This window comes from Ostrea edulis, chromosome 5, assembly GCF_947568905.1.
Source record: "Ostrea edulis chromosome 5, xbOstEdul1.1, whole genome shotgun sequence".
Taxonomy (NCBI): domain Eukaryota; kingdom Metazoa; phylum Mollusca; class Bivalvia; order Ostreida; family Ostreidae; genus Ostrea; species Ostrea edulis.
Genome location: NC_079168.1, coordinates 33539318 through 33611406, shown reverse-complemented (window position 1 = coordinate 33611406; position 72089 = coordinate 33539318). Strand labels below are relative to the sequence as shown.

Sequence of the window (72089 nt, the reverse complement as noted above, 5' to 3'; positions counted from 1 at the left end):
GCACTCTGTCCGACATATAATAGGCATATAGAATAGCACTAAATGTACCTCCTACACAGAAGAGCTTTTATCTCTTTTATTAATTTGGATACATACTCATATTTACCACATCTTTCCTCATAATTATTATATACCCTCTCGATGGCCGTAGATTTTAACAAACGTTCCTCTGAAGGGTGGAAAAATAATTTATAAAAATATTAATCACTGAATCAATACACCTTCTTCATCAAGAAGAACTATGTTTAAGGTAATTCCATACTCGCAGTTTTATCTGACATAAGTTTAAAAAGTGTATTTATTTCCATTTATTAGAGTTAAAACTAACAAATTATCAAGCAAAATATATTGGTCATCACACTTTTCTGTCTGTAAAAAATAAAGGAAACCTATCGCATAATAGACTTGATAAAGAAATCAATGAAAACAGAGTTATTGCCCTTGGATTCAGTATTTTTATACTTATCATTGATTATTCATCTATAATTTAGACTTTTGAAATAGTTTATTTTAACAAGATCTTTTACAATAACTATCGGAAAAGACTCTAACAAAATATATGTTCCTATCAAGCATAAATCTAAATAAATCATTGATTTTGCAAATCTGATGACATCACAGGAGGGTGGAATTACTTTAATATTCTATAAGGGGTCATCCATAATTGTCAACCATTTTCCAAAGTGTGCAAAAAGCACGCTCGGGGGAGGGGGGGGGGGGTAAAAAATCGACAATTTTACCGTACGCTCTTTTTTCCTCTTATGGATTTATTTCATAAAAGTATTGGTCATGTTACAAAAGTGTAATGGCTATAAAAAAGACGTCAAGATAAGACAGAGACATCTTTATTTTTTTCTATAAAAATAAAAATCTATTATGTACACAATATTTGCACATTTATAAAACATTATATCATTCATATATAACAAGAAATAGGGGTACCAATATTAAAGAACTCATTGTTTGAACTAAATTCCTCATAAACTTGATTGTTGATCTTCTTGTTGGGAATTTAAAAATGGTTGATGTACACTTTTTGAAGGGGGGGGGGGGTCTCAAAAAGTGTGCTTTTTGCACACTTTGGAAAATGATTGACAATTATGGATGACCCCTAAAGTGAGCATCGGAATCAATCCTTTAGTACATATGTACTTAAAGGCCACGGCGCAGCAGGGCTCACTCCGACAAGAACCATGCGCGAAATACTTCTTTCATTTTGCTGTTAGGATGTAATTTGTTTCCACCTCCCTGCCTTCCTTTTCTTTTGTCACCTTTTACTGGGTTTTCTCTTTCTTTTGACGCCTAGATTGTGTGCGTGCCTATAAAGCAGAACCTATACCGGTAGATTTTGGAAATCCGGGAAAAGGCTTTCATGAAACGCCTATGTTTGTCGTGCATTTGTGGATTTATAAGATTAAACACAATAAACACAGACCTATGCAATTTTAATAACCGATATAGGATGCAACTTCTCCGTACGATTCATTCCATATATGTTGTGATACCCTGTCCTGGAGCCCAGCCCAGGGGGTATCTATCGTTGTTTTGGCCATTGCGCATATCTGACCGGCTAAACTATATATGCTGAGTTTAGTAACACTCAAAATGCATATAAACAATACGTGGACCATATGCAATAATACATGTGGTTTTTTTTTTTAAAAAGAAACCTAATATTCTAGATAGAATAGAATGTGTGTTTAAAATGTTGTTTTTTTTTAATCTTGAAACATGCAAATATTTCATTATATAAAGTCTAATTGCTAGAGTTGTAATGATATAATGACCTAATGAAATCGAAATATATGCAGCTTTGACCTTAACCTTTGAATTAAGAGTTATTCTTTGTAATTGATCTGGACCTTCAAGTTCAAATTCAACAGGGGACACAATCTAGTCTAATTAATAATGTTTAAGTTTCATGCCGTAATCCAGTGAAATAGATCTGGCAACAAAATACTAATTCTCACAAGCTCAGCATGGTGCAATTTCACAAATGTTGTCCATTTTAAGATTTGATTGATTGGTTGAATACTGTTTAACGTCCCTCTCGAGAATATTTCACTCACACGGAGACGTCACCACTGCCGATGAAGGGCTGCAAAATTTAGGCCTATGCTCGGTGCTTATGGCCTTTGAGCAGGGAGGAATCTTTATCATGCCACACCTACTGTGAAACGGGACCTCGGATTTTGCGGTCTAATCCGAAGGACTACCCCATTTTGTCGCCTTCTACGTTAAGCAAGGGGTACTGAGGACCTATTCTAACCCGGATCCCCACGGGACTTTTAAGATTTGAAGAACATTAATTATATGACCTGCTTTTTTTTTTTTTTAGTGAAAATGCTGTCATGTATCTATGCATAAATTAATGACTTAACTGTTTTTCACAAACCATACAGAATTTTTTTTTTATTCTCTTGACAATTATATATGAAACAGTGTACTGTCATGTGCTACTCTGTTAGAAACAAATCTACAAATAAAGGTCACGTCATCAAACGTACAATTGTACATGCGCAAACTGACCCCTCTCCCTCCCTCCCCCAGCATCCGCTTATAAATATATTTTCTTCGTGGACCTCAAAACAACCAACTCATATGCATGATGCATGTATATATAATGGATTGCAAAATAAAATACAGAAACATTTGTAAAACGTGGAGTAGAGTAAGAAAAAACGAAGTTTATTCTAACTAATGTATGACACGCATAAACAGAAACAATTGTTTATTGACCAAAGGAGCCCTGTGGCTTATAGGTACACTGTGTACAATACAGGCAAATGGCAGAGGATTCAGAATTATTACAATATGTAAATATATATTATCAGAGAAATAAGTTTAGAAACAAATAAATCTAAGCAACGAAAGGAAAAAAAACCCATCATCAATGAGTTAACAAATAGTGCTTCTCGTTGTTTTGTAGCTTTCACTAAATACTGACAAAGCTTATGAATAGTTTTATAGCTTTCACTAAATACTGACAAAGCTTATGAAAAGTTTTCAAGTTATACACACTAAAAAGTTCTACGAGTTTGAAAAAAGTCTTCTTTTTTTTTTTATAGTAATAAGGTTTGATATATTTTTCACATAAATCAAAAAATGCTGGGCTTATCAAAAGAAATGAAATTCGTCTTCTATTTCCTGCATATTACAAAATGAGCATTTGCGTTCAATTCTAGGTAAATGTTTGTACCTTCCATTTTCAACATTCAAAGAATGTGCAGAAATTCGATATTTGCATAGTAATGACTTCTCCTTGTGTGATAATTGCTTTACAAGATATCTCTGTAAACCAAATGTATCAATTATTTCTTTATATAAAATACATTTTGATGAAATTTCAAAAGCACTAAAACAACTTTGTATAAATGCATCGGTGAGTCGCTGTTCCACAAGAAAAGAATAATGATTAACATTACTAACATTTTGCTGTTCCCAAAAATTTCCAAGACCCAAGCAATCAAGTTCTTTTTTTGTACAGTTTTCCTTTTGAGTATTGTCATGCACATAGCAATTGTTCATAACATATTTTTAGTATACAATTATTTGTATTAAGCAAGTTACACCAAAATTTCAAAATTCGAAGTTTAAACAGAAACTATAGCTGATAATAAAAACAACGATCACCAATATCACACTGCTTCACTATATACAACGACACTTGAATAGGTAAATGTAGGTAAACAAGAGGGTAGATAGATAAATAGGAGAGAGAGAGAGAGAGAGAGAGAGAGAGAGAGAGAGAGAGAGAGAGAGAGAGAGAGAGAGAGAAATACGTGTAGCTGTTAGATATAAAACAAAAACAGGCAACACATACAAGATACACACACAACAGTTTCAGGTGTCATGAACACGAACATCACAGATACTATAAGTACATTTAGTTAGGAGAAACATGACATTACAGATACTATGATAAGTACATTTACATGTAGTTAATAGAAACATGACCTCACAGTTTGACTATAAAGAAGAAACACAAATGCACTAGTTGGTGTATATAGATAATCTAAACAAAAAACCCATATAAAAATATTGATTTGCTTTTATTTTTATTGCATACTATTGTAATTCTATAAAAAAAAAAATTGTCTCTCTTTTTGGGAACAACTGCTTTCTTTATGAGACAGATTCTGACTGAACAGAACCATGCGTCATTTTATGACACCTTGGATCGTTGTGATTGTTTAATTTTAAAATCGACTTTCTGAACTTCATCTGTTGATTCAGTCTTCAAAAAAAAAAAAGACCCAATAATGAATATACCTGGGTCAAACACCGGACATTTCAAAGGTTCATCCGGGGTAGAACGACCAGAATTGCATAATAGGAAGCACTGGGCAACCCAACTCTCGACAAAAATTCGTTCGCTTTTATTAGTTTATGATTCGGTAATGGTCAACCAAAGTTCGCAACTTTACAACAAGTCAACAGGTGGTCAAAAGGTTGCAAGGGACACGAGATGACCAGTCCAAGATGAACTTTGCAGACTTGAATTCATTTCAAGCTCTTTCTTTGAACTGGATGTGAGGTAAGCCCCCAAATTAAACCACACAATCCCCCATTTCTATGAGAAAAGTTTAGTGTCTCAAACGGCGAACATGCGGGAGGAAACTTATTTGAGATCACCCGACTGTAATATACTAACGAGAATAAGTTTATTTTTATTAAGTTATTCGTAAAGCCGGATTGGTATTCAATTTTTATCGGAATTCTTCTCCAGATTTAAAAGTTTATCAATTTATATCTCCAACGCCTGCACTACCTGTGCCCTCTTCAATTTCTGTTTCTTTTATCCAATACATATAGGATTCCATTCAGTGCAATATATATTTGAAATCCAAGTCACAAAATTTTAAAGGATATTTTATATGATATACGTGTAGTACTGTGTTATAGATAGATATTTTTTTTTTGCCGAATCAGGGTCTTTTCAGGCACTATACACAACGCGCATGATTAGTACACTTATACACACAAGTATTGACAAATTGTGTGTAAAATACAAGTTTGGTTTGGCTTGTTGTATCACTATGGAGGGTTGAATAAGTACTTTATGTATGTAATAATGATAATAGCTAAAGACGTACCACCAGGTATACTAATACATAGCAGGAAAATTCTCTCATACTGTTTGATAGGGAGAAAATGATAATAATTATAATAACCCCTGCATTGCAAAGATACCACGTGACGATGCAAGACACTAATTATTACAATACACTAAAACTGCATTTGACCTACATATACATTGTACGCATAAACAGTAATAGTAGATATATATCAATTCCTCACCATCCCTTTCTATATAATCAAATTGCTTATATGATAATTCATATTTTAAATCGTATACATGGGCTAATACTTTCTAATCCCTCCCAAATTTTTCTGAAAATATGAATTAAATAAATTACTTTATATGCACAATCAAATGACAGGACACACATGAATACGATTTTTATAGATATTTCAATAGTAACTGTCCAAGTCAGATCATGTAAAGTTCTCAGTTATGGAAATATTTCTAAAAATTACACTTGTTACATGCATGTCAAGTACTGTTGAAATAATCTTTTATTATACGGTGATGTTAATTTGACTCTGTAAACTAATATAAATATTTTTTTCAGTTATTCATAAATTTATAGATGAAACTTGTATATTCATCTGATTATTATACAATTTATCTATCAATGATTATCTTGCATAATGCATTCTATTTTTTTAGGAGGACTTGTGAGTTGTTAGAACTTGTTTCCAATCATTTTGATTAATCAATAGAATATGTTCAAAACAAAGTACTGTTGGAGATTATTGTCAGTCATATTGTATATTTTGAATCATACACTGCAAACTCCTTCTAGATGTTCCATTTTCTAGGAATAGATATATGATGTCGAATTTTGACAGAATCTATCCTTTATATAACGAAATGTGGAGTATATATGATATTTTGTCACTGTCTATGGAGGGTCTTGTTTCAAACCAAAGGTAAATATTTGTCAATCTAGTAATACAGAACAATATATCAATAAAAAAAAATATTGTTATACTTTCGCTGGACAAATTGGTGTGAAATACATAATTCTATGTCCTTTCAATTTTTAAAAGTGATTTATATCTCTTAGATTAAAAGGTCAGACATGAAATCAATGCTATAAAAGAAATATGAAACCTCACTAGCAATGATGGACTGCTACATATTGTATTATTGACTATATTGACTGTTATATATATATATATATATATATATATATATATATATATATATATGTGTGTGTGTGTGTGTGTGTGTGTGTGTGTGTGTGTGTGTGTGTGTGTGTGTGTGTGTGAGTTATAAACGATGTATGTAAGTTATAAGCGCGATGTATGTAAGTTATAAGCGACGTATGTACATGTAAGTGTATAAGCGATGTATGTAAGTTATAAGTGACGTATGTAAGTTATAAGCGACGTATGTAAGTTATAAGCGACGTATGTAAGATATAAGCGACGTATGTAAGTTATAAGCGACGTATGTAAGTTATAAGCGATGTATGTAAGTTATAAGCGACGTATGTACATGTAAGTGTATAAGCGATGTATGTAAGTTATAAGCGATGTATGTAAGTTATAAGCGACGTATGTAAGTTAGAACCGGCATACATCGCTGCAGTTGGAAGGAACCTTGTTACAAGTACAAAATTCAAAACGATATTGCTCTTCAGAAGAGTAAATTAAATTCAATGACACGTCATCAATTTTGGTTAACTTCGTTAAGGAAACCTAATAGAATATGCAGCACACGCTTTTGAAGTGCGGGCCGATCGTTTTTCGTCTTTTCATCTTTTCTTTTGAAATAAAGGCAACAATATACAAGACGCTCGACGGTTGGCCGGTCGGTCGCGTCGATATCCGAGAAAAATAACAGAACGGTAACCTGTGAGAATACAACATAAAAAGGTAATGAGGGGCGGAATGAAACAGGTCATCTGCGAATTACAAAAGCCCTGGTCAATCTGACACAAGAAAGTCAAAAGGATCGTTAGACATTGAACGACAGGGCCGCTTATGAGCATAGCCTATCATAACACAGCGTAATTTGGACAAGGTGATAAAAATCGAACTCTCTCTCTCTCTCTCCGCATCAGCCCTAATCCTACATTAATGTCCACCGACAATAAACCTTTCTCTGGTGGATTAATGTCATTTTTCTTACGCATAACATTTGGGGAAATGCCAGTATTTGGCAATTTTGATTTTGCTGACCAATATGTATAGGTTTCATATCACCATTCCAGTGATATTGTAGTGTAAGCGATGTTTTTAAGAATAATACAGTTTATGTATTCATTGTTATAGTCTGGTTTATAACCAGAATCTTATATCAATGTTTTGAGGAAAATAGAATATTTGGTAATCGACAAAACGGGATATCACTTGTAAAAAAAATATTTACATGTTTTATGTTCGCATTAGTTTCCCCCCTTCAACATCGACTCATCAATGCGCAGGTGGTGTGGATGTCTGTACTAAAAAACAAAGTAGAAAGGTCACCCGTTACACTCCTGGCCCTCTTTCAATTAGGAGGCACCCGAATTCAATTAATTTTTTTTAGTGATAAAAGACAATAATTTCTTATTCTCAGCATGATATTTTAGACAGAAATAATTCTACCTAAAAGCACGAAGCTTTTATTTCAGATGGTGCTTTGTGATCGAAATAATATATGATAACTCTATTGAGTGGTTAATTAAACTCAGGTAACAGAGACATGACAGGGCTTCCTAATCTACACAGAGATTTGTCGATTTAATTCTGAAAGAGAACGATGGAATCACCTGTTTCAATCACAGATACGCACAAAAAAAACCCATAACAAATATAACCATTTTACGATTGGGCATGTTGACATCATATTTAGTAATTCAATTCTATTCAATTTATTCGGCCAAACCATGTTAAACGGTACATGAAGTACAAGAAATATAATACATGCAAGAAAAATCGTCAGAGGTTCATATATGGAACAATGCAATTTTCTTAGATACCAGAGGGGAACATAATATACACTGCATGTATAAATAGACATAATAGTAATACGTTTAAGAGGTAGTACTAGTAGAAGAACGATTACGAGTAATTGATGTAATGACGGGTGAACAATTTTGATACGGCGTTTAAAACTGACATCACATTTTATTCAAAAATATCTTGGCTTTAAATTTCAATTAGCGACAGGATCCAAATAAAACTCGGACTTTAGAACGAAATAAAATGAAGTGTGATATAGATAGTTTCCTTATCAATGTTTGGTCCGGTCTCTCGTCGCACAGGGTACGTTATGAGAATTTTGCGGTACATTACGGGATGTGGAACAATGGTCAACCGTGGTCTGACCAGGGCGCCTATTTTCACTGAAGGGTCACTTAAAAGTCATCTGTTTTTGATTTTTAGAAATCTCAATCACCTTTTCTCCACGCGCAAATGGACATTGGAATATCCATATGCCACGGTGTGTACAGAGAAAATAGAAAAAAGAGGACGGACAGCTGAACACTATGGATGCTTGACCATTAAGTCCGCCATCATCGCTGTGATTAGAACCTCGTTAATGGCTCTATCGGAGCAAAGGAAACAAGACGCGTACCCACTAGGATCGGGTTGATCTAAGAACCACTGGTCATCATCAAACCGTGATCATTTGAAAAATCCGACGTGCTTTGATACAATCAAATCAAATTTTGTATAATGCGCTGCATCGGAAGATAATGTTGCCATTAACGAGACTGCGGGGAGAGTCAGATTGCACAAGTTTATCGGCCGCTGTCACGGATTCCCCATGACCAGATCGAAACAAATGAAAAACAAATATTGACCAGACCTTGCAATTTGATTTAATTCTTGCATTGCATTACAATATATTGCTAAGAATGACATGTTATATAACATTCGCCCTACATTTGGATGTCGCGATGCCCGAGTAGAAGTTATTTTCAATGATATGTGTATATAGACCTATATAAAAATGAAAAGTGCCTTTCACCACACGAGCGTTCGTGTATCGCCCTTCAGACTGTCATAATCATTACAGTGATAGCGTTATCTTTTAGCGTTTCCCTTTGTTGGTAATTAGTCAGTGATGTACTGGGTTCTAGTCGACTTCTGTTTTATTAGTAAACATCAGTACATTGTTCGTTCATGTATCCGTCAAATGGTCCTGTCGTAACTTTTGTATATGTTGCGTCCGAAGAGGCATTCCGCGCGCTTGTTCTGACCAAATGACACAAGCCACTCTGTGTTCTTACTTCCTATTACGGGTCGACATCCATCCATCTGCCATTTTTTATCTCTCAGATGGAGCCAAACTGCGCGTGGTATGGAACTACATCTACTATGATTACGATGAACAATATACCGAAATTTGGGCGAAGAGGTTTATGAATGGAGAATGTGATGTCTGCCTGGTTTATCTTTCTTTTGGGATTATGCAACTATAAAGTTAAAAGTATCTAAGATTTAGATTTAAACTACGCACTTTATATTTTTGGAAACCCGCGGTTTTAATACAACCACGTGACCCTGGCTTCCCGCCACTTGAATATATACGTAGATATACTCTTTGTTCAGGAAGATGCACTTTGGAGGAGATGCTAATTATAGCTCTTGTAAGCTTTTTAGCGGTTAGTGTAAAAACCGCAGTATGCTCCTGTAACACTTTGATTTCTTTTGTCAGGAGACAATAAGAGACTACAACATACGTAAGCTCTATCGGAGACGCCATATCGCTACCCAATGACAAAAAAATTGTGCAATTTCAGCATAAAACCATTTCCCTTGTCCAGAGTGCACACAAGCTATCTCATGGGAATTATTAAAGAAATTATAGATATTCAAAATACTTCACTAGAGTACAATATTTACAATATGTCTTCATCTCGGAGTTTGGACTGTTTATTTACGCTACATGTATATACATATTCAAAGGAAAGTTTCCAAAGTTTATTTCCCTTCTTCGACTGTTACGAGTGATGATGTTTTTTTAGATCCGAATTTAGACCCCCTTTTGTGAGTAAAAAATAGCTGACACACAGTAAAATATTGACTTTTATTACAACGAGGTAATGGGTACTGTTGAAACATATTTTTTGTGTTTCGGTCGACACATACACTATCCGAATTCAATTGCACTTATATGTGTATATATATATATATATATATATATATATATATATATATATATATATATTGATATTATAAATTGTATTATGATCGGTGTTGTTTAAAGAAAGAAAGTTTAATATTGCGACACGAGACATGTATCTGGCAGTATTTTACGACAATGAAGGAACACCTCCGCTCTTTATTTCCATAAAGACAGTGCAAAACGAAAGAACCACAAAGGAAAATTCTTTATAGAAAATAGCTTCCTTTCAGTGTCTCTTTGAAAAATACCTATCATATTTTTCATCACTTTTGGTTAATTAATTATATCTACCATATGATGTCATAGGAAATCACACTTGGTGTTTGTGCGTTATTGTGCATCTTCTTATCTGTAGAGCAGATAGAGTTAAAGGATGCATTCAAAAACCACAAAACGCCTTCTTTCCGTGGACGGCTACTTCAAATTAAAATAACGGAAACTTTTAACACCGATTTTTATCTCGTCTACTTGTTTTACAAGAGCTTCTTTTTATAAATGATCGCGGTTTTCTTATATTAAGTTTAATCATAAAGAATACATTCTCCACTGCATTCCCATATACATGTAGGGCATTGGAGTTCTAACACAATAGTTGCAGATATTACAAGAATATAATGAAAACAGAAATCTTGGGCGTTTCTTTTCTCCCTCCTTATATTAAGATAAAACGATGTCAGAAACAAAGTCTATCAATCGGATTAAATTCAAACGTCTTAGATCCGCGCCATATACTCTGCGTAAGAGTCTGATTTCAAATCGATTACAAAATCTATGAAAGGGAAAGAAATATAAAAGGATGTAAAACACCATTATAGTTTACCAGATCCTAGTTTCTTAGTTCAATAGACATTTTTATATTAGGGTTTTATATTTGGTATTAAATGATCTTTTGAAAATATATAATAGTCTTAGTTTGGCATAGTTCACTAATACCTGCATGGTTATGTCATTCACACGCACTCCTTGCTTGTCGTAAGAGGCGACTGATGGGGGCGGTCCTTCGGTTGAGACCAAAAAAATCGAGGCGTCGTGTCACAGCAGGTGTGGCACGATAAAGATCCCTCCTTGCTCAAAGGCCGTAAGCGCCGAGCACAGGCCTAAATTTTGCAGCCCTTCACCGGCAATGGTGATGCCTCCATATGAGTGAAAATTTTTCGAGAGGGACGTTAAATAATATACAACGAACCATTTAAATACAGTCAATACATCTGTATATAACCAATCAACTAAAAGAGATTCAAATCTAGTTTTTAAATGTAAAACACAAGAAACCATCAGAAACCATATATTCTGAATGACAACACATCTCCCCTACATTGAGCAAGGCGGGATCTTTATCGTGCCATACCTCCTGTGACACGCCGCCTCGATTTTTGCGCTCTCAGCCGAAGGACTGCCTCCATCATTCGCCTCTTATGAAAAGCAAGGAACACTGAGGACCTATTCTAACCTGGATCCCCACGGGACTGAATCTCTTTTAAGTATGAAAATGAATTTGAAAATACATGCAAATGTCTTATGCTAATAATATTGTTTTCCACTTTTGCGTGTTTTATTTTTGTTTGGTTTTTTCTAAAGAAAACTACATTCATACCATGAATTAACATTTTCAATGATTTTGTCTTTCATATCTTTACAAGTTGTAATGGTAGCCATTTCCTCCTGAATGCACTGCAGTTGTGAACAATGTGTGTATGAATGTTGATACATATAGTACATCTATTTTTACGATAGGGAATTTCGATAGAAGTGAAAGTAGAAGTAATTATAAAATTGAATCTCATTCTTGAAAAATGAAAATACATGAGGGTAAGAATTGCGACGCTTTACGCCGGCCTACTTTTCATGAAGTGGAGTAAGAATTGCGACGCTTTACGCCGGCCTACTTTTCATGAAGTGGAGTAAGAATTGCGACGCTTTACGTCGGCCTACTTTTCATGAAGCGCTACACATCGCAGATCACATCCCTCATGCACATGTATTTTCAAAAATGAATTTTAATTTTTAGACGGATTTTTAAATAAAACAAATGATAATCGTATATTTTTCATGTAATAGAGTACGCATATGGCCTTCTATCACCACAGACTGACTAGATATTGGTAAATTGGCCGAAACCCCATTAAATGTTATGAAATAACTTGTAGTAGTGTTCGCATTTTGACCGCACATAATGATCATTTTCACACATAATGAGGTGCCGCAATTTGGAGATTCTGCATTTGATAAATGTTAGTTGAGACAAACACAATTTAGCTAGCCTTTGGTTATCTCTAGATCCCTGATTTTCGCCTCCGTAATTTCTGTAACCGCTCATGGCTTGTTTATGGGTTCGTTTATCTTCCAATCACTATTTAATAGTTCATTAGTTCACGTAAGTTCGCACTAATGTTTAAGAATATTACTGACCAATTACAATCGGACGATCAAACAGCTCCTCTCGCTCAGATAGGAATCAAACAAGCCCCAGATTATCATGGCCGACTCGATGGTTACACGTAAATTTATTTATTGGACAGCATCAAAGACTGCCTTTTGTTGTTTATTTATTAGTATCAGGGGTTTTTGGCAAACTTTCACGTATTTCATCATTCCTCTGACAAAAATATAGATAGATTTGTAATAAGCAAGACACATGTTAACCAATCTTGGGGGAACCTTGCTTTAAGCTATTATATTTAAGCTATCATACTGAACGCATTCCTTCCAGTGTAGGTAGATTTCTAGATTATAAAAGTGAAGAAAACGTTTGTATTGGAGATAATGCGACTGGAACTTAGCACCAGCATGCATGGCTGAGGCTACAAAGTGCTTTAGCCGCCTCCCTAAATTCATTTACTCCATTAACATTTACACGTTTTAAAGCGTTTGGATACATTTAGAAACAGACATTATAAAGTCATTACCAGATGATTCAGTTCGGTCAGTTTGATCTAACTCTTAGATAACTTCGTATGCTCCGACATTCTATACAATCGATTCTTTTGGGACTTCGGGCTATTTGAATCCTTGTTTAATGATAATTTAAGCATGCTTCGCCGGACTTATGTCATTTCTAGTATAAATGAGGCGTATATTTCCGGTTTTCTTTGCTGTCGTTTGCGAATAATTGATCACTGTCAACCTCTGATATTGTCTTGTTAATTCACAAAGAAACTTCAAAATCAAATAAATTTGCCATGTACTGGGGGTAAACTAGGAACTGTTTGGTGTTGATTTTTGTACTGTATTGCTATATTCTACTGGGGGTAAACTAGGAACTGTTTCGTGTTGATTTTTGTACTGTATTGCTATATTCTATATAGTTGTTGGTTATTGTCATGAAGAAAAGGATTATCAAATAATGAACAGTATGTTAACCGTCTTTTAGTACTTCCTTATCCCATACAGGCCTACTGAGAAATAATTTTAATTCAAACATTGTATTGAGATAATAGTATCGGGCAACAGACATAGCCTATGTAGGCCCTCTCTCAAAGAAGAAATAACTTCACCATTTAACAACCATTTTCTATTCAGTTTTTAAACTCCAGCCTTTGCAACAACAGGCTGCTTGCTCGGAGAGACTATTTGTCCTATCTGTGAGAGATCTATTGGGGGTCAAAAGTGTATATTGATATAATTTTACTCACATTGCGCCGAAAAAATGTTTATTGCTTATGTATATTCCAATTTTATCAGGAAAGTTCGACCGTTAGATAAAGGATGATAGCTCATGGAAGAAGACGAAAATGAGGAATTTGTTTTCTTTAAGATACAGCTTACGAGATACGTGATGTCGGTTACTAACTATCGACTATCAAAATATACAAAAGCATGGGATCAACCCTGCCATTACTGAAATAAAAAAAGATACCTAAATAAATTATAAAAAAAAGTATCCTAGGTTATAGCTGTGTGAAAAATAATGTATAATGGTTCTTAATACGGCAATGGTGTTTGAAGGCCTTAAATCAATTCAGAGCTCAAGAATTCGGCGACGTAAAAACATCGCATGAAAATGCGTTGCATGAATGTTCTGGCCAACATTCAAAGAAAACACAACCACCTTTCAATACCTGTTGCACCATGTGAACTCACTATTATTTTCTTGCAGACCGATTATATATATATATATATATATATATATATATATATATATATTATTCTGTCGACATCTTTAACTTGGCCGTCATGAATAATTTGTATGTGAAGGTCTCCGAATTTCTCCTAACTATGCAGGAAGTGATAATGCACATCATCAATAATAATTTAAGGCGAAATTGGTGTTTTTCTCGTAAAAGATAATAACCATTAAAGAGAATGTATGGGGACAAGCTCGCACGTACATTTTCCTAATGCATTGTCTTATTAAATAACTGCCTTGTTCTATTAACTTAGCGTCTCAAGCAGAGTATACTTATTCAAGAATGTTACCATTAGAAGCAATTCGCCATAAGTCATAAAACGCATGTTACCGGTACCTTAAACACAATGCAATGGGCATACTTTTTGTACCATTATCTAGTCAACATGCAGAAATAAACAAAGATGTGTATTAAATATGCCATTGCATTCGACAAAGGTTACATCACTAGCATATAAAACCGCATTACAAGACGTGAAAATGGCGCGAGCGCACAGCCATTACGCGCAGGTCATTTATTTCACCGAGTCGGTACTAAGAGGCAAATGGTGGTTTTATGCTATGTCATTTGTCTTCACTTGTTTTAGTCATACTCAGAAAATTCACGTCATGGTTTTGCGAAATTGTTTACATCTCATTAACTTAAGAAGTTCTAATAAAAGTGTGCATCAATTTAAAGAAAAATGCCTGTAGATACACACAGTAACTTTGATAATATTCAAATATGTAAAACCGAAGTCATTTCGCCATTTTACGACATTGAACAACATGCGAAGAATGGTTTCCTGCTGCCGAGTCCGCAGCACGCAATAAGGCGGGCGTCTTTAGACTGATGAGGAACAGTTGTGTCAAACTTTGACATGCCGGTGGTGGGTGTTAGACGAATATTTCCGATTTCCTAGTTTTTAGCGTTCAAGGACAGGTCTTTATAACACGAAAGCGGGTGATCCCACGTCATGTTATGTATGGGTTAGGATTCTGAAACTGAACATTTGCCCCGCTGACTGGATTACCCTGGGGTTTTATATGCCGCATCATCATTGTATGAGGATGCGGCGTTCTCTATCTCTACTGGGCTCCGGTCATTTTTCACAGCATTCCACAGAGCATTGCTTTGGAATTTTTCGCCCATTACAAGTACTGCCTAGAAAAACTCGAAAAATAAACTTCGATCGATCGTCGTCAAAGATTTCTTGCGCGATATATTCCTAATATAACCTAAATATACATGTATAATCAAGGACGATATTTTCACGTTTTTTTTTTTTTTAGGCAGAGGCGGTGCGAAATCGCCCATGCCTGTATATATCGCATGCTATCAACACTCTTTCTATTTGTCCTATTTTTTGTAAGATGGACAAGTCGATGCTGACCAGAATGTTCCGGCAATAAACTTTTGGTACCCCCACTTCCCCCTAAGTATGAACATATGCAGTGAAATTGAGTAACAGACCGAAGGTGCGCTATGACCCGGGCATTGCGATTAATGGCATCACTAGAAAGATTGATAGATTCCAACTCACGTAGCATGTGTTCACTTTAAATTTTGTGGAGACGACCGGGTCACGGAAGCCTCTTGCACAGGATTTTTCAACAGGCGTTGCAGGATATCCCGCACATAATTGAAGAAGCCGTGGGAAAGGAGGAGATTACGAAGAAAGCTTTAGGAGAAAACATGTTGTGTGCGTCATAGAATATGAACTCTGTGTAACAAGCAATAGTAACCTTAATTAAAATGATTAAAACTATGTTTCGTAATATGTTCCTAATCTTTGTTTTTCACACATATAAGTCATTACCATATGAATCACATCGAATCAAAAACTTGCAAGTAAAATATTTTTTCCAAAAGACCAAAAGATACGTATAATTTGCAATCGTTACACAATAAGCAACTTTATCCCATTAGTAGTCTAATGCAGAAAGAGAAGACTTTGTGTAAGGTACTGTTAAATGTGTCTTATTTTCATTGTCCGTTTTTTAAATTTATAAGAATCCCCTTGAGGTAATCTAGAAAAGCATTGTAAAATTTCAGTTGTTTTCTTATCAATGATTTGAACAAATAACTGTATAGTCGGCACATGCTATTGGTCTTACAGACTGTTAGTTATGTTTCTCTCGTAGATAGTGTAGTACGTGGTGTAATCAATATTTTATTTTATTTGGAAATTAAAGGACTACAGTGTATATATGTGATATACTTTCATGTAAAATACTCGTATTTTTTTTTTTTCGAATTCGAATTGCAGAAAAGTGTTTTAAAACCATGTTTTCCCGTAGGACTAAAAACTTCACCCCGCAAAGGTGATATTATTTAGCATAGGGAACCATTCGTGACAATGGGCGATATTATGAAGAATATCACATGCGTCAAACTGAGGCGCGTACGGTTCATTGTCAATTTTTGGAAGACGTCGTTTGAACGTTTGAAACAGATATGGTCTGCGTTTTATCAACGCTTTGAATGAAAACGATATCTAATGATAATCGGTAGTTTGGCAGATAAATATTAGTACCTACATTTACCACGTAACTATCGCAAAAAAAGTCACGTTTTGAATTGTGAAATTTGAATTTGTTTCTTGTTACCTGTTTATGAATATCTAGGAATCTCTACGAATCGACGAATTAAAAAAAAATTGGATTTTTGCGCTTTGTTATATAATATTATATTTAATAAGTGTATGACATTTATCATAATAAAACAAAGAGGGCATGCACATCGATTTTACCATTTCCGTTTTTCTATTTATCTATCGTCAATATATCATCAATTTTGTAATTTATGATATAACAGAGGCCTGGAACTAATCCAATATCATAATGTCGGTAATGCATTAACTTGGTTGGTACTAGTATTGTATTTTTCCAAACAGAAAACGAATTCTTAAAATCATTTTTATTAATTCATCCGAGATTTTGTATGAAAATCTAGTTTCTTTGCCAACAATTCCAAAAATTGATCTATAATCCCCCTTCTTAAAGTTCCGTCTTAACTTCTTAGGCAAGACATTGTACTTGTTTGCAATTTTGAGAACCCGAGATACTCCTACGCTGTTCTTTAAACTCTATATCTCAATTTCTGTGTGTGCATATTGTAAGTGCAAAAGAGTCCTATTGATTGGTGGTGCTTCTGTTGTGGGGACACCAACAGACAAAAATGGTGTATATTATAAATCAAAAGTAAATTTTAACCTCTTTAAGGAGTTTGACTCCTCGGTCTTTTATCATAACCGCGAATTATGCTGCAGTCTACTAGGTACTAGTACAATACATATTTCACTGGTCTAGACATATCATACATTAATTATTTAAATCTATTTGTATGTCAAATCAAATTTTGAAAGGAATTGGAAATGACTATAGATGGGAGAAGTGTTTAATCCAAAAGCTCTAAATCTGCACGATTTCAACGTTTCTGTTTTTATTCTAAACTGAACACTGATTCTATAAAATATCTATATTGATTTACACGAAATGTTTGTAGCTCAGTGGTAGAGAGTTCGCTTCGTGGTTGGGAGGTTGTAAGTTTGAGCCCCACTCGTGACATGGCCGCGTCAAACCCAAGACCTTCACCTAACACTCGGAATTTAGAAATTAAAATCTGGGGTCTTTCGGACATGATAGTGTCGCGGCAGGCATTGTCACGTTAAAGAACCCTAACTGTAACGGCCCTGAGCGCAAAGCATAGGTCTAAATGTGTTACGTTGTTGGCCAATAATGAATATAATGAACTATTACTCCATTTCTTTAAATTTCATCGCAACTTTGTAACTATTGAAATTTAACAACTCTTAAGATGTTCTTTTGAACTCTCAAATGTATGACGATATATTTCCGTACTGCAAGTGCAACAATTTCATTATTTATTTTTAACCTATTAGCATTAAACATTTTCATATCTGTATTGTTAGAAGACATGAGTATGTATTAATTTGATGAAATTATTGATTGGTGTTGTTTTGTTGTGTTGACACTAACAAGCATAGCTATAGTGCGCGCGGATATTTCAAGTGTAAGCTCAATAACAAGCACGAATGACCCCAGTTTTTTTTAGTGTCACAAACTCCCTTTCTTTTAGAAATTGAAAATATACCTTTAAAAAAAAAGACAATGCTACAAAACTCAGAAACTATATCTGATCACAGGGTGTTCTGACACTTATAAAAATTTACTTTTTTCATAAAAAAGAGCACTACCAATACCAATTCACATACATGTAATGTTTCTAATAGTTACGGTTATTTGGTGTACGTGATTTTGTTTCTAATAGTTACGGTTATTTGGTGTACATGATTTTGTTTCTAATAGTTACGGTTATTTGGTGTACGTGATTTTGTTTCTAATAGTTACGGTTATTTGGTGTACGTGATTTTGTTTCTAATAGTTATGGTTATTTGGTGTACGTGATTTTGTTTCTAATAGTTATGGTTATTTGGTGTACGTGATTTTGTTTCTAATAGTTATGGTTATTTGGTGTACGTGATTTTGTTTCTAATAGTTACGGTTATTTGGTGTACATGATTTTGTTTCTAATAGTTACGGTTATTTGGTGTACGTGATTTTGTTTCTAATAGTTACGGTTATTTGGTGTACGTGATTTTGAAAGTGGCGCAGTTTCTCAATTTTACCTTAAATTTATTAAAATAGTTTTGTGAAGGTTTTCCTTATAAAACAGATAGAGCGTAGTTTGGACAAAACAGGTATCTCACAAATACAGCAGTTTGATCATGAAGAAGAGAAACTAGACGAATTACAAAAAACAGTAGTATTTATCATATGTCTACACACGGCGGGTGTGACCTGTCAACAGGGGAGGTTTTCTCCTCCTAGGCACATGATCCCACCACTGGGCCCGTCTTTACCCTATTTTTAATTTTGTATTCTGTATAGGACTTATTGATCACTTTCATTTTCTTGATGCTTTCTTGACTGAATGGGGAAGTTCTTCAAGTATTACTTGTACTTAGAACACCAAAATTGTAATTCAAGTGGTCAGTCTTCTGTATCTAGGAAACGAATCAGAGGAGATAATTAATTGATGTATAATGCCGGCTATGACTTCATGTTGATTCATTCAATTATTCCGAGAACCCATCGCGTAGCAATAATTCAGTAATAAGGTAATTATACCAAGGTCAAACATGTGAAATTGATTGAGTTCAAAGCTGTATACTGTTCCTAGCGTAGAAAATGACGTAAGAGATGATTAGTTCTCTGACCCAGTCGTCCATTGCACAACAAAGTACAGGGCACACAGAACTGGCAATAACGTGTAATGATTCACTCTAGACAATTGGTAACTGGGATGAGTTGACGTGAGCTTCGTAATGAGTATGTGTATTCAGTTTATTACTAGTATGGCGGTACAGGTGTGACCAACATCACCCCAGTCCATGATTAAGTCATCATGCTTTTGTAATATTTTTTTGATGGGTTGTTAAGTGATAATTCGATAAGAAAAGTTAGTACTTTTTATTCGGCCTTAGCAATACTGTATATTAGGACGCCTCTTCATACATATAGATCACGCTCTGTTTTGACACTTTATCGGAGGATATTTACAACTTTCATTGTTCTCATCTTACATAAATATCATAATACAGTTTAACCTTATACAACAGTTGATTTACGTTTATAACAGAAGTGTGGCTAGCACTCTCAGTCCAGCTGGTGATCTAACACACAATCCGAGTTTTTGTCATGAAGTTCTTAAATTTAGTGGATTACATCATTTTACAGGCTTGATATTACAGAAATAGTTGTTCCATAGTGGCGGGGATTTCTTACATAATCGTCCAGAGGTACATGTATATGGGATTAAAGTGTAAAACTGATATACTTTTGTTGGACAATGCTTTTTAAGGTCAAACGTCCTATATAACAGACTGTGTATTCAATCTTATTCATGGATGACCGCTGACATTGGGTTCTTATCCTATCAACGTTACGTAAGGACCTTCGGCTGGTGACCCAAAACAACCGCTACTAAGTCAAAGTAACCCCGAGGATTATTCAACATTTACAAAAAGACCACAATGGAAGCTCACAGTCAAGCTACGAACCGTGGTCAAGTTTTATTTGTAAATGCTATAATTTAACGAAATTCTTGCGTAACTCTAAACACAAAGACTTTTCAGCCAGAACCAAGATTTGTGTGTCGATTTCCCGCCTTTGTTTAGGAGGTCAAACTTTGTGAGAGATTTATTACATCTATAGTAAATGAAGTAGTAGTAGTAATTTATTCAGATAAAACTGTCCCATACTTATTGAGAGAGTATCTATAGTAAATAAAACAGTAGTTTCTTCAGAAAAAGGCTATCTTATTATACACTGTATCATGTGAACTTGTGGCAACAGCGACTATAGCCGATATTGGTGGATGAACATTTTTTAAATCAACAAAATGTCAACAAAACATGAACATATCTATCTATATTTCTCTTCAATGCATTTGCCAGCAATTCCCTAAATTTTGTATTTCTTTTATATTATTGGTAGCACTTGTAAAATTGGAGGGCGTGAAGCAGCAATATCTTAATACTAAAATGGCTTTATGGAGAGCGCTTCAAAATAAAATACTGAATTCACCCTTTAAATTCACTTTTTATAAAAAAAAAATTCAGATTGTTTCGTATTTACATGAAATGAATTCATGTTAATTAATCACTGGTTAAAAGGAGAAACTTTAATTAGACACGTGCAAAGTCGTGTAAGAGTTTTCAGGTAAGTTTAGATAGTTTTGGGGAAGCTAATACAGACGGTGCATTCTTGACAGTACGGTTTTTTCTTCTTCAGGAGGTCATTTGGAGATGGTGCAGGTGAAATTAATCCCATGAAGGCCGTATACAAAGGAATGACCAAACGGTCGCCCGTGGTCAAACCATCTCCCCAATGCGAAGCGGCCTTTCATTTACCAATCCAAAGAATTACCTTTCGCAAATGAAAAACACAAATTCATATCATTTTAATCAACCACTCATCGGTTTCACATTACTTGGGTGGATAAAGAAACATAATGGTTATGAATATTTATAGAACACTCGTATCATTAATTTTTCGCTTTTCAATCTTTGTTTTATGATGACGTTTTTGAAAATAATCTGTTTTATTGTGTTTTTGAATTCAATAAAAGAAACTATTTCAGCTCGTGCCAGATGTGGGTCGTGGAAACTAACACTATTGGACACATTGGGGAGGGCATTGTTCCCGGGACGGGCTACCCGTGTATTTATGAGTTGTATATTCTTTTTTATTTGCCCTCCTTTGACAGGACACACGCGGGTCATCAAAATTAAAGCTCCCCCTCTCGTGTCATCTGAAGGCAAAAAGACGACATTCTTAATCATAATTAGATTCTTTATCGCAGAGAATCACGAGTTCTTGAAAGCCATCTGACCATGGGAGAAGACGAATTCTTTTGACTGAAAGTTATGGTGTATCAATATGAAAATACAACATACTGACGATAAATTGAATTGTGATATCTTCTAGGTTGAATCAAAAGTATATTGAAACTGACTCTTTCTCACCTAAATTTCAATGTTTTGAAATTTACAGTAAATCATGAATATTTGTTATTACTGCAGAACTAATTGTCGACATATCAGTCTGTCTCTTATCTAAGGGGTTTCCCTTCTTCCAAAGGTAATATTAATTCCAAGTAAATTGTGAAACTTTTCTAACATTGTTTTTCAATTTTATGCATTTATGAGAAGACAAAACTATATCATAATTCCATCTAACAACATTCTAAATATATATGATAGGTTGATGCACAATACTAGATTAATGATTAGATACTTTGTTTAATCAATTGGAATTGTTGAAACAAAGAGTACATTCGACATAAGGATGTGTAGCCATCTTCTCTTAATTCTACATATGTGAGAGCGCTTCTTAATTCTACATGTACATATGTGAGAGCACTTCTTAATTCTACATGTGTGAGAGCGCTTCTTAATTCTGCATGTGTGAGAGCGCTTCTTAATTCTACATGTGTGAGAGTGCTTCTTAATTCTACATGTATGTTCTCTTAATTCTACATGCACGAGAGCGCTTCTTAATTCTACATGTGTGAGAGAATTCTTAATTCTACATGTGTGAGAGTGCTTCTTAATTCTACACGTATGAGAGCTCTTACAATTTGCCTGGCTTGGATTTCTCGAAAATATCTCAAAATTAAGTTTGAGTTTTCTTTTATTTGAGCAGTCAAAATTTGAGTAAAATCTCACTTAATTCCAAGTTTCGACTTAAGTTTATTTCGAGAAATCCTGGACTGCTGGACTTTGAAATATCATTGCAAAGCTTTATATACATATATATATTGCGACAATTTTGAGTTTACTCTTAAAGAAGTTCGCTCCTGAGTTTTTTAGTATTGTTAATTTAGAGGAAAGTATATTATTGATTTTTACATTGAAGGAGAATTATGGAATTAAAAAGAAAACCTAGTGCTTATTATTTAGCTATACAGTGTGTTAAATTTGACTTTTTGCACTAAAATTTACTCAAGATTTATACGTTTAAACTTGATTTGTCTGTTGTTGTCAACACAACATAAACATCACAAGTCAATCAATACATCAAACAAATACACAGGTCTTCTCCTTCTAATAAAAATAATCATGATAATAAAAATGTCCTTTGTTTACATCAGGATAGCAAAATTAGTTTCAGAGCTAGTTTACATTGTGGTCCTGTAGCTTCTAACAATATAGATATAAAAAAAACACTTCAATGCTGGTAGATTGGAAATAAATAATGACCTTTTTTTACTTGATATACAGAACAATTCATTATATGGAATTTGAGAGTTAGAAAGAACATATCATCGGTAATAAAGTGCACGTAAAGCACAAAGTATTGCCTTCGGATTTAAGAAGAAACATATGAAAGTAAGGGTTATTGAATAAAATGTTTGAATTTTTAGCCAAAATACTGAATTTTCAAACAAAATAACATAGAGGTTTTTAAGAGTCGGCATTCTGTTTACAAAATCATATATCAACTAAATTAATGAATTTCCAATAATAGAGTTAGGCCAATGTCTCTACTAATTGTATCATAAATTAGAAAATTGAAATTCATGCCTAGGGGTATAATAATTGACGTTAACTTATGCTTTGGATCTGTTTTATTAAGGAATCCTTCCGCCAAAAATGTAGTCCTTTCCAAACCCTTTCAAAATTGGAATCGACAACAATATGTTTAAGTAATAACCATTATAAACACATATATAGCAATATTCGTTCTTGTGCTCAAAATCTGAGGGGCTAACGTCCTTCTATAATTCAAATCTTCGTTCAGCCATTTTATTGTCGATTAAGTGCATTTCAAAATTGGACACACGTTCTTGAAGTTTAGGTAGCCCTTGCCTATATATGCCTAGAACGGGAAATTTAGGTAGCCCTTGCCTATATATGCCTAGAACGGGAAATTTAGGTAGCCCTTGCCTATATATGCCTAGAACGGGAAATTTAGGTAGCCCTTGCCTATATATGCCTAGAACGGGAAATTTAGGTAGCCCTTGCCTATATACATGTATGCCTAGAACGGGAAATTTAGGTAGCCCTTGCCTATATATGCCTAGAACGGGAAATTTAGGTAGCCCTTGCCTATATATGCCTAGAATGGGAAATTTAGGTAGCCCTTGCCTATATATGCCTAGAACGGGAAATTTAGGTAGCCCTTGCCTATATATGCCTAGAACGGGAAATTTAGGTAGCCCTTGCCTATATATGCCTAGAACGGGAAATGTAGGTAGCCCTTGCCTATATATGCCTAGAACGGGAAATGTAGGTAGCCCTTGCCTATATATGCCTAGAACGGGAAATTTAGGTAGCCCTTGCCTATATATGACTAGAACGGGAAATGTAGGTAGCCCTTGCCTATATATGCCTAGAACGGGAAATGTAGGTAGCCCTTGCCTATATATGCCTAGAACGGACCATGCAATTGAAAACATATTTTTTTTGCTTTGTATATTTTATCCCTTTTGATACACATGTGGTACTACGAGAAGGACTTCAGTCCGCCAGAGGAATTTCAAAGTTCCAAAACTGTTCCACGTAGTTTTATCGGTTTAACTATAGCTGAAATACATAAATATGTATTACCAAATCGGCGTAAAACACACTACCCGATGAATCGACCCAATAGCTGAAATAAGGAAAGAAAAAAAATCATCGCAGTTGCGTGAATATGCGCCACTGATACCGTACGTCAAAAATCCACAGTACATGTACAATCGTATCATTAACAATAATCACTATACGTAGTCATGTATCAAATCACAGTGCATGTACAATCGTATCATTAACAAAAATCACTATATGTAATCATGTATCAAATCACAGTGCATGTACAATCGTATCATTAACAATAATCACTATATGTAATCATGTATCAAATCACAGTGCATGTGCAATCGTATCATTAATAATAATCACTATATGTAATCATGTATCAAATCACAGTGCATGTACAATCGTATCATTAACAATAATCACTACACTGTATATGTAATCATGTATGAAACCACAGTGCATGTTATCTAATATATGCGTTTACAAGTGAAGATAACAAACAGTGATCGATCTCATAAATCCTGTAATGAATACAAAATTAAGAGAAGGGCAAACACGTACCCCTGGATATATTAGAGGTGAGATCAGGTGGCTAGGAGGAGTAAGCATTCCTGTTGAAAGTTCATTACCGCCGCAAGCCCCATATCTGGATGAAGTAAACGGAGTAATCCGTAGTCAATATCGGTATGTAAAGAACGGTCCAATAGTTGATATGAAACACGCCAGACAGCATTCGACCCAGTGATAGCTTGTATTTGCAAACTAGATCATTATACCAATATATATAGAATTTACGAAATGCTGATTTTAAACGAGACTGTTGAACCACCTGTAACATGAACTTGCTTGTCAGTAGCCTGTCTCAATGTTTAAGTTCAATGAAAAGGTGAAGGCAAACACGGGCTCCTTGACACACCATAGGTGGGATCAGGTGACTAAGAGGAGTAATACCCGCCGTGAGCCTTATACCTTGGTCAGGTAAGCAGAGTAATCCTCAGTCAAAAAGTGGGTATAGAACGGCCTAACGATTGGTATGAAACACGTCAGACAGCATTTGACCCAATGACAGGTTGTATTGACAAACTAGATCGTAATAACGACCATAGAATTTGCGAAATGCTGACTTTAAACAAGAGTGTTGAAACCCCTGTAACATGAACTTGTTTGTTAGTAGCCTGCTTCCATTTAAAAATTGATGATACGCGGAACAAGCTCGTTTGTATCAAAATACGAAACAGATATATAAGACTCTGTGATGTCTTTTATTTCGAGTGCACTGAGATATATCGAATCGACATATGAATGAAAATTATTATTATTGATAGATAAAACATCGTCTCGATAAATATAAATGTCGAGTTGAGGAACTTGCAACTGGGAAGTGAGTGAGACCAAAGGCCTTGCTTGAAGAAAGTTCTACATGATCATATATCAAAGCAATAGAATCAGGACTTATGTCATTTAATTGATTAATACTTTGGGTATCGGAGTCTCCAGCGCTATGATGACACTGATATTACAGCAGCGCGTTACTGCTTCCGCGGTCTTAATCAGGAAATGACACAACAGAATCACAGATACTGCCACGCTTCATGAAAATTTAATTACAAGAGCAGCTCTTAGTTGACCAAACAACGAGGTGGACTTTGACACGTAAATTATTCAATAAAATTCTACACAGTGAAAGCTTGTCTCACAATGACTCAATGTTAGCAATTGGTCAGAAACAAAGTCTGCGGCACTAGTTGCGAAACAATTGTGCCTAGTTATGGGTTCCTTTAAAGAGCTACCTGTTTAACAAAAGCTGGAGCATTTGACAAGAAATCCCAAGTGGCATTACGTTTCTGGAAATGTCCATGATAGAAATCTCCCGGACAGGTTCTAATGACGATGAATTTTCCCACGTTTCATGCAAAGAAAAGAAAGCAACAATTCAGTCGTAAATTATGGATTTCACACAAGTTGGCCACGCCGATCGAATTATATAATTAATTGAATTCTCCGGACATATTACTGCCATGTCGTAAGCGGCCTTTGAGATCCCGAACAATAGGTGTGTTATTGGAGATGCATCCCAATCCGGATGCAGGAACTGTTCTCTTTGTTTGGTGTTGTATGGGTCCCATTCTGTATTATTTTTAGATGTTTGGTCATTTAGCACACAGTTGGGGAGATTAATAATTGAAGGGACAAGCAGATTGCGATGGCGTGACACTTCTAAAAGTAATCTGTGCCCATAATGTGTGCCCCGAATGCAACGTGTTTCATATTGTTCCAACGAAGACCCGAACTTCTGGCGGGAATAATTTAAATATTCAAAATGATTTTTTTTAAATTAAAAAGTTGATTACTGTGTATGTTAATGAATATTCAGTATGTATAAAGTGTGTACTATGCGGATCACTTTGACTTGGAATAACGCTGATTTACATGCTATTCTATTAACATCCAGCGGTGAACTCGATTTAAAGATACAGTCTTGAAGACTTATTTCATCACTGTGTACTTCAGTTTCAAGAGCTGGTCATTCAAGCGATTTATCGAAGGCAAATCAGGTCTAGCACCATGTGGGCATCGGCCAGGATCTGATAAAAGGGCTTTGATGGATGCGCGGTTTCTCTACTTTATGTCAAACAAATGCTAATGTTTATGTAATTTGAAATGCCCTTACTTACTGCCGAAGTCATGTAAACAAACAGACAGGATAAAAGGGATAAGATTTCTCGTTTCTCGCCAAAATACCAACCATAATCGCCTCCATGTCGGTCAGTTTGAAATATATTACACGAAATTCAATATTGCGAATTTGTTTGGTCATCCTGACCGTTTCTACAACCTTGCATTCCAGGCGAATATAGTAACCACTCGAAAGTGATAAAAATAATTCTGTCGAGCAAAAGAGGGAGAGAGAGAGAGAGATTGAGAGAGAGAAAGAGAGATAGAAGTGTAAATGCAATTATACAAACATCATCCAAACGTGATAATATAATGACCACTGTCCGTCGCTGACCATTTCAAATTCTGTACATAAATATTCTTTTTGCCATTATTGGTAATGGCTCAATATTCACTATCTCCAGGCTCTCCTCTAAAATGTTAAAAGGATTTTCTCTATTGAATTTAGAGACTGGGGTCTAATGTTAAACTCAATATATCTCCAAACAAAAAAATAATACTAAAAAAGAAAGAAAAAATCGTGTTATTTGTGAAATTTTAAATAATCTCATATGGAAACCGCTCATTTTTCTCTTGCAAACTTTTGAAAAATACTTGTATAAATTTCAGACTCTGTCAAAATCTAATAGAATAAAAAAAAACTTGACACTCCGTAAAACAATTTGGTTTCATATCGTATTTGTTAACCTGGTAAATCATTATGCAATGTATTTGTTAACCTGGTAAATCATTATGTAATGTATTTCGGATGTGGGATGTTTTGAATTTACTGGATGGGTGTTCAAATTAAACGATATATTTAGAGAATGATTTTGATGTTCAATTTTCTGTTCCCTCCATTTATTTCCTGGGTTAACCATCCTTTCTCGGGAACATTTCTATTCTCATAAACATATGTAGAAGCAGGCATATACAATGTATAAACTATATTTTAATTTTATCCCGAGTTCCCTGCTCTTATATATTCTTCTTCAATGTTCAGAACATTTGTATATTGACTTTTTTTTCCACATATTTTTTTCTAAACACAAGGTTTATACTGAATACAGAAATTGTGTTAAATGTTTAGGTGAGAAAATGAAATAGTTAGATAAATTCACCAAAACGAAAACTATTTACAGCAGTACAAAAATAGTTCATTTATCAGAACTTTAACAAAAGGGCTCGATGGTTTGAATCTCCGCTCAGTAACGTATTGTATTTTAGATAGATTTTATTTTATACTCGAGAGTTTATTGCATATATGATTTGAGAACAATCTTATTGTATCCCCCCGCATTAAAAAACCCCCAATATATTTGCACAACGTTTTTGTAACTATATAAATATAAATATATATATATATATATATATATATATATATATATATATAAATAAAGAAAAATTAGAACGCCGAAAATAACTCTTGAAAATTGAAAATGAAACCAGTTGAGTTATTTTCGGCGTTCTAATTTTTCTTTATTATACTATTACTTGTGTGGATATTTACTTATATTTTGGATTATATATATATATATATATATATATATATATATATATATATATATATATATGTGTGTGTGTGTGTGTGTGTGTGTGTGTAATATTATAGGGTTATTGAACTTATATTGGTGAATATTGGCACAAGGTGGCTGTCAATATTTACCTATATAAGTTCAATAACCCTTTTATTATATAGCTAAAGTATTTAGTCGTTAGATTAAATCCCTTTGCACTCAAAATACTCCAAAATAGATGAGAATTCACCAATATTGGCATCTAAGGTGAAGGTGTGCAATATCAGCATGCATTTCTTAACTGTTCAATATTTAACCCGTCATTAATGCATGAGGCAAACTGATTTTGTGAATGGGGACATCATAATTTAAGTACAGTAAAACATTTTGCTTAAGTAAATATCAAATACCGGCTCTGTCAGATTCGGAGGACCGTCGTCTGCCATTTTGGCTTGTTTACGTCGTGACGGTAACGTCAATATTGAACGCTCATACTCGGAATGTTTCGGGCGCATACAATTTACGCAATGCAAAGTTAGCGTTCAATAAATTCTCAGGATATTGAACGCTAACATTCTCTAGATTTTACGCAGATTTTATAATAGACTATTCATTAGCTATATAATAAAATATAATATTGTTGTTTATTTGATGATTTGATGTGACAATACATGAAATAAATATTATCTTGGGGATAAAACTCTCCTAATAATTGAATGAAATAAAATTAATTAAATAAATATTGTTTCGTTTTCATAGAAAGTGTTAACTTTTGATAGTAAAATAAAGCGTGTGAACTTTATGACCGGAGTTAGAGTACATACAACTTCTTCAAGTTCCGTACTTTGTGGTTGCAGAGGCCATAATGATTAAGGGCATTCCTGGATTTGACCTAACAGTGTGGAAATCTTATGCAATTTCTTGATAGTTTAAAGGCCGCGAGTCCTGTATGAAACTGGCCATTTGCCCCTTGTGCGAGGATTTCTCTTGCTTATAATCACATAGATATATGATGGCCCAAACTAGAATTTATAAATAGTGTTTAGTCCACTTTAAAATGTGACGCTTCTTTTATTTTATAATTGACAAAGGTATCCAATTGTCAAAACCCCCAATTTTCATGTCCATTAATTTAGTCATACCTAGAAGACTGTTTTAACCTTGTATGTTTTATTTCTTGAAACTTTGTCAGATAGCTGACTGAATTTGCCAAAACAAGTAGGTCTTTAGACGATGTGTATTCTGCCTTTATGCAGAATACCAAATGAATCAATACACCTTATGTAACGTTGTGACAATCTCCAACGACATCCCAGTTTAGATAATCATAAATCCGTCTATAGTGGGGCCTTGACTCCAATTTCTTGAAGCACTTTATCTTTGTGGCGCTCACATTTCCGTTTCAATTGTGTATCCTTGTGCAATGTTATAACATGGGTCCTTAATCGCTCCGCTCACATGTGTCCGATATAATTTCCATATGCCAAAATGTATAGTTGACCGAGTGAGGTTAATGTATGATATTGATATCTATTGTAAGCAGTGTTCAGGACAATTACATACGCTGCCAATCGTTAATATGTTAGATAACACAGTAAATGATTTGGCCTATTTTCCGATTGTTTGCTTTCGAGTTCGGCCAGATATTACATAAGGACCCCTGGCGGTGACATCATACACAGCTATAACGTTGGGTAATCCCTAGGTAATCGTTGACTTAACTGGACTGTTTCGATAAAGAAAGATGGCAAAATTTCAACAGACCGTGACAAGAATTGTGTATCGAATGGTAAATAGTTAAATAACCATTTAAAGTTCAAAACATGGTCAGAGACACGATTTTACACGTTTGAACATCAAACACATCGTGGTAGGTTCACCTGGCAATTTGTGATCAAATTGGGCTAGAAATCCTTGAGAATATTCATAACATTACATGTATTATCTGAATTATTTTTACAATTTTGGTTCACTTCCCATGGAGTACACACGTCCTACTGATCGTTGTAGTCCGACAAAACACCAACAGCTATGGATATGTTGCCCCCTTGCAGTGTTTTTAATCTACTGAGATCTTCATTCATTAAATGAATTGATTTCTTATATAAACATGAAATGTAAAGCACATAACTCAGAATTCTCCACGTTCCTGTTCAAACCTGGAGATCTCGTCCATAAATTTTATTTGTGTAATTACAGACGTTCAAATTACCACAGAACTCTCTGAATAAAGAATCAGACACGGATTGTTGAATTCAGCTTTATTTTTGTAGAGATAAAATAACACTGATAATGAACATATGAAAAAAAAATTAAAAGGATGCACCAGATGAAAACCGAGTATATCAATCATTAACCTGTGCCAACATAAGCAGTTTGTAGATTAAAACTATACCTATCTTAGTATACGAAGCTTTGGTTGAATAAAGTGGATTTCAAATTTTCACTTGAGATCATTACCGAACATCGTTTATTTTTTCCCCTTCAAATAAACATTTTGAACTCAAAATAATTTGCCATTTCTCTAGTTTTTCCCATGCTATATTGCAATATTTCAAAACATATACACAAATTGTTTTTTCCCCCCATATCATATAAGTAACACCAAAAAGGACTGCATGGTGTGTCGAAATACATCGATATTAATTTCAATTCTCATGAAGCATGAATTAGAATCTTACGGACCAATGACGATTTACCGGGTTTAGAAAAAAATATTAACAATTTTCATAAAAATATAAAAACAGAAGCATTCTTTGTGTGACAGATGTACATGTATTATAACAATTCCTGAATGAGTATGTCACTACATAAATGACTATAGTATACTTAAAGATGTTCTGATAGAAAATAGATTGTAAACTTTGACAAGAGTAAAGATTGTCCGAGATTTTATCCCAGCCGAAGTTGTGTAGACAAAAGCACATAAAAATGACAATAAATATTTCTCTCTCAATTTCACACTCCTTATTCATAGCACTAAACATCAGCACATTTTCCAAGTAAATCATCCTCACAAAACGACCACTCCTCGACATTCAGACAGGACTATTGAATAAGCGAATACAAGTTCAACATTTGATCAATGTTTGAAGAAAAATAAAAGCTTTAAAAATCAGCATCATATCGTTTTGTAGATGTAAAATCAGCGTACCTTAGATACGTCAAACATTTTTGCAGGGAGTATTGCCTGATATAAATCATTTAATCTGCACAAATGCATAGATTTTCTTTCTTTTTTTCAATGTGTAAATGGAAGGTTTTGCTGTCAAGATTAACGCTGTTAACAGTGTCATTATATTGCAATCTGTTACAAAATAATCCGATTCACAGATTAAAAATCTAGCACTTTCATCTATCTTTTGCACCTTCAATGCCACAAATAATACATAATAACGGGTTCAACAAGCAAATCTCATAATCGGTTATACAACATGTAGTGCAACTTTGCAGTTTCATTTTTCAGAATGGCGACCTGAGCACGAAGTTTGAGGTTCTCTTGTTCTAGAAATGCAGCTCTCATGGCGATTTCCTCTTCCTTGTGGCGCCGCGCGTCCCGGGAACGCTTCGCAGCTTCATTATTTTTCCGTCTTCGTTCCCAATAAGCGTCATCTTTCTTTTCCTCTGGGACGGGTTTTGTCTTTTTCGGATCCAACACATCCGGTCGAGATTCGGACCGACGTTTTCGTTGCAATAAATGAGAAGTCAACGGAGCTAACGGGAATCCCGGGAATCCCGGGGAATTCTCGTACACAGACGGGGGAACCCCCAACGCTGCTGGAGAGGTAACCGTGGGGGAGACAGGTGATGAAGGTGTAGTGGTAGCCATACTGTATATTGAAAAAGGATCCATGGGGTACATTTTAAAAGGTCTCGACACACTTGGAGAATTTAGTTTATCTGAACTACCAGCATCCTCCTCACTTTTGATGGAGGCACTGTTGGAATTTTCACCGAGCGAGCTGACCGGGGGATTGCAACCTCTGGTATCATGTCCGAATACACTGTTCTTTGTTGAACTGTCACTTTCGTTTCCGTCCGAGTGGACTGAAGAGGCTGGGGAATTTCTTCCTGATCCTCCCGAATTAGAATGAGCGGAAGCCCTACTGATGAATTTAGAGGTTCGATCAAGGTCCACCCCAGGCTTTGAAGACAAGTCCAAGGCCGTGTCTGCCATTTCGGCAATGTACTGTAAAAATAGATATACGATGAAATGAAGATTACAGTTAACCCTGACGTACTTAATTTTCTTCCCTCTAATTGTTTTCATTTTATTTTTCATCCAAGATATAACTAAAATTTTCCTCCCAAAGTGTCATTATAAACAATACGTCTCTCTAAGAACAGCATTTAAATAAAAACAATTACACCATGCACCTAAATAAAAAACCAAAACTTTTATTATAAAATTTACAATAAAAAATTAAATTATTAATTTTTTACCTGAGTATGTCAAGACGAACTGTTCCTATTGATGGTTTGTTCTACAGTCAAGTAAATTCCGATAAAAGACTTCACACACAAGAACCTCCCACTGACCAGAGCTAAATGAAAACTGACCAACCGATAGCCGTCGCTTATACGGTTATTTGCAGTGGATGAACTCGAAATGACCTTCTTGCACAATAACTACATAAAGCGCTGCGCATGTGACGTATGTGACCTAGTTTTCTAATCACTTTCATTAGAGTTCCTTGCTTTTGGGAATGGGTAGTGACCACTGCAATATTAAAATAAAAGTAATATTTATCAACATAAGCTATTTATGCAACGAAGGCAGGACAAAGGGGTTGTGCTAAGAGATGGCGTGCGAAGTTTTGAATGGATATATACTTTGTTTACCGGAAGTTGTTTACTGGGGTCAAATTGACCGCAAGGCGTTTTGGCCAATGAAGTAGGGAGCACGAAAAACACATCGTTTTCAGCAGTTTAATTGTAAGAATATGAATCATAGCTCTCTAACCAACGGAGCAGAAAAAAGGGAGGTTTGGGAACTTGATTCTCCAAGTATTACGGTATCATTTTAATTGGCTCTATTTTCTTGATTGTAAATTAAAAATAGCGCACGTTACACGTGTTCATAATACCATCGTGTTACTTATCAGTACTGATGAGGGGGGACACGTTTTAACGAGAAGGGTAGCTGACCATCACGGTTGTTGGGGGTAAACTAAAGGGAATGGACGGAGCTATTTGTGGACCGACAATCAATACCCTCGTGTCGATATGGTATAACAGTGGCGTAATACAAACAAGGGTATTGTGAGCCGTTGCATTGTACGACACTTGAACTTTTAAAGCAAATAATGTTGGTCCAATTTGTTTACAACCGGTAAAAACGAGTCCGCCATGAAAATAAAAATCAGCCTCCAAGGCCGACCGTGACAAAACAATGAAAGGTTCGATTGTGAATTACTACAGATGATGTTAAATTCAAAAGTACTCATCACTGGTCTATTTATAGCAGTCGTGATATCTTAAAGAAGGTAATAAACGCGTCGGAAAACAGTAGTATTTTCTTATTTAATGAAATGATTTTTTTTAAAAATGTATACAACACTGTATGGTCACAGACATTACCGAGCGCCTTCATTATAAGCCATTGTATTCGTGTCTACTATAGAATAAAGAATTACTAGGAAGTTGTATCATTTTTGTTCGATACTTTGGAACAATGCGGCAATTTTGAGAAATTGAAGAAATGGAATAATTTCCTGTGCCCATCAGAGTTTTTTGAATATTAAATATCACGGCCAACTTTTATTAATATTGTAGCATCTCATTTATTCCTTATCGATATTGTAAGTTAAATTTTCTAAAATAATGATCGAACGTAATTACTAAATTTTAATTGATTTCAGTCTTATAGGATTTTTTTGTCGGAGTAGATTTAAATCACGATCAGAGTGTTATATCGTTCATCTAGAATAAAAGTAAAATGCAAAATAAAAACATCCCATATAAAAATCCTACTAAGTAAAACATATACAATAGTTACAGAAAATATATTCCTACAAATGAATGGTTTATGAATAAATCATACTTGTATAGTTTAATCTGAATTTTAAAAAATTACTTCCTTAGAATCAATCAAAAATTTATACCATTCAGATCTATGTATCCAAATTACCCTGAAGTGTCAAGCACTTTAATTGTCTTTAAGGAGGCCCCTCCTCCTCAGCCCTCGGCTGGTGTACGGCTTATGTAAGCGTGTGAGCTGTACATTCTTTTCTAGTGTTTCCGGAGATGATAATTGACAAGCCTCTGTTGCAGTCGTATATGTAATATACATATCACTCGATGGGGTGCCCTACGGGAAAACTATGAATACGAAAAATTAAATGACATATTGTAATGGATTTCATGGTTGTTTTTTTTTTTTGGGTGGTAAATATTCAAAAATTAAGGACCCTCGGGGGGGGGGGGATGCAATCATGTTGAACTTCAATTTGGTCCATGTAATTTGCACTTCTGGTATATTAGTAAGGAATGTGATAACGTAAACGAAATAAAATGACTATAATCCCCTTCCCCGGGCCCCCCTTTCTATGTACTCTTATATGTTTATGAAAGATTAAATATTATTAAGCCGGATAACATGACCCTAACAGGAAATTTTGCTCTTCATTACAAAAAAGATATAAATTTTCTTGTAAAGGAAATAAGATTTTCCTTATGCATTTGCAACAACAAAAATAGGAAAATGTAGTTTATCAAACTTCAAGGTGGAACGTCCTGTTAAGGTTAAAGTTAATTAAATTATCAAAATTGATGAACAAATATGGAAGTTAAATTAATTACACTTCCCCACAATGATATACGTTAAACCTATATACAATTGCCAAGGCTAAATGTCAAATTTGTAGTAGATAAAAAAAAATATTCAAAGATTTTTTTCACCTGATATGATTTATTAACTACAATCGTTAATGTTCAAATCCAATTCAAGTATGAAATACTTGCACAAGAACCAACTTGAACACTATGAATTTTTCATTCAATAACATTACTGAACTGTAACAGCAAGGAGCTTGTTTGAGGAGTTTAAGATGGCATTTTCGATAAATACAAACATTTTAAATTTAAAAGACGCGCTAACCTTTTCCCTCCATATTCTAAGGAAATAATGTAATATCGAATGTCTTTTTTCGGATGCATCCATTGAATTAACACAAAGAGAAAAATTTAAATTACGTATACAGTAAATCTAACAAAATCAACACGATATTTCATTTTACAGGCAGGATATGACCCGAGATTAAGATATGATTTCGGAAGAAAGTTAGGAGCATTCTTAGATCAACTTAGGTCATATCTTAAGATGTAGCTCAACGGTATCTTCGGAACATCTTAAGTTAGGACATCCTACATGTGACCATCTCTAGGTAATGCTTGTGGCACTTCCAGCTAAACATGTACACCCTATATACACTTACACTTAGAGAAAATAAATACGTAATGTTTTATATATACATTTATATACATTCTTTATCATAGTAACATTTAAGATACATGTAACCAGCTAAAAGATCATCATTTTATCTACTACTTCAAATGAAATAAAAATAATTAAATTTAGATGGATATGTATGGATTTGGAACTAATGCAAAGGTATGTTGATTTTTAACCACAGTTGGCTCAATAAGCCCATCACAAAGCTGCTTGCCCTCAAAAATGTTCAAAATTTGCTACTCCCGATTTTCGGTTTTGTGATGTGTATTATTTTACACAAATCAATTTACTCATTAACTGATTAAGCTTGTTTGTTGTATACTGGCTGACAAAATTAGCCTGACCACTGGGCATCCTATGGAATTTCGTCCCCTCCTACCTGAGAAATAGAACTGGCGGGCTGTAATTTGCAGCCCCGTGATTTACCTCGAACACACTGCTAAACCACGGAAACACGCAATTTCCAATGGAATCAAAACAGTATACCTTGACTTGCTTATGTCGAGGCTATTATATAAATGAAATACTTCTCCCGTTTGGTCTGCATAGTCTCATTATTATTTCATCCTAAGTAAGGATGATCTTAGGACAAAGTATATGCTATCCTAAAATTAAAAATTAAAACTTATGGCAATACTTTAGATTTAGGAAGATTTCGAGAAAATGACTTCGGACTGTGTCCTATAACATACTTAGTCCTAAGATAGCTGGGTGAACACGCCTGCATAGTACTTCAATCCCACGCCGAAATTTCGCGGCTGATTGTATTTTCATGTCAGTCAAAATTCAATTTACAGCTCTAATATACGAAATCGAAAATAAGGATTTAATCTACGATCTGTCATAACATCTTTAAGAATGTTGACATCCATAGAAAGCCTGTTTATCCGCTGTGTCTTTAATTATCCCCCTTTCCTCTAAGCCTTCTATTGTCCCTCAGATTTCATCCATCGCAATATGACATGTTTTTGCACCATTATGGTTACATTTGGTTTTAGCTCTATGAACTGACTACAGAGGGATCTTATCTAATTCGATACAATCCATTAAGACCTAATTAATCACAAACGTAATTGCCTGTCATTTTCCGGGAAGATGAATAGATTGGTAATACATCCTCATTTCTGCTCATACTTCCAGGATGGTATAATCATTTTAATTTATTTTACATAACGTAAAAGGTAAACAAATACCAGAAAAAGAATCAATTGGTAATAATTCACGATAGCAAGAAATTAAGTGAACAAGAAAAAAAAAAAAAACAACCCCATTAACATTCAGGGGTTTCCACAGATTTGTTTTGGTTGGTTTCCTCTTTTTTTAATACCTGACGAAATATCTTTTTTGGAAATATTGATCTCTGTAAATACCTTCATAATCATAACATGTAAATAGAACTGGTTTCATCACACACATACACACCCACCCAGCCACACACACACACACCCAGCCAAACGCACACCCACCCACCCATACACAGTGGAATCAACAGAAACTTTGAGTTAATTCATCTTCTAAGATACTTAATGCAATTGTATTGAGAATACACAAACATTTCATGAAATAGCATATGAAGTTCGCGAGGAGGTGGTATATGTACCACGTGATGACACTCAGTGAAGCGAAGACTACTTGCTACAGTAAAACTATAATCAAGAATAGTGTTTTCTATGTATATAAATATACTTATATAGGTATATTTATACAAATGTAACTCAACAAATGTATGTATATATATATAATGCATTTATATAGATATCTTTCTATAGGCTTTCGCGATCTGTTTTTCTTTTCTTCTATTCACAACAGAACAATAAGAAGCCATGAGATAACTACAGACGAGGTAACGAAACCCCAGATTGAACTTTGAAAACCATCAGGAGATTTAATTTGACTTGAGTCGTATGACAAGTTACTGGCGAGAAATGACCACAGTCAAAGCCAGATACAATCTTAATGTATCACCCCCTCTATGGAGAAATGAGCTTTAAGACGTAAAATTGTAAAATGGGATTGAATTATGTCTAGGAAAGGGTGTCCTGCCTCACATGGATGAGATGTACGTACTTTTTATTGATGCTTTCAGCGTAATTGTTATGTTGGACCTTTCGTCAGAGGTCAGTGGTCAGTCTACAATGGTGGTGTTAGATTTCTAGAGTTTAACAAGTAAATTAACATAATTAATAATGGAATGATTTTTACTTGCAATAACAATGTATTGAGTCTCTGAACTTTGTCAGCTTCAGTGATAGGTAAGTGCAGAGTCTTCGCCTAAATGAGTAGTGTAAGTCTTTGTCTTAAATACATACACTAAACATTCAGGTACTAAGTTTTTGTCTAAATCAGTACATGTAAATATTTTTAACACATACACTAAACATCTAGGTACTACGTTTTCGCCTATATCAGTACATGTAAGTACTTTAAACACATACATTGAGGAACAAGGTACTACGTTTTCGTCTAAATCAGTACATACAAGTCTTTGTTTTAAACATATACACTATAAACATCTAGGTACTAAGTTTTAGCCTAAATCAGCACATGTAAGTACTTTTTAAACACGTACACTAAACATCTAGGTACTAAGTTTTGGCCTAAATCAGTACATGTAAGTATTTTTTAAACACAGACACTAAACATTTAGGTACTAAGTTTTCGCCTAAATCAGTATATACAAGTCTTTGTTTTAAACATATACACTATAAACATCTAGGTACTAAGTTTTCATCTAAATCAGTACATGTAAGTATTTTTTAAACACAGACACTAAACATCTAGGTACTAAGTTTTGGCCTAAATCAGTACATGCAAGTCTTTGTTTTAAACATATATACTATAAACATCTAGGTACTAAGTTTTCATCTAAATCAGTACATGCAAGTCTTTTTAACACACACACTAAACATCTAGGTACTAAGTTTTGGCCTAAATCAGTACATGTAAGTACTTTTTAAACACGTACACAAAAAGTCTGTGAGATGAAATGTTGTAGTGAAGAAACACAAGTTTTGCGCAGCAGTTAGTCTACCAGCCTTTAGTATGAGTCACTGCATCAAGGAGAAGTCATTTAGTTTTAGTAATAGGCGCGTTCGAATAATTTAACTTGTAAATTCTGAAACATTCCTCAAAATAAACATCTGTGTTTGTTTGCTTTGCAAGAAAAAAAGTTAAATCATCTGCTGCTAAAAGCGATTTTTTTGTGTAGTGACTAACGATATATAACATATCAATGAGGGAAAAATAGATAACATGGCGTCTGAGGAATGTTTTGTTACCAGTTTCCGGCCTTGAATCTGTTTATGTTCATTTATTTATAACGTAATATGACCGATGTATGACCATTTCAAATGGTACAACCCACATGCGAAGCTCCCTCAGTTTATCAGAAATATTTTCTCTTCAGTTTACCCAGATGAAAGTCACGTGTACATCTTTCAGTGCAAGAGACCATATTTTATCAAAAGGCGTTATGTAGAGTTATTCAACATTTGCTTAAACCGATATGAAAAGCTGAACTTTTCACCTCGCCGCGAGAAGTTTTAAAAATGGTCTCCATTCGTGTGGTGAGGTATATTTGATCAAGCGATACCATAATTATTGCGTAAATGCAAATTTCAACAAATCTCTCTCTAGGGATCGATTAGATAAACAACGCATGCGTAACACGTTGGGAATACACAAAAATTTGAAAAAGAGGACAATCCCGCTTTAGAAATGCTGGTCAGTCTTTGTTCGTTGCCCAACAATTACACAATGTAACCTGTGTGTTTATTGTAGTCAATGTAAAGGACCTGTTTAGCTGTTTGAGAGTCGGATTAGATGGACTTAGTCTGCCAAATTTAGCTTTTGACCGTCCCGTGCTTAAATACGTAACGATTTCGTCTGGTTAAGTCATACATTATTGACTTTCAATGTCATGAAGTAAAATCCCATTTGAAACGAGATTACAACTGCTTTGCGTCATGAATTTGAAACTTAAAAAAAAAAATCCCCCTAACAAATGCCGAGATCTAAACTCCTACTAAGAAACCAGGTGTATTGGTGAGGGAATACACATAAAGCCTGACACATTTCCCATTGTCACAGTTATAATCCCCCTCTTATACAACACAGTGTAATCCGTCTTATCCTTTTATTTGTGCATTAGATAACAGTGTATGTATGGACTATGGAGTAATGGTATAAGAGGCATTAGCCATAAGTGATGACGCAATATTACCCACGTGTTCTATATTTAATGTATCGATTTCTCGCTACCTTGCTATTGAGTAACACTTCGTGAGTTGTATATTGCGGGGATTGTAATCATAACTAAACATCTGAGGATATAGTTTGCGAAATCAATCAATAGAAATATAATGCTTATATTCAGATATGTACTATTGTAATTTATTATCTCTTGTGATTTACCTTGTGTTTGTGAATAGTACTTGTATGGATGTCCCTTGCAATATAAAATTTGAAAAGGCACCCCCAAAAGACCCTCCAAAGAAATTAAAAAAAAAAAGAAACTCCAACTAAAAATAAACAAAAGTATTTGTGAATTATTACTTCAAGCGATTCATTACGGAAAACTTGTATAAGTAAAAGTTCTTTGGTCTTTCTCTCAAAGGACAAAGGAATTATACCGCAATGCATGACCTATGGCGTCATCAGACCGCAATACATGAACAATGACGTCAGAAAACGGTGTATTAAGGTACATGCATCACAAGCAGATCATATGCAATATGATGCTACAAAGACTACATGTATGTTTCGTTGAAATATTTTTTTTATGAATTCCGAGGTTATCTCTTTTTTAAGATTCATGAATTATTTGTACGTGTTATTTCATTTGAGGTTTTGCAAGTACGATATCTATGTCTACACACTGACACCCCCCCCCTCTCCCGAAAAGCCAACCAATAAACCCAAAAAACAAAAACAAAAAACACCAAAAAACCAACAACAAAAAACTAACGAGAGAGAACCCTAGAATATTGGATTCAGACGATTCTTAACGTATGTTTCTTAGTGATGTTGAATGTTGTCATGAACGCTAACCATTCTCCTTTTGTATCTTTAAAGACTTTTAAAAAAAAAATTAACTTTGGAAAATGATTTTATGATTTAAGCAAATTTTGAATTGAATATAACATAATATGTGTTTGTGAAAAACTGATCCCCCGTATGACAGTAAAGTTTATAATAACCAAAGTTAAAGTTCTCCGAAAGTAGGTCAAATCCCTAGGTCAATGTCACGAGATCAAAAACTTTGGTACCCAAGGAAATGGTCTTCTCACAAGGAATACACGTGTGAACTCTGAAAACCCTAGCACTAAACGTCCAAGGTTAAAGTTTTCAGGTAGGTCAAAGCCCAAGACCAAGGTCACAAGATATAAAACACCTTGGTACCAAAAGAAAGATATTGTCACAGGAAATGCACATGTAAACTATGAAAGTCCTATTACCATGCATTCAAAAGTTATAGCCACGGTAAATTCTTAGCGGACCGTGAGACAAACAAACGGTTAGACAGACCATAAATCATATGCCCCCCGAATCTCAGTTTAAAGGGGGGCCTAAAACGTAAAGGTATTTATGCACTGACACAAATTCCTAAAGAACATTTACATAATTAACACAACAATTATTGATGCGTTAACTGAATACAGTAGGTATCTAATTAAAACTTTCAAAGCTATTTGTACTATTAAAAAAATCAGCCGAGGTAAAACTAATATTTGTAGGAAACATGCCATCGGAATAAAATTGATTACAGGTTTAGAAACCGAAAATAGACTAACCGGGTCATGGCAGCAAAATGCGTTACACAATGTTTGGCACATTAAATACACAAGTGAATAGACGGCCACTAATTCAAGTGTAAAATATTGACCAAGCCGATTAAGTTTATGTATACTTAGGTCAGACGTTTTATGTATTACAAAATGTCTGTGTAATGCCCAACAAAAGTCTAGATAATTGAGTTGGAAGGAGACATGGGCAATACACTTTGTCAGCCAGCTATAACTGCTGGAAACCACCGTACTATATCAAAATCAGTACTTTGGTCAGATATCAGGAAAAAAGAGGGAGAAAGAAACAAAAAGATATGTTTGTTACAACTAGCTATGTGTTGCGCAATGCTATACAATGTACATCACGTGTTTGGAAAGTTTTGGCAAGCGAACTTATAAAATACCATTTCAGCTTTTATAAGAAATTTTCGAATCTCCTTTGATTACATTCATGTGCGAAACTTTGATTTTAAAAGACATAAAATAATGGCAGTGTTGATAATGTTCTTCCAGTCTTTGTTTCTACTCAACCCAAGGAAATAAAATTGTATGGATGTACGTACCGTGGGTAGTTATGAAAGCCTATGATTTTAGCCTTCCGATGAATTCACGTACTGGGTTATTCTACATGTATATATAATGACCCAAGTCTTATTTCATACATACAACCAAAGTATTCTCTTGAATGACTTAATAAATGAAATAAGAATATTACAGTGTCATATTTTTAGAAACCAAATGATTGCTAATAAAGGGATTTTTAAAAAGAAGAATGCTCTCTCCCTCTCTCTCTGTGTGTGTGTGTGTGTGTGTTAAATGATACATGTAGACAATATCTATCATGGACATCGTACTGATAAATAATTTTGTTCAACAAGGGCAGGCAATTTTTTCCATAATATAATCCAGACGAATCACGTTACAAGGGGGATTACTCTAATCAAATGACTTACATATTTTGGAACATTTGGATTACCGGACCTGGACTAAGTTTTCTCATGCGTTTTGGTTGAACAGTTCTCGAAAAAAATCCAATAAAAATTGGTAAAAGATTTTATTTGTGAATATGGATACAAGTTCACTTTTCAAAATGATTTGTGAGTCTGAATTTTATGGTAATTAATCAGTAAAGGATGAAAAACACATGCATTTTATTATTTTGTCTTCTACATGTTTTAAAATTCAAATTAGCAAAGGACAAGTTTTTTTTTAAATTTGTAAACCTATTACATTCCACCGGTCCTTAACACATATTCAATCCAAGGTCTGTATACAGATACACGGGTATACACATCCGGGTAACCACTCGTTTCACATCCAGTGACCCCGAATGACGTCACTCCAGCTAACGTCCATTTCCCATTTTTCATACAAGAGAGAGGCCCTCCAGAATCCCCCTATAAATAAATATTCAAACATATATGAGGAAATTTGAAAGTATTTTCGGGATGAACGAACATTTTTTTTTATGTGATAGGTTCTTAATGGAATTTTGAAGAAATATTATGAGTTAGAAATTTACGAATTTTATGCCGTAAAATGGAAATAAAGTGATTCAAATTACGGGTTGGTGTTTAAGATTGGCTACTTGTTTGACAAGCTGAAATATCATTCTATAATTTGTTTTTACATGAAACCATAAACAATTCAAATATTTTTGTTTTCCAATTCTATCGAAATGATATTAATGTTAATATGAACGTCCATAATTTTGAATAATTGCATGCACTTACACTACATGATCCCGTCTCCCCGTCACCCACGCAGATATGGGTATTTAGGATCGGGGTCGGCCTCCATTGTCTCGCGCAGGTCTGCTGATCGATGACACTGATAACCAATTCATTTAGTTTCGTACGATCTCCGGTATCTACAATATTTAACTACATTTAGATTTAGCCATGAATACAAGTTGTGTTCATTTAGAAATGAACGTATAAACCAAATCACAAATCATATTATTATTCTGACGGACTATTGTTTCATGTTTTTAAAAAAAAAAAGAGAAAGATCTATGCACGACATTCGTCAAATTTGATTACGTAAAGCTGATTTTATTTCGAATTCACGGCTTTCAGCTTTGGTGATTCTATTTTCCAGGAGTTTTGAACTCTATTTAATAGAAAATTGTACATTTTTATACCATTTCCTCTTCGCAAACACAGATTGTATTAAAGAACTGATCTACATTTTCACTTCACGTGTCAATAGTGGAAAAATAAACTGTGTTCAGCAATGAAATATCAAAAAAATATCCTGATAGTTTAGGGGGGAAATATTACATGGACATTTTTCTTGTCCAAGTTTAACAACATGGCACATAACAAGTAATTCAAAGTTGGATCACAAGTCGAATCTTCTGACCACGACTTCTCTTACCTCTCCATCACGCCTTGACAAAGTAAGCCAACCTGCAAATTATACGTTGTTATGAAGGGATCAAAGATGGCTGTGTCCAGGTTGGGGCGGAGAAATGCTTGTGATAGCACGTCACATTTCACTGCTTGTTTTGACTATATCTTTTCCCTTATATAGGCCTATATGTTATCATTTGGGCTTGCTACACTCGCTATAATATCCGTACCAAACTTAGTGAATAGTCAATAATAATAGCAAATAATTTATACCACTAACTTCTTGTTTCGCCCCATCCTGTGATCCAACACTCCGTGCTGAGGAAAGAAGAACCCTCACTTGGAACATAGATTGGCTGAACTGCAGCACTAAAAGTCACGGGGGTGTCTAGTCTTATTAGGGCAATGTCATTTGGATAGGAACCACCGTTGTGGAACTCCGAGTGCTGTAAAATAGACATATTTTCACTGGTATATAAACCATAAATCAAAGGCTTAGAATTCGGACAGAGAGAGGGGGAAAAAACCCACATGATTTCAATGGGTAATACAGTATTTGACATATCGTAAGTCTGGAAGATTTTTTTGAAAAAGGTTTTTAATTTTTAAAAACAAAATCCACACATGACACCATATAATTAAGGAAGTTAGCTGCTGAGCTTTTGAGCACAACTGCGCAGGATGCTACAACTAAGCATTTACTGGTTTAATATCCAGTTGATTTTTTTATATCAATTCAAAGTTTGAAAAGGTTTGGCAGGGACTATATTTTGTGGCGAAAGGATCCATTAATCAAAAAGTTAGGTCTAAATCTGCATGCTATTACAGTTTCTGTTTCATCCAATGTATCGTCTATTATTATACTCGTATCCATGTATTTCAGTTTTATGATTTATGATACAGGTGGGTGAGACTTGGAACTAGTTCCAATGTTGTAATTCATTAACTTGGTTGATATATTTTTTTCAAACAGAACACCGATCTTAAAAACGTTTTAATTAATTTACTCGAAATTTTGTATAAAATTCAATATTTTCGCCAATAATTCAAAAATTTGATCTCCAACACCCACCATTTTAGTTCCATTTTCAATTGTAAGACCAGACCTTGAAAATTATGTAAAATCTTGGAAATTGACATTACTCCTAAGATGTCCTTTTACCCTCTCAATTTTGATATTATGAAGTTTTCCGTATCTCAAGTGCAAAATGGTAATTATTTATTTTCATTACTAGTATTAAATGTTTTTTATCTGTAGTGTTAGAAGACATGATTATGTATCTATTTTATATAATGGTTGATTTGTGTTGCTTATGTTGTGTTGACACCAACAGAAAAATTAAGTTTAATTAAATAAATCTTAAGCGCAAAAAGGTCATGTTTAGAACACTGTATCTCAATAACAAGCGTTGCTACCGCAGTATTTCATTTTAATTTCCTAATTCTCCTTCAATGTAGAAATAAAAAATACGCTTCACAAAAAATTGACATTACTCCAAATCTCAGGTGCGAACCCTTTAACTTGGTTTCAATCCGATGTATACGGATCAAGAAATTGCAAAATTTAACTAAGGGGACGGTTACTATATGTTAACCCCCCCCCCCCCCCCCCCCCCCCCGAAAATTAGACGCCTTACTTTAAACACCCAATCACCAAACGTCAACCATATATATGTAATAAACGCATTTCAAAATAACCTCCAGAAATCTGACTGATAATTTAAACGTCACTCCCACTTAATTATTACTATGTCTTCTTCTAAGTACCCTTTTCTATTAGACTAAATTTTCCAATGCTATTTGAAGTATCAGCCGATCCGAATTAACATTCTGTAGGGATCCGAGTTAGAATAGGTCCTCAGTACCCCTTGCTTGTCGTAAGAGGCGACTAAATGGGGCGGTCCTTCGGATGAGACCGCCAAAACCGAGGCCCTGTGTCACAGCAGGTGTGGCACGATAAAGATCCCTCCCTGCTCAAAGGCCGTAAGCCTAAATTTTGCAGACCTTCACCGGCAATGGTGACGTCTTTGTATGATGTATGAGTAAAACACTCTTGAGCGGTCGTTAAACAATATACAACCAACCAACCCCCTATCTACACTCACCTAATTGCCTTCAGATCTCATATCATGAGAAATTCACAAACAGAATGTTGAGATTTTTCACCCGTCATTCGACATAGTAGGATAAGAAACGGGTTGGGGAAATTTTAAGCACTCATTTCTCTCTGGCTGGTATATCTTCGACTAACGATGCACATTTTCACAAATCTGAAGACACCTACCTTTACGATGCGCGAGACCCCGCGGATGACTTCTGTTCCTTGGTGAGTTGTTAGGTCATGATCCCCCAATACAACGCGATCTACAGACCTACACAGACAGAAATACAGGTATCAATTTAAGTTTTCAGAGTTCATATGCAAGGTAGAAAGATTGAATCTACATGACATGAAAACACTTGCATGAAAAAGCGAAGAGAACAAAAATTTATCAATCTCATAAATCCATAAAGAATACAAAATTAAGAGTAAGTCGGACAAATACGGACCCCTGGACACACCAGAGTTGAGATCAGGTACCTAGGAGGAGTAAGCATCCTTTGTCGACCATTCACACACACCGGTAAACGGAGTAATCCCTTGTCAGATACAGGTGTAAAGAACCGCAAGCAATCATATCGCTTTCGTTCGAATTTACTAAATATAGGTTAACCAAGTGTGCGGATGAAAAAACAATAAACCAAATGGCACGAACTCTACTCAGTTGTCTAGTACTTTCATACATAATCAATTTACCAAAGTTCACCCCGAAATTCCGTATTCTTCCCAAGATATGCAGAAATGAATTCGAAAAAAATGCCTATTATTTTTATACTCAAATTTTAGCATGACACTGCACATCGTCGCAAGCCACACCTATTGTGTCTGTTTACACTACGTCAAATGCCGTGGCTGTATGATTAAAAAAAAAACTCAACTTTATGAATATTTATATTCATTAGTCAACCAATCGATGAGCCTCCATGATTTGTTTTGGTGGAAAGAAAATCATTCGGAGGTCATTGCGTGGTCGCAGTGGAATAATCCGAGGATTGCCGATTTAGAACAAACTGGACACTTTTTAGCTGTTGTAACTAATGGACGCTTCTTTGTTGACTTCACCGGTGAAATAAATTTACCATATAATGTGCGTAGCCATGCCACTCTCTTTAGATAATTGTCTGATCAACTCTAATCTTTCAGATTTCAACACATCCACTTTACCCCGAATTTCCTCATCAAGTTTGAGAATACGATTATGTTTATTAACACAGAATTTACAAGCGTAACCACCGTTGTTAATGCGAATTTCATTTAATAAATACTTATAAACTTTACTTGCTTCTATAAACAGGGATCTGTAGCTTTTTTGTCCGTTATTACTTGTAAACAAATACGGCACGTTTTAGTTGTGGGCGCAGACTATTCTCTTTAGAGAAGTCGAGAGGCATAACCTTCATCGACTTCTCTTCGCAAGCATTCATGTTTTGATTCTGGAAAACGTGTAAATGCCGGAGTCGGTGACGGTTTGTATTTCGTCCGACCTTTCGACTCAGATGTGCCTGGATTTACGCAATAGACAAATTGTTTTCAAACATTTAACAGTAATGCACAAAACTGTCATAAGGAAATCAACATTTACTTGCTATAAATCCATTTTCAACATGTCCCCTGTCCCGGGATTACGTTAACTGGTCTTGGGAGAAGCTGTCACAATAGGGAACCAGTTAAGAAATGGATGACGTAATCAGAGTTGTGATTTAAAAGTGCATAATCAGTTCACATTTTAACTTGATTGGTGCACTATGACCTACTTTAGGTCCTACAAGTAGGTCAATTAGTTTTCTGGACTTTTTCTCATCATGCATGATTACAGATATAGGTCTAACTGGCGTATGTTGTACCGTTGGCGGTACTCTTGTTCTATTACCTGTCGAGACAGTGTGCCGCAGTGAGGACCCACTGTTCGTTGATCAGAGAGCCTCCACAGAAGTGGTATCCCCGACTTGTCTGGAGGGACACCTGCCATGGCCATCGGTTTCGGGCCGACTCGGTACCTCCCACTATCATCGTGCCAGGAATAGGTCCTTTCAAGCCCTCCAACCCTCCTATGTGTTCAGGTACTGAAATAGAATCGTTACTGTTATGATTTCGCGATGAATTGCTATATTGTTCAGCTAGAACTATCGGGATGTTTTTATCGCCATTCTAGTGCATGCTTATTCTACTTGTCATCGTCTTCAAAAGTAGTAAATTATCTTTTGAATAAATACAGAAGTAGATGATGAAATGCCTGAAGAATATCGCTCATTTATGTTTGAATGGTTTATGTACACGACAATGCTCGCTTTGGCAACACAGTGGGTTTGTATGAGCTTCATGATGTTTGATGGCTCGTGTGTGTATCAGCTTAGGTCATATATAACATATCAATTTAGAAAACAGTGCTTCAAGCCGGCGAGACCACAGACGTATACACAACAGGTATAAATAATATATTAATCTAAATGGAATACGATGAAATACGAATGCAATCTATATGTGATCTAACCAATGATTACGTACAAACTTTAGGAAGGCAACACATTTCAGCTCTCGGACAACCCATTCCTGAGACTACGTCATTGGCACATTCGTTTTCGTTGGCCACGCAGGAACCTTCCATAGAATCGCAGGTTCTTCCTGATATATAAAGGAACAAATGTTAAAACAGTGTAAAATTGCGGTGATACTTAATTCAAAAGCATGGTTGATGGTACAGGTAAATATATTATGTTGCATCACTATTATTAGCTAATCGTCGTACGATTGCTAGTAATACAGCATTGATGGAGATCTCAATATATGTATAGTACAGAGCGATTAAATCACCTCTTGTTAGACACAGATAACATTATATTTGATTTTTTTTTTTCTAAAATGAGAGAAAAAGATAACCTGCAGTGGTGTAGCTAGGTTTTTAATATTTGTAAGCAGCCCCCCCCCCCCCCCCCCCCGAAGCTGAGGACATTTTTCGTAATATGTAATAAAAATTTAACGAATTTATTAGTAAGCGCGTGGATACAGTGTTACTGTGTAGCTACGCCACTGACCTGAATAGCTTGTCGGGTTGGCATTGGGTTCCCGTGACCACAGCCCCGGGCCTTCTCCACCACGATTATCATATGAATTTGGCCCTGTGGGGTTGGCATTGGGTTCCCGTGACCACAGTCCCGGGCCTTCTCCACCACGATTATCGTATGAATTTGGCCCTGTCGGGTTGGCATTAGGTTCCCGTGACCTCAGCCTTGGGCCATCTCCACCACGATTATCGTAAGAATTTGGCCCTGTGGGGTTGGCATTGGGTTCCCGTGACCACAGTCCCGGGCCTTCTCCACCACGATTATCGTAAGAATTTGGCCCTGTGGGGTTGGCATTGGGTTCCCGTGACCACAGCCCCGGGCCTTCTCCACCACGATTATCGTAAGAATTTGGCCCTGTCGGGTTGGCATTGGGTTCCCGTGACCTCAGCCTCGGGCCTTCTCCACCACGATCATCGTAAGAATTTGGCCCTGTGGGATTGGCATTGGGTTCTCGTGACCACAGTCCCGGGCCTTCTCCACCACGATTATCGTATGAATTTGGCCCTGTCGGGTTGGCATTGGGTTCCCGTGACCACAGCCCCGGGCCTTCTCCACCACGATTATCGTAAGAATTTGGCCCTGTGGGGTTTGCATTGGGTTCACGTGACCACAGTCCTGGGCCTTCTCCACCACGATTATCGTATGAATTTGGTCCTGTGGGGTTGGCATTGGGTTCCCGTGACCACAGCCCCGGGCCTTCTCCTCCACGATTGTCGTATGAATTTGGCCCTGTTGGGTTGGCATTGGGTTCCCGTGACCACAGTCCCGGGCCTTCTCCACCACGATTATCGTAAGAATTTGGCCCTGTGGGGTTGGCATTGGGTTCCCGTGACCACAGCCCCGGGCCTTCTCCACCACGATTGTCGTATGAATTTGGGCCTGTCGGGTTGGCGTTGGGTTCTCGTGAGAACAGCCCCGGGCCTTCTCCTCCACGATTATCGTACCTTTGTGCTGCTATCTGTCCTGAGAAAATCAAAGAAGAGATTAATTTGTTTTTATTGTGTATCGTTTATGTATCAAACTACATGCAAGAGACTAACAATGTCTAGGCGGTGTGGTGCCTTGTTTTAACTTACTGATCACTGATGCCTTCTAGCGACTCGGGTGATAGTAAAGTGATCAGTGAAAGAACGGTAACCAATGTCATGCTTAATTACAACAACAAAGATTTATGATTTGCACATCTGAAATGGTGTTTCGATCGAACATAAGATACCTTATCAGAACCATAAAATTCCCCGAATTCAGTAAAAATCTGCATTACCGAATGACCGAGTTTTGTGCGAACTTTTATATAAGCTCTAATTTCTTCAATATTCTCAATCCATTTCCCAACCATTTTTACAACAGTGGTCAACGACTGGCTCTATTAAAATGACTATAAGTTTAAAACTATGTGGAGCTGAAGGCTCGTGTTTATACCGTTGAAAAGATATTGAATTGAGCTATCCAAAAGTATCATAATCCATTAAATCGTGCAAAGCGTTATCGCGCTGTGGTACAATACACATTACATATCGAACAGCCCTCGTATACGCCCGTCGAAGACGAAACGTATTATGGTATGGCGTCGTCTGTCTGTCCTGACCTTGTGGGCAGGATACAGACCGAACCGTAAGCTCCAGGATTTTACAACTTGGTACATTTGATCACCATGATGAGAGAAAAATACCTATTGATTTTTAAGATCAGAGGTCAAGGTCGTAGTATCACATAGTAGGAAAACCTACAAATGTAGTAGGAAACCCTTGCGGACAGGATACAATTCGAACCGTAAGATCTAGGATATTACAAATTAGTATATTTGATCACCATGATGAGAGGAAGATGCCTATTGTTTTTCAAGGTTAGAAGTCAAAGGTCAATGTTGTAGTATCACTTAGTAGGAAAACATTGTAGGCAGGATTCAAACTAAACCATATTGAAACTTGGTACATTTAATCACCATGATGAGAGGAAGATGCCTATTGTTTTTCAAGGTCAGAAGTGAAAGGTCAAGGTCGTAGTATTACTTAGTAGGAAAACCCAGTGGGCAGCATACAAACCGAACTGTAAGCTCCAGTATATCGCAACTTGGTACATTTGATCACCTTGACGAGAGGAAGATGCCTAATGATTTTAAGGTTAGAGGTCAAAGGTCAAGGTTGCAGTATCACAGTAGGAAGACCTTGTAGGCGGGATACAAACTGAAACGTAAGCTCCAAGATTTTGCAAGTTGGTACATTTGATCACCATAATAAGAGACAGATATCTATTATTTTTCAAGGTCAAAGGTCAATGTCACAGTGTCACATAGTAGGAAAACCTTGTAGGCGGTATACAAACCGAACTGTTGGGGCTAGGACCGTCAAACTTTGTATACATACACTTTATGCCAAGTGGAGGATGCATATTGTTTTTTAGGTCAAATGTCAAGGTCGTAGTAGCAGGATCCAGACCGATTCGTTGGGACAATGACCATTCAACTTGTACAGATACATCTTATACCAAGTGAAAATGTTACATAGAGAGTACATTATTTGTCTTGTTTTTTTCGATGCAAAGATAGTATGCCACACCCTGATGATTGCTGATACTACTTGAAGCCAAGTTCTATGGTGTAACCTATATTAGCTTTTCTTCACGGGCGTATTATGTACTGTTGGCGGTAGTCTTGTTAATTTGATGACTTGACGAGAAAGACGCGGATATGTTTTTTCAGCAACTCGTGGGTGGGGTGTTAAATTCCTTAAAAATAATTATTGTAAGGTAAAATGCTAATTTTAAGAAATGTCATTATTTTAGAATCCGAATTTGAAATCTGGATTTGGATTTAGCCTTGTACTATTATGCACTCTACATTTGAAATCTGGACTCGGATTTAGCCTAATACTATTAAACATTCTAAATTTGAAATCTGGATTCGGATTTAGCCTAATACTATTAAACATTCTAAATTTGAAATCTGGATTCGGATTTAGCCTAGTACTATTACACCTCTGGGTTCAGATTAGCTGTATTCACACTTGATATTTGTCTGAGGTTTGCAAATGCGAAAAACCAACATTATACCAGATGTGCTACCGAGTAAATGGTATTAGAAAAATGTTTATAATTAGTCCATACTATTGCCAAAAATATATAATATTTTGATAGAACTGTTAAAAGTGCACTAAATCAATGATAGGTTGTATTGACAAACTCGATCGTTATATTTGCGAAATGCTGACTTTAAACGAGACTGTTGAAATCCCTGCACCATCAACTTGTTTGTCAGTAGCCTGCTTCGATTTAAGAAATCCCATGAAATACTAATAAATCTTCATCTCTTAGCATTTTGAAGATAATAAACTAACCTCTATTTAAACATATATGTGTAAAATAATTAAATTATCCCTTTCCTCGGCGGTGCTTTGCAATCGGCGGCCATTTTGATACGTCACTATGATCCAATCATACCACCAATCATGCCGTAAAAAGTCTTAAAATGTTACGCAATGACAGGTCGAACCAACATACAGAACATGTTCTTCTATTTCAACGTTTTAATTAATTGATTCATAAATATATAAGGTTTTCATGAATCATGCAAAATTATTCTAATGCTGCACACATGCAAAGGGGGGGGGGTGTCAAAATAATTTCCTTTGATTCGTCCTGCAGATATCTTGACATCTTACATTCAAACCAAACAATCATCACATATACTGAAAAAATAAACTTTTGAATCTCTGCGCAATAATGGCAATATTGCAAAATAATCTGATTAGACAGTACCGTCCCAAATATTTTGTTATTTCAAATACTTCTTTACAGAAAAAAGCCAATGACAGTATGATTTTTAATGAAATAAAAATCAGAGGCATTAATGTCGTAGTGTTATTAAATTAGACTGCAATATCAATATTAAATTTGATTATCTAGTTTAACAAATCTTCCTGTGTGGTGTGATTGGAGGTCCCCTCTATTTCCTGTGTATTTCAGCCAATAGCAATAAATTAAAAAAATCAAGCGGCTTTAATTTACATGTAGTAGTGTAATTAAATTAGATTGCAATTTAATATTCATTGTCTAAATCAAAAAAAAAAATCAAATCAAAAAAAAAAAAATTCCGTATCGTCTAATTCAACAAATATTCCCGTGTTGTCTAATTTGAGGTCTCACTCCATTTCCGGTGCATTTCAGTGAATAACACTAATCAACGATTAACATCCCTCCAGGCCCTGAGTACTCGAGGTCAACAACGTCTGTGTGGAATAGGCCACGCCTACTTCTCCGGTAAAAAAAGAAAAGAAAGAAAAAAAGGGGGCGTTGAAATTGGTCTTAAAAGACCCAATTCTGTCTTAGTCACCGCCCCCAAACGATGCCAATGTTCCGCCGCCCGTCAATTAAACATCCAACAGTAGACCTCAGTTTGATTGATTGGTGATTAGATCGTACCGTTGTTTAACCGAGTAAGCTGTTTTTTCAATAAAAGAAGCTGGTAATCCTCGGCATTCTTGAATCATGGTGCTGCGAGGAATACTCGTGTTTGACCATGTTTCACCGACAACAGCCGCTCGCTTCCCCCTCCCTTATCTAATTGACTATCCGAAGTATACTGTGAATAAAGTTATTTCAATCTAAGGGTCATTGACAAATTAATGTTATATTTGGAAACGATTAGGGATCGAGTAAGAAATATGCAAGTATCAGTACTGAGTAAGTATTCTCCCGATTAAAATCCTTGGTCGACAAATCGAGAGTATGATTTTGAATGAAATAAAAAAAAAATCACCAAAAAGGCATTGATCTAGCAGTGTAATTAAATCAGATTGCAATTTCAATATTCATTTTATCTACATATACATGTAATTCAAGAATATTCCTATGTTGTCTAATTCATCAGCTATACCTGTGTTGTCTAATCAAATCCCCCTCCCCGTATTCCACGTGTATTTCAGTAAGTGACATTTGCAATGACTGTGTATAAAGATTAGCATCCCTTCAGACCCAGACTCCAGCTGGTTTCTCTAGAACTGTTATTTGAGAAGTAGACGAAAGAGATCTACTGGAGATCTGCAAACGAGCAAATCAGGATCACGCGTGTAGCTCTCCATCCGACCAAACAAATGCACCCCCTTCAGCTGAGTAACACCTACGCTGGTGGAATAGACCACGCCTACTTCTCACTATACAGTAAAACAGTTGGACATATTAATGTATTACTATATATATATATATATATATATAAATCGTGCTAAGCATTTGGAGGACCTGTGGCTTTCCACAATATGCGGCCATCCAAAATAGACTCCCTAAAACGACTTTCATTTCATTTTCTTAAAAATGAAGTTTGATTTATTAGATGAAGGGTGTATATGCTAATTACTCTGTGTGATAATTGTAATTAACCCTACTTGATGACACCAAAATGGACTACTTTTCCCGTATTGCGGCGATAAGGATGAAAAAGTGCATAATTTGGTATCTGCCTTTTATAGATATAGCGCAAAGTCGTATCAAACATTCATATTGGTCAACCATTCTTATCTTTCAAAAGATATGCATGTTTTAACGCCACTTGTTACAATCCTTTAAAAATACTGAAAATGAAACCTATAATTTATGTTTTATAAGTAAAATGAATGAAACCTATGTTTTATATGTAAAATAAATACTATTTGCTAGTGTCCAGTGTTTTGAGTAGAAGAATCAATCTTGTACACAAAATCGCTTTAATTATGGTTTTAAGGTAGAGACCGATAGCAACCACGTGATCAGTAAAAATCGTGTATTTTCACGTGAAATTATTTTTCGGAATTCCGTACATCGCCATAGAGTAGTTGAAAAACAAAAAGGGGTTCCGAAAGTACAAGTTGTTGCTGTGACTGAATCGATGATTGAGAGGGTCGTCTCGACGAAAGATATAGAAATTTGGCCATAGTTTAGATAAGGAATACGTCAATGTAATAATAGTGGACTAAATGTTTCGTCCGTGCAGAATGGCACTTTTTACCTCACGAAATTCACCACCATGCATAGCTGCGCTACGTAAACAAAGTTGTTGATGTAGCGTGATCGTGATGTCCGAGTGCTGCGAGTTTCAATACTGTTTATGTAGTAATTAAGAGTTTAAACAAAGTTTGTTCTGAGAAGAGGAATTCGATGGATGCATTCAACGTGGACAACGAAATCATAATTTCGTTTGGTAAGTGAAAAAAATGGCAAATTGAATTTGTATTCAACCCACTTTTCCTCTGCTATTTCACGACGCGATTTTATAATAACATCTATAAACGCTGTTTCATTTGTTGTGCATTTATGTATTCCATATGTGCCCAAAATATAACTCCTGCATGTGCATGTAATTGTAAATGGATGTCATGTATATGCCAGATTTGAAAAAAAATAAATAGGGCTCTCACAAGTTTGGGGGGGGGGGGGGGGGGGGGGGTTGCACTAAAATTCTATTTGGTATAAATGATAGTACTTATAGTATCTTGAAATTTCATTGACTTAAGAGATATTTCAAATCTGGGGGTTCATGTTTCATGCAAGCATGTAGGTCTACAAAACTTTATTTAAAATATTTGTAAAATCACAAGCCCCCCTCATAGGCAAATAAATGTATTGTATGAAAATAAGATATGTATGTCCTTCTCTTGACCCACACTCCGTAAAGGAGACAGGTCTGATAAATCTAGAGTTGACTTGTTTTGATATTATTAGAATGAACTGGCAGTTTATGAAAACATATCTGTCATCTCATATTGTAATATGATAATTATGATGTTTATTCACCTCATTAAGGACCCGGGGTACGGAGGGTATGTACAGTTTAAATAGAAGGTAACTATAACAATATGAAATAAATAACAATCATGCAGATGTACTACTATTGCAAGAGTTCACATTGCTGCACTGCACACATTTAACATACATGTAGTGTTACATATGTAATACTGATTTCAGACAAGATTTTAAAAATTAACATAATAAAATACATGTTATGTGTGTAATTTTCAATATATCAGCATTTTAAAGTTCACTAAACATGCATTGAGACACACAATTTTAAAATTGACATTGTCTGACACAGTATAATTAATGATTAATACTGACTGTGCAAATATTAATTATGATGATTTTTTTCTAAGCATCATCCTAAGGACCAGTGCAAGTTGAAATGGGCTTCCAGCTAACAACTTCAACAGCAATTTGCCATGAAAATCAGCAAGAAAGGTACAATATTTTCTATCTTAGTAAGATAGAATTTTTCATTTTAACACCAGACATTTATAAAGACAATTCTTAGTATATTAGATATTCATCTTTTTTTCAATATTTGAATATACAGAATATATTTTTTATAACAGGTACTTCATTTACATTGATGATGTCATATCCCCTGGACCCCACAACTTTACAGGTTACAGAGAAAATTCAAGAACTTCTGCAAAATGTGGGACTTGGATAGAATCAATAATGTATTTGTGAGCCCAGAGCAATGGATATATTGTGGAACATACTAAAGTGAATTTAATGGAAAACAAGTACATGTACTCATGTATTACATGTCTTTTTTAAAGACAATAACATTGTATAAATATAGAGGAAGTGTCATTGTTGATTATTCTAAGTTTTTGATATATCAAAATCAGTAAACATTTCTAAATGAAAATAAAATACCAATTTTATAACTTTAATCAATGTGTTTGAATTTCTCATTTTCTAACCCCACCCCACCCCCGTTACACACACTCGGTGCATATATACTGTGAATGCAATATGCATGCATTCTAAGTTATCCAAGCAACCGGCGCGAGCCCCCTTAAAATTTTTAAGTTTAAAGTAAATCGTGGTCTCTTGTTTAGAGAAATATATACGATAAAAGAAGCCATAATTTCCTCCACTCTCAGAGAAATAAATGTCTGACAAAATCTTTTGATTTATTGAATTACTTTTAGTGGGAGAACTGCTACTTTTTCCAAAAACCCTTAAAATTTGCGTTATTTTATTAATTTCACCTAATTAGAAATGACAGAAAATAATAAAAATGACTACATAGGAGACATATTTTAAGCCCTAAAAAATCTGTAAAATCCAGGAGTTTCTGGGGGAATCGCCCCCCCCCCCCCCCCCTCCCTTCAAGGCGGCCCCCAGACCCCTGCCTCATACAGTTGCACCCCCCTCCCAACTTCAATTCCTGATCCGCCCCTGAAATAGCTTATAGAAACCTTCTTATTGTCATGTTCAATTTTCAAAGAGGTAATTTGGGAATGCTTAAACATTCTAAGTTATAAAAAGGTCAGTAGTTTATCTCTGCTGGCTGAATCTTTCTTCTCAATGCACCGAGTGCAATTCATGACGTCTATGTTCCTGCTCATTCTTTCTCCTCCATACCATGCAGTATATTAAAGGGGTTGGGATGTAATGGAGACATTTGTTTTAACAAATATAAATTGTATTTCAATTTTTTATGGGGATTTTTATTTGGGAAAACTCTTGATATTAATCATCAAATATGATGACGTATGATAAATCTATATTCTGAGTGTAAGTGCACAAAGGTCAACAACGAGAACTACAACAAAATATAAGCTAAAATTTGAAATACATACTTTCTGTATTATATTTATTAATTTAAAAAAGGTATTACAAAGAATCTTCGAATTTCAGCAAGCTGTTTTTGATGGATTGTTTACAACATCTTTTAATAACCCTTTTTCTTACGAAAATGTGTAGTTTGTTAAAAGGGGGTGGGGTTAAGAATTTTTTGCTAGTTCCATATTGAACCCCATTATGGTGTATAATTTTTTTCATATATTTTACTTACTAATAGACTGACCACTTAATGAAATAAAATAAGAAATTTGATGGGTAATTTTTTTACAGCTTAAGCAAAGGTATGACCCTGTGTGCAAATATTGTGCACTGTTTTAAGGTAATTGGCCAATGTAGCTCTGTTGAAGTAATGTTGTTGCATGTTAATAATGATTGCTGAACTTGAAATTGATGTGTAATATACAATGATGTGAAAGGTTGTTTGAAACCATATATGACAAGTTATGATCCTTTTTACAATAAAAATGTTATAGCTCTATTTGTATATTGCTCTCTACTTATTTTTCTTCACTTTTTACGCTTTACAAGGACTAAAGAAGGTGTTGTTAAAATCGCCATATTTCTCAAAAACAAGGTCGATTACCTACATTGATTTTTTATTATGTTTTATATCGAAGCTTCATCATAAACATATATCAAAATAAAAAAAATTCAATGGTTAATTTTTTTAGCATCAACCTATCAATCTCTACCTTAAGACAAAAACAAAACATTTACAGTGACATTTTGAGTTAATAAAAAAAAAAAAACAGGCAGTCGAGAAAACATTACCTTTCCTGTCGTCGCATTACAAGAAATGGCAAAAAACTGGTGTTCATGTAAATATATTTATGGTTTTATCATATAAGAATTGGAGTTTTCAAAAATAGATTCAAGTATATAAACTTTAAAAATATTTGCAAGAATTAATATGCAACGTTTGCTATGATATAATCGAGACTAGCTTCAGATCACAAGAGATCAGAAAGAGTTTTCCCATTGAGTGATATTGAAATTTTTCGAAGTTCAAGGAGTTACACAGCGGACAGCATCTAGACTAAACTTGCTCAAGGCATTTTCACACTGCAATAAATGCTTCGGATAGCCCAGATCCCTGAACAGAGGTGGCATATAAATTATCTTCGTAACCGTCACCTTCACAAATCAAGACCAAACTTGAGCCGCCATATACAAACGAAATAGCATTGACAGTGCAAACCATCCGAGCAAGAACACGAAAGATTAAACAAACATTTTAGAACAAATTTCACTGACTTACTTCTAAGTCTGGCTGCTTCGGACAAAGCCCCGCATAAACAAACATTTTAGAACAAATTTCACTGACTTACTTCTAAGTCTGACTGCTTCGGACAAAGCCCCGCATAAAAGCACAGAAATCACCACAAAATTCACCATGACTAGAACGCGGCTCCCGTACTGTCTATATTCATTTTTAACAAATTTATTTATACTTTCTTGGCCATAAAACGACGGAGAGCCTGTGATCAGCTGATAAATCCACTAGCATTCGCTGGTCAGCCAGGTTTTGGACCTCTATGATATGCCAGAATGGACGTCAAGTAATGACATTTAAGAGTCTTGTGGTCAATTTTGTGTATAAATTATGATCAAGGAATAATTCATCTCTGCGTTAATATATTGGGGACGAAATGGTGACCTCGCTTTGCATGTATTTAATCATTTTTATAATGATAACGAATAAACGATATATATAGCGATATACAGATGTTGTAAATGCACGCTTTTTCCTGGAAAATTATATTAGAAAAAAGAGTATTGAAAGTGGCTGATATAATTTAGAATACTAATAACGATGCAGGTAAAAAAAAATGATTAATGGTACTGAAACTTGACAGAATACTAGCAGGCAGAAAATTCGAATAGTAACACCTCCCTTGCGGATCTATCTGTTGTGTTATTCAAATGTCATTGATATTACAAGAAATTCCGACTCAATATAGACATCTTTGAAAATACAAGTATGACCCGCGACGCTTCACGCCCACATACTTCATGAAGCCGGTGCGAAACGTTACAGTTTCAACCCTTTACTTTTGTCGGAAATTCCAGATGTTAAAATAGACGTACTATACTTATCAAGATTCATACGCGCATTGTTCACAACTGCAGTGTCTATGAGTAAATGCTATCATTTCAATGTGTAAAGATATCAAAGTTAAAAACATTGGAATTGTGGGTAATGCTCTCGACTGGTTACTACTGTGAGGAGAAGAAAAATCTATGAGCAAAATATGCAATTCTTGAAATGTTCATCATTATTATTTGCAGCCTTACTTACGAACAGTAGATATAACATTAGTGATGGGATGTATGGACCCTGACATCATTTAGTAGCAGAATGTATCTATAAGTATACCGGAGTCTAGCGTCGTAATTCATACTTTCATGTTTTTTTAAAAATGTGATTTTATCTCAAGCAATGAAATAAGATATTAAATTTTAAAGAAAACGGAGAAAATATGTAGTGTGATGAAAATCGCACAATAGGATTATAATCTCTACCTAATAGCAGACCAGTGATTATTCAGAAAATGTATTTAATAATCCTCATGTAGCAGTTACTGAAAATTTATACATTAATCCTTATGTAGCAATTACGTGCTTTTAAATAGGACAATGGAGCAATGTAATGATGAAAGGTGAAGATAACGAACAGTGATCAATCTCACAACTCCTATAAGCAATACAAAATAGAGAGGTGGGCAAACACAGACCCCTGGATATACCAGAGATGGGATCAAGTGCCTTGGAGGAGTAAGCATCTCCTGTCGACCGGTCACACCCGCTGTGAGCCCTATATCTTGATCAGGTAAACGGAGTCAAGAAAGGCCTAACAATCGGTATGAAACAAGGCAGACATCATTTGACCCAATGATAGGTTGTATTGAGGACATTTTGAGATCACGTCAAGATAATGATCGTTTGATGTCAATCTTAAAGTTACACATTTTTGTAGACTTACTATTGTTCCGATAACAGCGTGCTATTTGCTTGCTCGAGCTTGTAAATTTCATTCACTGATCACGCGGGTAAACGCGTAATCGGCAAGTCTGTTGTTATCGGACATTCGGTTCAATTATGTGGTATGTTTGGGAATCATACGTGGTTTTATTGATGAAGACACATTTTATGCAGCGATAATTGTAATCCTAAATAGGTATATAATTATCCTTTCAACAGCTAAATGCGTACTTCAAGCAATTCCCAAATTAAGAGATTAACAGCACCGAAAATAGAAATTTCGGTATGTATTCTGTAAAAATCGACCAAAAATGTGATACTAGACCAGTAAGGAATTGTATTTATTCAAGAGGCAGTGATTTTTTTTTTTTTTTTCAAACTACCACTCCTCCTTTTGAATTGGGAAAAATTAGCAACATTTTCCTCAAATTGGGAAAAATCATTCATAGTAAATTAAATTGGTAAAGATGCATAAAATAATCAAATAACAATTTTTTTGTTTGAGGGTTATTTCAGATCCGATTTAAAATCATAGAATAAATCATTATTTAACATTAAACATGTATTGGAAGTCACACCTTGTATATATATTATTTACTCTTTCTAAGAAATACTTATTGTCTAATTTCATAAAGAAAATAATAAATTATTAATTCACCAGCATTTGTACCCATAATCTTGTAAATATTATATTAATAATCAAGTTTCCAGAATGTCTCTCCTGTTTTGTATTTTTCGAATTTTAGGAAAACCCTATACTGTTGGCCACTTCCTACAAAAAATGGTGGTCAAACTAAATTGTAAACAATATGGCTTAATGTGCATCTGGAAGCTATATACATCGCTGCATATCTGCTTATATGGATGCCTCTATTGTTTTACATATTCTTTACAAAACCTTTTGCATGTGCAGTGGTTTGGAGAATAAAACTGAAGAAAAAAAACGTATTTACTCTGTCAGAAATATACGGTAACCTTTTTTTTTTAAAATGGCCTAATTTCCCTAGATTTGAAATTGGGAAAAACATATATATATAATTGGGAAAAAATAGCTAATTTTCGTGAGGGGAAACAGCCGAATATCGGTGGCATTTTAGCCCAAAAAAAATCACTGAGAGGGGATATTCATTTGCATTTTTAGACTTAGACAATCTTTTTATAGGAAATGATAGATTGAAATAAACTTACAGTAGAATTTATTGAAAACATCGGGTGAAATAAAAAACATCGGCAACTAGAAAACTAACACGGTCAGCAAGGACCCCGCTAAGGGTTATTAGAGGAAAGTGACATCTGTATTTTATATAGCTATGTTTCGGGCTGGTATATATGTTAGAATTAATAATATTCAAAGATACATTGAAATGAAAATTTGTGAAAAAGGAATCATGAAGCATAAAGCATATTTATGAGAGACTGATGCAAATGTAAATTACTTCTGTGTGGCACACCCAGTATTTCCTACAAATATGCTTCTACTATTGCATCCAGACTTCTTAATTATAAACAAACTTTGCGGTGCCTAGATATAGACCATCTTACACTTAATCCACCTACGTGTTCTTGTTCTTCATCTTCTTTCAACTATAGTCCAGCTGGACATGTCATTACTGGAGATGTTGGTATAGTTGAAAATGAGGACCTTATATCGCTTATTATAAAAGGTCCTAAATACAGAAAACCTTGGTCTTTCAATTGGTGACAGAACTTCATCTCTATTATGAATTCTGTCGAAGATTATGCCAGACGATGGGCTAAAATATGAAAAAGAACTTGATACATTGTCAGAATGGATTAAAAGTATGATGAATATTAAAATCCCGCATTAGACATATTAAAACAAAAGTACGTACCACCTATCCTTCTGTGTTTACTAAACCAGAAGTGATAAAAGAGTTAGATAGGTTACATGAGGAATATGTTTTGGTTCCAGCTGGCAAAGCTTGTAACATTTTCTTCGTTTGTAAGGCTCATTCTTACAACAGTTACTGTATTTTAATCGAACTTGGCATTAACTCCACTTTTGGTAATCGTACTTATACTCCAACTGCCCTTTCAAAGATGAAATTCTTCGAAACCATGCTTCAGTTTTAGACACATTTAATATCCCAGTTAATGGGTTGAATGAATACCGTATGAGTTACCGTACCTATACTGGATTCCTAAACTACATAAAAACCCTTACAAACAAAGATACATTGCTGGATCCAGTAAGTGCTCTACCAAGCCCCTATCTTTCCTCCTCACGAAAGTATTAACAGCTGTGAAGGAGAAACTTCAAACTTACTTTGCGACTACATATGTCAGAAGTGGTGTTAATCAAACGTGGATTCTAAAAAGATTCTAAAGAACTTTTAGTAAACTTGAAATTGCAAAACTTTCCTCAAATCAACAACATCAAAACGTACGACTTTTCAACACTTTACACGACCATTCCCCGCGGTAAATTAAAGACTAGATTCTTTTGACATCATAGACAGTTGCGTCTTCAACAAAAATGAAAAACACAAATATTCAAATCACTTCTGCTTCATACTTAGATATTTTATTGAAAGTAGATATTAATGGCAAACTAACAATTCAACTTTATGACAAACTGGATAATTTCAGCTTCTCCATCGTCAACTTCCCATATTATGTAGCAATATTCCATTATCACCTGCATATGGTGTTTGTATTTCAACTTCGATACGCAAGAGCTTGTTCTGCGTATAGTCAGTTTTTAAATCGAAATAAGCTACTGACTAACAAGTTGATAGTACAGGGGTTTCAACAGTCTCGCTTATAGTCAACATTTCGCAAATTCTATGGTCGTTATAAAGATGTAGTTTGCCAATACAACCTATCATTTGGTCAAATGCTGTCTGACGTGTTTCATACCTATTGTTAGGCCGTTCTTGGCACACTGATTTTGACTACGGACAAATCCGTTTACCTGATCAAGATATAGGACTCACGACGGGTGTGACCGGTCGACAGGGGATGCTTATTCCTAGGCACCTGATCTCACCTCTGGAATATCCACGGGTCCGTTTTTGTTCAACTCTATATTTTGCATTGCTTATAGGAGTTATGAGATTGATCACTGTTCGTTATCTTCACATTTCATCTAGTGATCAGTCATCCAAAAAAATTACTTTGTTAAACACTACTCTGATTTCATGCACAAGTACTATGAAGTTGAAATAAAAAATATGCTAGAGTTCTATAATGGAAATGTAAAATTTAACCGATGAATTGACCTGAAAGATCAACCCTTGCCGTCCCCCCCCCCCCTTTCCAATTAAGAATTTAGAGCTTCGGATATATTTAACAGATTACTTCTGATATTTTCGGTGTTAATTGCATTACATCTTGAACAGAAATAAACGTCAAATACGGCTATACACCTTTCCAAAACTCTACAGTTTGACGAAGTGCACATATTAAAGAGATCTTTCCATAAAATCGAAGAAAATAAACCTTTTTATCATAAATATAATACAACCTGTTAAAACCCAGCACAATAAAGAATTTGGCAACGCAGACTTTACGATAAACTGTTTGTTAATACTATGCATGTAAAGGGTAAGATCGCAATGGTAAGCACGCCACCAACTCCCGGTGAAAGGGGATAAATATCAAAACTGTAGGCCATTGTTAGGTCATTCTTTGCATACTGATTTTGACTACGGATTACTCCGTTTATCTAACCAAGATAGAGCAATCATGATGGGTGTGACCGGTCAAAAGGGGATGCTTACTCTTCCTAGACACCTGCTTATATATTATATTTTATTGGCAAACTAGATCATTATAATGACCTTCTGATTTGAGAAATGTTGACTTTTAACGAGACTGTTAAAACCCATGTAACATCAGCTTGTTTATCAGTTGTCTGCCTCGATTTAAAAATGATCATACGCAGAACAAGCTCTTGCTATCGAATCAGTTGAGATATATAAACATCATATACAGGCGTTAATGGAATATTGCTACATAGATATGGGAAGCTTACGATGGAGAATCTGAAGTAATTCCGTTTGTAATACAGTTGAGTTGTTAGTTTGCCGTTAAAGGGACTGATTCAAGATTTTCTACAAAATTTTCTATTTCACTTTTAATGATCAAAATCTACTGTCTAATATGTTTAAAAGATTTCACATAAAAATCAAGGTTATACATTATCACAGAAGCTCATTTTAGAAAGTTATAATTATTTGTTTTGTGAACAAAGATTGGGGTATGTTATTGTTTACGACATTTTCAAAAGAAATGGATATTGATCTAAGTTTATTATATCTTTCACATTTCAAGCAATTTGGGGGTAAAATGTGTCATCTAAAAGTTAAAATTTGTGATTATGCAAAATCAAGATGCTTTACATTACAAAATCAACATTTCACTTGTTTGTTTACATAAAAAGACTCGAGTCTTTGTTTACATAACACAGATTTAAAGCTAAAATATTGCTTTTATTCTTGTATCCAGAAGGTCAACATTTTGGCTGTCAACAATAAATAAGTTATATTTTTAATGTTTAACAACAAAAATGAAAAATATTTTCATCAAAAATCGTGAACCAGTGTTCAACAAAATATTCAGGTATGAAGGAGATGTGGAATACACTGTGATGTCATTTATTTCGAATTTACTGGGATACATGTATATCGAATCGACGCATGGATGTAAATGAGTATTATTAATAAATAAAATGCAGTCGATATATCTAAATTCACAGGTTTATATAAAAGGTGAGTTCACAGGTTATATTAAAGGCGTATTCACAGTTTTATATTAAAGGTGTATTCACAGGTTTATATTAAAGGTGTATTCACAGGTTTATATCATAGATGTATTCACAGGTTTATATTAAAGGTGTGTTCACAGGTTTATATTAAAGGTGTATTCACAGGTTTATATTAAAGGTGTGTTCAAAGGTTTATATTAAAGGTGTATTCACAGGTTTATATTAAAGGAATGTTCTCAGCGTTATATTAAAGGAATATTCACATGTTTATATTAAAGGGGAGTTCACAGGTTTATGTTAAAGGTGTATTCACAGGTTTATATTAAAGGTGTATTCACAGGTTTATATTAAATGTGTATTTACAGGTTTATATCAAAGGTGTATTCACAGGTTTATGTCATAGGGATCTGTAACTTCATATCACCAGATCCCAGTGTCCCATCTGCTGAAGATATGTCCCAATTATTAATCAATCAAAATTTTATTCTAGCAATACAGTGTAAAGCATTGAATAGGATATTAATACCGATATTTTGTATTGCTTATAGGAGTTTTGAGATTGATCACTGTTCGTTATCTTCACCTTTATAGGAGTTATGAGATTAATCACTGTTCGTTATCTTCACCTTTATAGGAGTTATGAGATTGATCACTGTTCGTTATCTTCACCTTTATAGGAGTTATGAGATTGATCACTGTTCGTTATCTTCACCTTTATAGGAGTTATGAGATTGATCACTGTTCGTTATCTTCACCTTCCATGCTTTATGTACACTGGAATTCATCACCAATCTCATTTCTATTACATAATTTAAATTCTACATTCTCTAGGTATGTCTCTCCATCCTCCCGTTTCTATAAATAATTTTGCATTATCAGTTCTAAATCTACAACAAGAAATGTTTTTCAGGTAATCCAATAGTCACTGTATGTTTAAAAACCACGTGATTGCTTCCTTTCCAGGAATTGCACAGATCACGAGTTTAACTTTGATATATCACCTAGACAGACCTGTATGTAATGAATCGGTGGCATTATCATTACTAATCGTTGGGTTTATCTTTTGATTAGTATGCTGAATAAATGTGGCTGAAAGATTTATATGATTTTCATGATGGCATATTTGAGTTATAGATTTTCCTGCAAAACATGACAGTTTTGCTAATTTTACCTGTAACCCATTGCACAGGAAACACAAACCGTCGACCACAATTTATATTCACTGTGTTTCAATGTGTTGTTTACAATATATCATTCAATGCAATTGAATATGCATGCATCCCAAGTTTTCTGAATCTGAACATGCAAAAATGTATTCAGTTTTAGAGGTACAGTGTATTATAGAACATTCCAAGAAATGACTTTTTGATGATGTCACATTCATAAAGAAGTCTTTATATTCTTCATTTGCTCACTCAAACGAACATAAATCATCGAACACATTCTCAATCCTCCATTGCTACTTCAGCAATTTACCACCTCCATGTACAGCATGTCCAATTTTCCGAAGAACACAAACTATAAATAAATCATATGATATCATCAACAAATGTCCTATTCATGATTAATTTAGAAAATAACCTTTTATTGGGGAAGGGTGGTTGGGAATTTATAAAACGTCTAATATCCTGCGAATCTGAGTCTTCGGATGTACCGGATCACGTAAATACTGATCCTTAAATAACTTATTCACTTCATTTCGCAAATTATATGGTCGTTACTATGATCTAGTTTGCCCATATAACCGATCATTGGGCCAAATGCTGTCTGACGTGTTTCATGCCTATTATTAGCCCGTTCTTAGCACACTAAGATAACTATGGATAACTCCGTTTGCCTGATCAAGATATAGGGCTCACGGCGGATGTGATCGGTCTACAGGGGATGCTTACTCCTCCTAGGCACCTGATCCCACCTCTGGCTTATCCACTCTCTATTTTGTATTCCTTATAGGAGTTATGAAATATATCACTGTTCGTTAAATTCACCTTTCATTAAGTAGAGGGGTTGTAATTTGAAGCATTTGCAATTCTGGGAGCTTAGAAGATATTTGTTTTTAACAAATATAAATTATATCTAAAAATAATTTATTTTAGTTCCGTTCTATCTTTGAAAAGATTTAAATACATGTAGTTTTTTTTTCGATTGTCATTTTTTTTTTTAAGAAAAAAAAAATAAATTACAAAAATTAATGATTCTTATTTTGTCTATTCTAAGTTTTATCTGTTATCATAAGAGGCAAAGATAAGGAACATTGATCAATCTAAAAAAAATCCCATAAATAGTACAAAATAAGAGTAGGACCAACACGAACTCCTGGACACACCAGAGGAGAAAGCAGGTTTCTAGGAGGAGAAAGCATCCCCTGTTGACCAGTCACATCCACCATCAGCCCTCTATCTTGATCAGGTAAACGGAGTAATCCGTAGTCAGTGTGCCCAAAGGTCCGTGTCTGCCCAGCTATTTATTTTGTATTTCTTATCGGAGTTATGAGATTGATCACTGTTCCTTATCTTCACCTTTCACTTGTGCGTACTAACTACTATTTAAATAACCAATCACTGTTCGTTATCTTCACCTTTCACTTGTGCGTACTAGCTACTATTTAAATAACCAATCACTGTTCGTTATCTTCACCTTTCACTTGTGCGTACTAACTACTATTTAAATAACCAATCACTGTTCGTTATCTTCACCTTTCACTTGTGCGTACTAGCTACTAATTAAATAACCAATCACTGCTCATTTATTTATCCGTTCCAAAACACAACTTCCCATTTTCTCACGTGTACAAACAATGCTAAGATACCCATGAAAAATACATATATTGATACGTATTATTTATGCACCTCTCCATTGCAGGTATACGTGTATGAAAATGTGACCAGAGTAAGGGCAAATGATATAAATGGGTACAATATATACATGTATAGAAATATGACGGGAGTAAGAGTAAATAATATAAAAGGGTAATAGAGTGGAAGATAATGCTAGTATACAAAATAAAATATGTCATTCGACTCAAATAGTGAAATGAACATTACATCCCTTCCAAGTATTCTGCGCGTTTTGAAATCCATGATTTCAATCTCTGAATCCATTTCTGAAATGCGTCACGGTACGCTGATTTAGGTAGACCTCTGAGGCACTGACTGATGGCTGAGCCAAGGGCTTATCGGGACTTGTAACGATGACCAGATAAGAACGTTTTAAGTTTTGGAAAAAGGAAAAAGTCGTACGGGGCTAGATCTGGAGTGTATGGTGGGTGTGGCAAGACGGTAACCTTCTCCGACTTCAAAAACTGCTTCACAAGCTCAGATGTATATGATGGAGCATTATCGTGAAGTAGACGAACATGTCTAAATCCTGACACAGAGCGTCGTTTATGTTAATATTTCTTGACCTTTTTTAGTATAACATCTCGGTAATACCGACCTGTAACACTGTTGCCCTTCGGCACAGGAATTTGTACGGGTATACCATCACATGAGAATATGCAATAAAGAACCTTCTTTGTGCTTATGGTTAGTTTGGAAACTACAGGCCTTCTACCGTGTTTAGTTAGCCATATTTTGTTTCCAATTTTTATGCCTCCGAGATCGAAGATCGGGGGGCATATTGTTTTTGTCCTGTCTATCATTTTGTAATTCTGTAATTCTGTCTGAAACTTTAACCTTGCTAATAACTTTTAAACAGTAAGTGATAGAGCTTTGATATTTCACATGAGTATTCCTTGTGACAAGACCTTTCCGTGGGTACCAACATTTTTGACCCCGTGACCTTGGAGTTTGACCTACGTTTTGAAAACTTTAACCTTGCTAATAACTTTTGAACAGTATGTGATAGAGCTTTGCTATTTCACTTGAGTATTCCTTGTGACAAAACCTTTCTGTGGGTACCAACATTTTTTACCCCGTGACCTTGACCTTGGAGTTTGACCTACTTTTTGAAAACTTTAACCTTGCTAATAACTTTTGAACAATAAGTGATAGAGCTTTGATATTTCACATGAGTATTCCTTGTGACAAGACCTTTCCGTGGGTACCAACATTTTTGACCCCGTGACCTTGACCTTGGAGTTTGACCTACTTTTTGAAAACTTTAACCTTGCTAATAACTTTTGAACAATAAGTGATAGAGCTTTGATATTTCACATGAGTATTCCTTGTGACAAGACCTTTCCGTGGGTACCAACATTTTTGACCCCGTGACCTTGACGTTTGACCTACTTTTTGAAAACTTTAACCTTACAAATACCTTTTGAACAGTAAGTGATAGAGCTTTGATATTTCACATGAGTATTCCTTGTTACAATATCTTTCCGTTGATATTGAACCTTTTGACCTTGACATTTGACCTACTTTGATTTTTTTTTTTTACATTGGTCATAACTTCTAAATGGTAAATATTAGAGCTTTCATATTGTACATGAGCATTTCTTTTGACAAGATCTTTCTACTGGTACCAAGATATTTGCCCTTGTGACCTTGGCCATCTTCGGAATTGGCCATTATCGGGGGCATTTGTGTTTCACAAACACATCTTGTTCTTACTGGTTCTAAATAGTGAACCCATGTTTCGTCAGCAGTAACAATGTTTGCAAATTGTCTTTGATTGAATTTGGGAAACATTGCTTACCGGTTTGTTCTCGTACCCGTTTTTGGTCATCTGTCAATATATGCGGTATCCATCTCACAGAAATTTTTCGTACTTTCAAAATACGCTTCAAAATGAAATGCACCCGTGATAGCGATATGCCAACAGCAGGGGTGTGATTTTTCCTCTTTTCAGAAGAAATCCTCTGATTTGCTCAATTTTCGAAAAAAATAAAATAATGAAACACTCTGGATTTGATCTAAAGTGGCAGAAAATATTTTTTCAGGTACGGTGAGGTGTTTTCCTCCCTTTTTGACCAGTTTTCCTCTGATTTCTGAGGAATTCAGTCACATCCCTGCAACAGCTTTGACAATATCACGAAGTGTGTATTTGACATCACTTTCAATTATTTCCCTGACTTTTGAGACATTTGCCTTGCCTGTTACAGTCACAGGTCGGCCAGATTTTGCTGCATCGTTGATGGACTCTGATAAGATACCTTATCAGACCCATAAACTTTCCCCAATTCAGTAAACACCTGCATTACCGAATGACCGAGTTTTGTGCGAACTTTTATATAAGCTCTAATTTCTTCAATATTCTCAACCCGTTTCCCAACCATTTTTACAACAGTGGTCAACGACTGTCTCTATTGCAAAAACAGTAAGTTTAAAACTACATGTATTTAGAGCTGAAGGCTCGTGTTTATACCATTGGAAAGATATTGAATGGAGCGATTCAAGAGTATCATCCACGAAATCGTGCAAACCGTTATCGCGCTGTGGTACAATACAGACATATCGAACAGCCCACCTATGTCAACAAGTTCAAATAAAATACATGTACTATCTGTTTTACACGTACATTTCTCATTGTCATACTATGAATACAATGCCCTTCTACTTCTATTATAAGTCATGGTTATTGGTGTAATTCTCAAGATTTTGTTTCAGTTGTCCGTTTCTGTCTCGGCAATGATCCCCAAATATGAGTATACCACCTTAAAATCTGAGTGCTTATCAGTCAACCACCTTAAACTCTGTATGCTTAGCAGGCGTATTAACCAAAGCTTGTTCATTGTAAAGCCATTATCTGATCAGTCAATCACTTATTTCCTTTGAGAGGTATAGCATCCTCATCATTCTAGTTCATTTCACCACACCTTGCGATAATTTAGCCTGTGTTTTCATTCAAATGAGATTTAATGAGAAAGAATTGGGGTTTGCATTATCAGGCTTTCAAGTGACTTTTTGTGACAAAGAAGGCCCCTTTTAAGGGCAAAATTCTTAAATAGCCTGTACTCACCAACAGGTATATAGTATTACATGCAATACAAAAGTGAATCCATGCTGATAGCCACTAAATGTCTTCATTGAAATACATTAATTCAACACAATCACTATCTGAAAGTATACCAAGGCTTGCTTATTGAAAAAAATTAAAATAGTAAAATTAGGATTTTCATGAAAATATAAGGGTTTTATTAGGATTTTGGAGCTCAAGGGCTTCTGACAAAAAAAATTAGGAAAATAGGGGCCCACTTGAAAGCCTGCATTATGTATGAAATGCAGTCATTAACTTTCCAGAGGGTAGCTCTTAATAATAGTTGTCATAACTTCCCTGTGTGAATAGTGAAGTGTGAGTGTAGGCGAAAATGAAGTAAAAGTATTTGTAAGTCAAAGATGTCACGAATGAGAGTAATCTTTCTTGAATAATGATATTAGTGCATGATGGCACAACGAAATAAAGTTCTTAATGAGGAGTGTTGTTGCACAGATATATCCTAAATGATGGATGAAGACACACAACAAGAAGCCCGCAATGTGACAAAAGTCATAAGCTTTACCAGCACTCTACTATGA

General features: G+C 35.1%; 2 protein-coding genes and 1 long non-coding RNA gene across 4 annotated transcripts; 1 reads left to right on the top strand and 2 right to left on the bottom strand.

Moving 5' to 3' along the window:
- Positions 1–30824: 30824 nt before the first annotated feature.
- LOC125650891 (hepatic leukemia factor-like) lies at positions 30825–34807 on the bottom strand. Of its 2 annotated transcripts, XM_048879463.2 has the most exons (3): positions 34683–34807; positions 33022–33298; positions 30825–32767 (listed from the first exon to the last, which is right to left on the bottom strand). In XM_048879463.2, exon 3 carries the CDS (start codon positions 32753–32755, stop codon positions 31994–31996), a length of 762 nt encoding a protein of 253 aa, XP_048735420.1. In that variant the 5' UTR covers positions 32756–32767; positions 33022–33298; positions 34683–34807; the 3' UTR covers positions 30825–31993. The 2 variants fall into 2 exon arrangements, with proteins under 2 accessions (XP_048735420.1, XP_056021820.1); XM_056165845.1 differs by lacking the exon at positions 34683–34807 and having other exon boundaries at positions 33022–34403.
- An 8058-nt stretch (positions 34808–42865) lies between these two features.
- Positions 42866–59315, bottom strand: LOC125651216 (plasminogen-like). Its single transcript, XM_056166051.1, has 10 exons — positions 59249–59315; positions 49793–50297; positions 49568–49717; positions 49301–49492; positions 48778–48890; positions 48143–48335; positions 46456–46543; positions 44452–44617; positions 43551–43687; positions 42866–43214 (listed from the first exon to the last, which is right to left on the bottom strand). The coding sequence occupies exons 1-10, from the start codon at positions 59313–59315 to the stop codon at positions 43044–43046; spliced, it is 1782 nt and encodes a 593-aa protein (XP_056022026.1). The 3' UTR covers positions 42866–43043.
- Positions 55047–57426, top strand: LOC130054861 (uncharacterized). The gene is made up of 3 exons (XR_008803200.1): positions 55047–55503; positions 56453–56537; positions 56672–57426. It is a non-coding gene; the product is annotated as an uncharacterized LOC130054861 (long non-coding RNA).
- Positions 59316–72089: the final 12774 nt, after the last annotated feature.

Coding starts and splice junctions, on each gene's coding strand:
- LOC125651216 (XM_056166051.1), bottom strand. CDS start 59,315: ATGGTGAATTTTGTGGTGATTTCTGTGCTTTTATGCGGGGCTTTGTCC. Junction 49,493..49,567: donor GGAGAAGGCCCGGGACTGTG/GTCACGGGAACC, acceptor CCCAAGGCTGAG/GTCACGGGAACCTAATGCCA. Junction 43,688..44,451: donor AGGATGGGGCGAAACAAGAA/GTTAGTGGTATA, acceptor TAAATATTGTAG/ATACCGGAGATCGTACGAAA.
- LOC125650891 (XM_048879463.2), bottom strand. CDS start 32,755: ATGGCAGACACGGCCTTGGACTTGTCTTCAAAGCCTGGGGTGGACCTT.